Source organism: Triticum urartu, chromosome 3 (assembly GCF_003073215.2).
Source record: "Triticum urartu cultivar G1812 chromosome 3, Tu2.1, whole genome shotgun sequence".
Taxonomy (NCBI): domain Eukaryota; kingdom Viridiplantae; phylum Streptophyta; class Magnoliopsida; order Poales; family Poaceae; genus Triticum; species Triticum urartu.
Genome location: NC_053024.1, coordinates 673,041,481 through 673,113,569, shown reverse-complemented (window position 1 = coordinate 673,113,569; position 72,089 = coordinate 673,041,481). Strand labels below are relative to the sequence as shown.

Below are 72,089 nucleotides of genomic sequence, written 5' to 3'. Positions count from 1 at the left end.
CATCGTATTTGTGGCAAAGCCACCGTTCATAATTTTTCATACATGTCGCTCTTGATTCATCGCAATCCCGGTACACCGCCGGAGGCATTCATATAGTCATACTTTGTTCTAGTATCGAGTTGTAATCATTGAGTTGTAAATAAATAGAAGTGTGATGATCATCATTATTAGAGCATTGTCCCAAGTGAGGAATAAAAAAAGAGAGAGAAAGGCCATAAGAAAAGAGAAGGCCCAACAAAGATAAATGCCATAAAAAAGAGAAGGCCCAAAAAATGAGAGAAAAAGAGAGAAGGGACAATGTTACTATCCTTTTACCACACTTGTGCTTCAAAGTAGCACCATGATCTTCATAGTAGAGAGTCTCTCATGTTATCACTTTCATATACTAGTGGGAATTTTTCATTATAGAACTTGGCTTTTATATTCCAACAATGGGCCTCCTCAAGTGCCCTAGGTCTTCGTGAGCAAGCAAGTTGGATGCACACCCACATAGTCTCTTTTGTTGAGCTTTCATACATTTGTAGCTCTAGTGCATCCGTTGCATGGCAATCCCTACTCCTTGCATTAAGATCAATCGGTGGGCATCTCCATAGCCCATTGATTAGCCTCGTTGATGTGAGACTTTCTCCTTTTTGTCTTCTCCACATAACCCCCCTCATTATATTCTATTCCACCCATAGTGCTATATCCATGGCTCGCGCTCATGTATTGCGTGAAAGTTTATGATTTTGGAATTACTAAAGTATGAAACAATTGCTTGGCTTGTCATCGGGGTTGTGCATGATGAGAGCATTCTTGTCTGACGAAAATGAAACATGACTAAACTATATGATTTTGTAGGGATGAACTTTCTTTGGCCATGTTATTTTGAGAAGACATAATTGCTTAGTTAGTATGCTTGAAGTATTATCATTTTTATGTCAATATGAACTTTTGTCTTGAATCAAATGGATCTGAATATTCATACCACAATTAAGAAGAATTACATTGAAATTATGCCAAGTAGAACTCCGCATCAAAAATTCTGTTTTTATCATTTACCTACTCGAGGACGAGCAGGAATTAAGCTTAGGGATGCTTGATACGTCTCCAACGTATCTATAATTTTTGATTGCTCCATGCTATGTTATCTACTGTTTTGGGCAATATTGGGCTTTATTATCCACTTTTATATCATTTTTGGGACTAACCTATTAATCGGAGGCCCAGCCCAGATTTGCTGTTTCTTTTGCATATTTCAGTGTTTCGAAGAAAAGGAATATCAAACGGAGTCGAAACGGAATGAAATCAACTCGAGAAGTTATTTTTGGAAGGAATGCTACCGGATGGACTTGGACCCCACGTCAGGAGCCAAGGGAGGTGCTCACGAGGGTGGGGGTGCCCCCCTAGGGAGCGCCCCCTGCCTCGTGGGGGCCCCGAAGCTCCACCGACGTACTTCCTGCACCCATATATACTCACGTACCCTAAAACTTCTAGAACAGACAATAGATCGGGAGTTCTGCCGCCAGAAGCCACTTTAGCCACCGAAAACCAATCTAGACCCGTTCCGGCACCCTGCCGGAGGGGGGAATCCCTCTCCGGTAGCCATCTTCATCATCCCGGTGCTCTCCCTGACGAGGAGGGAGTAGTTCTCCCTCGGGGATGAGGGTATGTACCAGTAGCTATGTGTTTGATCTCTCTCTCTCTCTCGTGTTCTTGATTTGGCACGATCTTGATGTATCGCGAGCTTTGCTACTATAGTTGGATCTTATCTTTCTCCTCCCCCTCTACTCTCTTGTAATGAATTGAGTTTCCCCTTTGAAGTTATCTTATCGGATTGAGTCTTTAAAGATTTGAGAACACTTGATGTATGTCTTGCCGTGCGTATCTGTGGTGGCAATGGGATACCACGTGATTCACCTGATGTATGTTTTGGTTATCAACTTGCGGGTTTCGCCCATGAACCTATGCATAGGGGTTGGCACATGTTTTCGTCGTGATTCTCAGGTAGAAACTTTGGGGCACTCTTTGAGGTCCTTTGTGTTGGTTGAATAGATGAATCTGAGATTGTGTGATGCATATCATATAATCATACCCACGGATACTTGAGGTGACATTGGAGTATCTAGGTGACATTAGGGTTTTGGTTGATTTGTGTCTTAAGGTGTTATTCTAGTACGAACTCTAGAGCTGTTTGTGACACTTATAGGAATAGCCCAACGGATTGATTGGAAAGAATAACTTTGAGGTGGTTTCGTACCCTACCATAATCTCTTCGTTCATTCTCCGCTATTAGTGACTTTGGAGTGACTCTTTGTTGCATGTTGAGGGATAGTTATGTGATCCAATTATGTTATTATTGTTGAGAGGACTTTCACTAGTGAAAGTATGAACCCTAGGCCTTGTCTCCACGCATTGTAATACCGTTTACGCTCACTTTTATCATTAGTTACCTTGCTGTTTTTATAATTTCAGATTACAAATACCTTTATCTACTATCCATATACCACTTGTATCACCATCTCTTCGCCGAACTAGTGCACCTATACAATTTACCATTGTATTGGGTGTGTTGGGGACACAAGAGACTCTTTGTTATTTGGTTGCAGGGTTGCTTGAGAGAGACCATCTTCATCCTACGCCTCCTACGGATTGATAAACCTTAGGTCATCCACTTGAGGGAAATTTGCTACTGTCCTACAAACCTCTGCACTTGGTGGCCCAACAATGTCTACAAGAAGAAGGTTGTGTAGTAGACATCATCACACTTAAGGACTCATCGTATTACTTGTTGCCTACTTATGCATGTATCTTTTGTTGTCATTTGTGAGTGAATGACAATGAGCTAATTTGATCTTTGGGAAGGCTTCATGCTTACTTTTTTATGCCCATGTGGGTATCCAGCGGGTTTGGGCATGGGCACAAGTTGTGCCCATGGATAATTTGGTGGATGGGCAGAGGGTAGGAAGATGGGTCATGGGTTGGATTTGGACCAGCTCCAGCCACCCCAAACCCGACTCATTGCCATTCCTATTCAAATGGGTATAATAAAAACTTTCATATAGTGTGCATTGAATACTATGAGATGTTTGATACTTGATGATTGTTTTGAGATATAAAGGTGGTGATATTAGAGTCGTGCTAGTTGAGTAATTGTGAAATTGAGAAATACTTGTGTTGAGGTTTGCAAGTCCCGTAGCATGTACGTATGGTAACCGTTGTGTGACAAATTTGAAGCATGAGGTGTTTCTTTGATAGTCCTCCTAATGAGTGGCGGTCGGGGACAAACGATGGTCTTTTCCTACCAATCTATCCCCCTAGGAGCATGCGCGTAATACTTGGCTTTTGATGGTTTGTACATTTTTGCAATAAGTATGTGATCTCTTTATGACTAATGTTGAGTCCATGGATTATACGCACTCCCACCTTTCCATCATTGCTAGCCTCTTCGGTACCGTGCATTGCCCTTTCTCACCTTGAGAGTTGGTGCAAACTTCGCCGGTGCATCCAAACCCCGTGATATGATACGCTCTATCACACATAAATCTCCTTATATCTTCCTCAAAACAGCCACCATACCTACCTATTATGACATTTCCATAGCCATTCCGAGATATATTGCCATGCAACTTTCCACCGTTCCGTTCATCATGACACACATCATCATTGTCATATTGCCTTGCATGATCATGTAGTTGACATCGTATTTGTGGCAAAGCCACCATGCATAATTTATCATACATGTCACTCTTGATTCATTGCCCATCCCGGTACATCGCCGGAGGCATTCATATAGAGTCATACTTTGTTCTAGTATCGAGTTGTAATCTTTGAGTTGTAAATAGAAGTGTGATGATCATCATTAATAGAGCATTGTCCCGAAAAAAAGGAAAAAAAGAAAGGCCAAAAAAAGAGAAAGGCCAAAAAAGAAATAAAAGGGGACAATGCTACTATCCTTTTTCCACACTTGTGCTTCAAAGTAGCACCATGATCTTTATGATAGAGAGTCTCTTGTTTTGTCACTTTCATATACTAAGTGGGAATTTTTCATTATAGAACTTGGCTTGTATATTCCAACAATGGGCTTCCTCAAATGCCCTAGGTCTTCATGAGCAAGCAAGTTGGATGCACGCCCACTTAGTTTCTTTTTGTTGAGCTTTCATACATTTATAGCTCTAGTGCATCTGTTGCATGGCAATCCCTACTCCTCGCATTGACATCAATTGATGGGAATCTCCATAGCTCGTTGATTAGCCGCGTCAATGTGAGACTTTCTGTAGAGACCCGACCCGAATGGATCAAGTGCTCTGTGCTCAGGTGTCATCCCTGGATCAGTAATGCTGACACCACACAGTACATCGAAGGATTTATAGCAGAGTGGCAATCACACACTTATTACATCGTTGTCTCAAAGAGAAATTATTACAATAAATATGGCTTAAGGCCATCTAGTGTCGATAACAGCGAAAGACTTGGAAGATAAATGGGTCCATCAACTCCAACGGCATCACTGAGTATAGAACCACGACCTAAAAGCACTTTACTCGTCGTCTGAAAATTCTGCAACATGAGAAGTTGCAGCCCGAAAACGGGTCAGCACATGGAATATGCTGGCAATGTAACACATAGAGAGTAATGGAATGAAACAGCTATACTATATGCATATATGGCTGGTGGAAAGCTCTATGGTTACAATTTTGCGTAAAGCCAGTTTTTCCCTACTGTAAAGGAATAAAATTTATTTGACTAACATGGTAGTTGTGTAACATCGAGAATGGTTGACAGCATTCTGATCCCAATTAAGTGAACAATTAAAACCCAACAACATTAATTATAAGTATCGTGATGAGATTCACATGATATTCAAGTACTAGATACTCAAGTTGTCCATAACTGGGGACACGGCTAACCATGATTAGTTTGTACACTCTGCAGAGGTTTGCGCACTTTTCCCCACATGACTCGATCGCCTCCGTTTGGTTTCTCGCACTACAGGGTGTTTGAGAAGACGGATGACCGAGACATAGTCTTTCAGAAGCGCTAGCACCTTACATGTGGGGTAGACCGTACCACCTACAACCCCTACATCTGCTAGTCCACCCCGTAAGAGTTCGCACAACTTAGTCAACTATGCCAGAGCCCATAGTAGCATGTGGCTGCACACGGAAGTTTCTAGCATGAATTATCTTATGATCCCTTTGAGCCTGGGTGGCGGTCCAAAATAAAACAGGCAAGTCCTGATAGACATCAGGTGCCTCAATCCACCCAGATGTGTGTTTAAGTTGCCACCTTAGATAAACCATTCAAATTAATAAACTCACATCTGTCATGGATATCACTCACCCAATCCACGTCTACTAGCATAGCATGGCATAATAAGCAAACGTAGAAGTAACTCCCAAAGGTTTCATAATAATACAGGTAATAGGTACTACCTCATCTACTTCCCATCCCACAGTTTAATTAGATCCTAATCATGCAATGTGAGAGGATTGATCTAATGCAATAAAACATGGGTTGTAGAAAAGGTATGATCAAAGTGTTACTTGCCTTGCTGATGATCCGTGAGTCCTAGGGTTTCGAAGTAACAAGCGGCGCAATCCGGGTGATCTATCACAGACAAACAACAAGCTTAGGAGTATATGGGTATTATTGGGCTTTAGGGGAAAGAGAGAGGAGAGGCTGCCCCCCCCCAATGCTTAGTCCGAATTGGACTTGGGGGAGGGGCGGCGCCCCCTCCTTCGTTCTCTTCTTTTTTCCCTTTCCTTCTCTCCTACTCCTATTACTTGGAAGGGCTCCTAGTTCTACTAGGAAAGGGGGAATCCTACTCGCGATGGGAGTAGGACTCCCCTAGGGCGCGCCATAGAGAGGGCCGGCCCTCCCCTCCTCCACTCCTTTATATACGGGGAGGGGGCACCCCTTGGAGACACAACAATTGATCATTGATCTTTTAGCCGTGTGCGGTGCCCCCCTCCACCATAACCCACCTCGGTCATATCATAGCAGTGCTTAGGCGAAGCCCTGCGTCGGTAGCATCATCATCACCGTCATCACGCCGTCGTGCTGACGGAACTCTCCCTCGAAGCTCTGCTGGATCAGAGTTCGTGGGACGTCATCGAGCTGAACGTGTGCTGAACTCGGAGGTGCCGTGCGTTCGGTACTTGGATCGATCGGATCATGAAGACGTATGACTACATCAACCGCGATGTGCTAACGCTTCCGCTTTCGGTCTACGAGGGTACGTGGACACACTCTCCCCTCTCATTGCTATGCATCACCATGATCTTGTGTGTGCATAGGATTTTTTTTGAAATTACTACGTTCCCCAACAGTGGCATTCGAGCCAGGTTTTATGCGTAGATGTTATATGCACGAGTAGAACACAAGTGAGTTGTGGGCTATACAAGTCATACTGCTTACCAGCATGTCATACTTTGGTTCGGCGGTATTGTTGGCTGAAGCGGCCCGAACCGACATTACGCGTACGCTTACGCGAGACTGGTTCTACCAACGTGCTTTGCACACAGGTGGCTGGCGTGTGTCAGTTTCTCCAATTTTAGTTGAACCGAGTGTGGCTACACCCGGTCCTTGATAAGGTTAAAACATCACTAACTTGACCAACTATCGGTGTGGCTTTGATGCGTAGGTAACAACGGTTCTTGCTCAGCCCGTTGCCGCCACGTAAAACTTGCAACAACAAAGTAGAGGACGTCTAACTTGTTTTTGCAGGGCATGTCGTGATGAAATATAAATTGTTGTATGAGATGATCATGTTTGGCAGGAGCCTTATGGTTGTCTCTTTATTTGCATAAGATGCAAGTGCTATGTAATTGCTTTACTTTATCGCTATGCGATAGCAATAGTTGCAAAAGCAATAGCTGGTGAGACGACCATGTGACGACACGCTGATAAAAGATCAAGATGATGAAGATCATAGTGTCATGCCGGTAACAATGGAGATCATGACAGTACTTTGGAGATGGAGATCAAAAGCACAAGATGATGATGGCCATATCATGTCACATATTATGATTGCATGTGATGTTTATCTTTTATACATCTTATTTTCCTTAGTTCGGCAATAGCTTTATAAGATGACCCCTTACTAAATTTCAAGGTAAAAGTGTTCTCCCTGAGTATGCACCGTTGCCAAAGTTCGTCGTGCCGAGACACCACGTGATGATCGGGTGTGATAAGCTCAACGTTCATCTACAATGGGTGTAACACAGTTTTACGCATGCAGAATACTCAGGTTAAACTTGACGAGCCTAGCATATGTAGATATGGCCTTGGAACACTGAGACCGAGAGGTCGAGCGTGAATCATATAGTAGATATGATCAACATAGTGATGTTCACCATTGAAAACTACTCCATCTCACATGATGATCGGACATGGTTTAGTTGATTTGGATCACGTGATCACTTAGATGATTAGAGGGATGTCTATCTAAGTGGGAGTTCTTAAGTAATATGATTAATTGAACTTTAATTTATCACAAACTTAGTCCTGGTAGTATTAGCATATCTATGTTGTAGACCAATAGCTCGCGTTTAGCTCCCCTGTTTTATTTTTGATATGTTCCTAGAGAAAAATAAGTTGAAAGATGTTAGTAGCAAAGATGCGGACTAGCTCCGTGATCTGAGGATTATCCTCATTGATGCACAGAAGTATTATGTCCTTGATGCACCGCTAGGTGACAGAACTATTGCAGGAGCAAATGCAGACGTTTTGAACGTTTTGACAAAAGCTCGTTATGATAACTACTTGATACTTTAGTGCACCATGCTTTACGGCTTAGAACCGGGACTTCAAAAATGTTTTGAACACCACGGAGCATATAAGATGTTCCAAGAGTTGAAATTGGTATTTCATACTCATGCCCGTGTCGAGAGGTATGAGACCTCTGACATTACTTTGCCTACAAGATGGAGGAGAATAGCTCAACCAGTAAGCATGTGCTCAGATTGTCTGAGTACTACAATCACTTGAATCAAGTGGGAGTTAATCTTCCAGATAAGATAGTGATTGACAGAGTTCTCTAGTCATTATCACCAAGTTGCTAGAACTTCGTGATGAACTATAATATGCAAGGGATAACGGAAACGATTCCTAAGCTCTTCGTGATGCTGAAATCGACGAAGGTAGAAATCAAGAAAAGCATCAAGTGTTGATGGTTAACAAGACCACTAGTTTCAAGAAAAGCGCAAAGGGAAGAAGGGAAACTTCAAGAAGAACGGAAAACATGTTGCTTCTCAAGTGAAGAATCCCAAGTCTGGACCTAAGCCTGAGACTAAGTGCTTTTACTGCAAAGGGACTAGTCACTGGAAGCGGTACTGCCCCAAGTATTTGGCGGATAAGAAGAATGGCAAAGTGAACAAAGGTATATTGGATATACATGTTATTGATGTGTACTTTACTAGTGTTTATAGCAACCCCTCGGTATTTGATACTAGTTCAGTTGCTAAGAGTAGTAACTTGAAACGGGAGTTGTAGAATGAATAGAGACTAGTTAAGGGTGAAGTAATGATGTGTGTTGGAAGTAGTTCCAAGAATGATATGATCATCATCGCACACTCCCTATACTTTGGGGACTAGTGTTGAACCTAAATAAGTGTTATTTGGTGTTTGTGTTGAGCATGAATATGATTTGATCATGTTTATTGCAATACGGTTATTCATTTAAGTTAGAGAATAATTGTTATTCTGTTTACATGAATAAAACCTTCTATGGTTATACACCCAATGAAAATGGTTTCTTGAATCTCGATCGTAGTGATACACATATTCATAATATTGAAGCCAAAAGATGCAAAATTAATAATGATAGTGCAACTTATTTGTGGCCCTGTCGTTTAAGTCATATTGGTGTAAAGCGCATGAAGAAAGTCCATATTAATGGGCTTTTGGAATCACTTGATTATGATTCAGTTGATGTTTGCGAACCATGCCTCATGGGAAAAGATGACTAAGACTTCGTTCTTCAGAACAATGGGGCGAGCAACTGACTTATTGGATATAATACATACTGATGTATGAGGTCCGATGAGTGCTGAGGCTCGCGGCGGGTATCGTTATTTTCTAACCTTCATAGATGATTTGAGCAGATATGGGTATATCTACTTGAAGAAACATAAGTCTGAAACATTTGAAAAGTTCAAAGAATTTCAGAGTGAAGTGGAAAATCATCGTAACAAGAAAATAAAGTTTCTACGATCTGATCGCAGAGGCGAATATTTGAGTTACGAGTTTGGTCTTCAATTAAAACAATGTGGAATAGTTTCACAAACTCATGCCACCTGGAACACCATAGTGTAATGGTGTGTCCGAACGTCATAACCGTACTTTATTTGATATATTGCAATCTATGATGTCTCCTACCGATTTACCACTATCGTTTTGGGGTTATGCATTAGAGACAGCTGGATTCACATTAAAAGGGCACCATCTAAATCCGTTGAGACGACACCGTATGAACTGTGGTTTAGGAAGAAACCTAAGCTGTCATTTCTTAAAGTTTGGGGTTGCGATGCTTATGTGAAAAAGTTTCATCTTGATAAGCTCAAACCCAAGTCGGAGAAGTGTGTCTTCATAGGATACCCAAAAGTAACTATTGGGTACACATTCTATCACAGATCCGAAGGCAAGATATTTGTTGCTAAGAATGGATCCTTTCTAGAGAAGGAATTTCTCTCGAAAGAAGTGAGTGGGAGGAAAGTAGAACTTGATGAGGTAGCTGTACCTGCTCCCTTATTGGAAAGTAGTTCATCACAGAAATCTGTTTCTGTGACTCCTACACCAATTAGTGAGGAAGCTAATGATGATGATCATGTAACTTCAAATCAAGTTACTACCGAACCTCGTAGGTCAACCAGAGTGAGAGACGCACCAGACTGGTGCGGTAATCCTGTTCTGGAGGTCATGTTAATTGACCATGATGAACCTACGAACTATGAGGAAGCGATGATGAGCCCAGATTCCGCAAAATGGCTTGAGGCCATGAAATCTGAGATGGGATCCATGTATGAGAACAAAGTGTGGACTTTGGTTGACTTGTCCGATGATCGGAAAGCCATAGAAAATAAATGGATCTTCAAGAGGAAGACAGATGCTGATAGTAGTGTTACTATCTACAAAGCTAGACTTGTCGAAAAAAGGTTTTGACAAAGTTCAAGGTGTTGACTACGATGAGATTTTCTCACTCGTAGCGATGCTTAAGTCTGTCTGAATCATGTTAGCAAATTGCCACATTTTATTAAATCTGGCAAATGGATGTCAAAACTACATTCCTTAATGGATTTCTTAAAGAAGAGTTGTATATGATGCAACTAGAAGGTTTTGTCGATCCTAAAGGTGCTAACAAAATGTGCAAGCTCCAGCGATCCATCTATGGACTGGTGCAAGCATCTTAGAGTTGGAATATACGCTTTGATGAGTAGATCAAAGCATATTGTTTTATACAGACTTGTGGTGAAGCTTGTATTTACAAGAAAGTGAGTGGGAGCACTACAACATTTCTGATAAATATATGTCAATGACATATCGTTGATCGGAAATAATGTAGAATTTTCTGGAAAGCGTAAAGGAGTATTTGAAAGGAGTTTTTCAAAATAAAGACCTCGGTGAAGCTACTTACATATTGAGCATCAAGATCTATAGAGATAGATCAAGACGCTTGATAAGTTTTTTTCAATGAGTACATACCTTGACAAGATTTTGAAGTAGTTCAAAATGGAATAGACAAAGAAAGAGTTCTTACCTGTGTTACAAGGTGTGAAATTGAGTAAGACTCAAAGCCCGACCACGACAGAAGATAGAAAGAGAATGAAAGTCATTCCCTATGCCTCAGCCATAGTTTCTATAAAGTATGCCATGCTGTGTACCAGATCTATTGTATACCCTACACTAAGTTTAGCAAGGGAGTACAATAGTGATCTAGGAGTAGATCACTGGACAGTGGTAAAAAAACTTATCCTTAGTGGAATAAGGATATGTTTCTCGATTATGGAGGTGACAAAAGGTTAGTCGTAAAGGGTTACGTCGATGAAAATTTTGACACTGATCCAGATGACTCTAAGTCTCAATCTGGATACATTTTGAAAGTGGGAGGAATTATCTAGAGTAGCTCCGTGCAGAGCATTGTTGACATAGAAGTTTGCAAAAATACATACGGATCTGAATGTGGCAGACCCGTAGACCAAACTTCTCTCACAAGCAAAACATGATCACACCTTGGTACTCATTGGGTGTTGATCACATAGCGATGTGAACTAGATTATTGACTCTAGTAAACCCTTTGGGTGTTGGTCACATGACGATGTGAACTATGGGTGTTAATCACATGGTGATGTGAACTATTGGTGTTAAATGACATGGCGATGTGAACTAGATTATTGACTCTAGTGCAAGTGGGAGACTGAAGGAAATATGCCCTAGAGGCAATAATAAAGTTATTATTTATTTCCTTATTTCATGATAAATGTTTATTATTCATGCTAGAATTGTATTAACCGGAAACATAATACATGTGTGAATACATAGACAAACATAGTGTCACTAGTATGCCTCTACTTGACTAGCACGTTAATCAAAGATGGTTAAGTTTCCTAACCATAGACATGAGTTTTCATTTGATTAACGGGATCACATCATTAGGAGAATGATGTGATTGACTTGACCCATTCCGTTAGCTTAGCACAATGATCATTTAGTTTGTTGCTACTTCTTTATTCATGACTTATACATGTTCCTATGACTATGAGATTATGCAACTCCCGTTTATCGAAGGAACACTTTGTGTGCTACCAAATGTCACAACGTAACTGGATGATTATAAAGGTTCTCTACAGGTGTCTCCGAAGGTACTTGTTGGGTTGGCGTATTTTGATATTAGGATTTGTCACTCCGATTGTCGGAGAGGTATCTCTGGGCCCACTCAGTAATACACATCACTTAAGCCTTGCAAGCATTGCAACTAATGAGTTAGTTGCGGGATGATGTATTACGGAACGAGTAAAGAGACTTGCCGGTAACGAGATTGAACTAGGTATTGAGATACCGATGATCGAATCTCGGGCAAGTAACATACCGATGACAAAGGGAACAACGTGTGTTGTTATGCGGTTTGACCGATAAAGATCTTCGTAGAATATGTAGGAGCCAATATGAGCATCCAAGTTCCACTATTGGTTATTGACCGGAGACGTGTCTCGGTCATGTCTACATAGTTCTCGAACCCATAGGGTCCGCACGCTTAACGTTCGGTGACGATTTGTATTATGAGTTTATGTGTTTTGATGTACCGAAGGTAGTTCGGAGTCCCGGATGAGATAGGGGACATGACGAGGAGTCTCGAAATGGTCAAGATGTAAAGATCGATATATTGGACGACTATATTCGGACATCGGAAAGGTTCCGAGTTATTCGGGTATTTTTTGGAGTACCGGAGAGTTACGGGAATTCGCCGGGGAGTATATGGGCCTTATTGGGCTTTAGGGGAAAGAGAGAGGAGAGGCTACCCCCCCCCAATGCTTAGTCCGAATTGGACTCGGGGGAGGGGCAGCGCCCCCTCCTTCCTTCTCTTCTTTTTTTCCCTTTCCTTCTCTCCTACTCCTATTACTTGGAAGGGCTCCTAGTTCTACTAGGAAAGGGGGAATCCTACTCCCGGTGGGAGTAGGACTCCCCTTGGGCACGCCATAGAGAGGGCCGGCCCTCCCCCTCCTCCACTCCTTTATATACGGGGAGGGGGCACCCCTTGGAGACACAACAATTGATCATTGATCTTTTAGCCGTGTGCGGTGCCCCCCTCCACCATAATCCACCTCGGTCATATCGTAGCAGTGCTTAGGCGAAGCCCTGTGTCGGTAGCATCATCATCACCATCATCACGCCGTCTTGCTGGCGGAACTCTCCCTCGAAGCTCTACTGGATCGGAGTTCGTGGGACGTCATCGAGCTGAACGTGTGCTGAACTCAGAGGTGTCGTGTGTTCGGTACTTGGATCGGTCGTATCGTGAAGACATACGACTACATCAACCGCGTTGTGCTAACGCTTTCGCTTTTGGTCTATGAGGGTACGTGGACACACTCTCCCCTCTCTTTGCTATGCATCACCATGATCCTGTGTGTGCGTAGGATTTTTTTTTGAAATTACTATGTTCCCCAACACCTGCCCCAGGGTGGGCGCCAACTGTCGTGGTTCTATGTCTGACAGTAGAATGGGGGTAGGTATGAGGAGGCAAGATCCTAGCTACGGTGAAGTTGTGCATGCCAGATTTACGAGTTCAGGCCCGTCACAGAGGAAGTAAAAACCCTACGTCTCGGTGCCCGGAGGCTTGTCGATTGGATTATGCGTGAAGTTACAAGGGGTGTGAACCCTTGTCCCAGAGGAGGGGGTGGCTTATATAGAGTGCGCCAGGACCCCAGCCATCCCCCGTTACATAGGGTTCAATGTAAATTGATAGGAGACATTACTGGTAATGTCAGCATTAGAGTGATATAAATGACCCTTAAGACTACAGAGTGAATGCCTGACCGTTGCCATCCAGAGTGACCTTAGATCTTCTGTACTCCGAGTGGTTTCTGATGTGGTCGGATGATTATATCCTGGTCGAATGGAATTGGGTTATCCGGGTGGAACTCATGGTCGAGTGGGTTGCATCTTGAGGTGATTCTAGTCGGTAGAATTTGTTGTTTGAATGTCTTCGACTGTAGGGCAGTGTCCTTGGGAAGCATGCTTAGATCAAGTCTATTGCCCTACCCTAGGTACATGTCATCGTCAGTTCCCTCTCATTGTAGCCAGCCACCCATGCCGCCTAGCCACCACCTAGCCCACCGCCCCACCCTCACGGCCTCACCCAGGTTGTGCGTTGTCGCTGCCCTCTAGGGCAGGACCCAACTCCTCTTCCATCTGACGACAAGGGGAGTGGCGGCACCTGCCTTGATAGGGGGGAGAGTGAGGAGGAGGTGAAGCTGGAGCCGCAGCAGGAGTTCCCAGAGGAGGAGCAGCAACAGCTGCAGCCGCAGCCGTTGTGGCATGATCATCTCGTGGCGTACAACTAGTTCGTCTCTTGGCGCAACGATGAGACGTACCACCGTGCGAGTGCTACCTCTTGAGCACTGCGCTGGTTTTCCCTTGAAGAGGAAAGGGTGGTACAGTATAGCAGCATAAGTATTTCCCTCAGTTTTTGAGAACCAAGGTATCAATCCAGTAGGAGACCACGTGCAAGTCACCTCGTACCTACACACACAAATAAGAACCTCGCAACCAACGCGATAAAGGGGTTGTATATCCCTTCATGGCCACTTGCAAGAGTGAGATCTGATAGAGATGATAATAATAAGATAAATATTTTTGGTATTTTTATGATATAGATTGAAAGTAAAGATTTCAAAATAAAGTAGATTGGAAACTTGTATGATGGAGAATAGACCCGGGGGCCATAGGTTTCACTAGTGGCTTCTCTCAAGACAGCATGAGTATTACGGTGGGTGAACAAATTACTGTCGAGCAATTGACAGAAAAGCGAATAATTATGAGAATATCTAGGCATGATCATGTATATAGGCATCACGTCCGTGACAAGTAGACCGAAACGATTCTGCATCTACTACTATTACTCCACACATCGACCGCTATCCAGCATGCATCTAGAGTATTAAGTTCATAAGAACAGAGTAACGCCTTAAGCAAGATGACATGATGTAGAGGGATAAACTCATGCAATATGATGTAAACCCCATCTTTTTATCCTCGATGGCAACAACACAATACATGTCGTTTCCCTTTATGTCACTTGGATCGAGCACCGCAAGATTGAACCCAAAGCTAAGCACTTCTCCCATTGCAAGAAAGATCAATCTAGTAGGCCAAACCAAACTGATAATTCGAAGAGACTTGCAAAGATAAACCAATCATACATAAAAGAATTCAGAGAAGATTCAAATATTGTTCATAGATAATCTGGATCATAAACCCACAACTCATCGGATCTTGACAAACACACCGCAAATAGAAGAGTTACATCGAATATTTCTCCAAGAGAATTGAGGAGAACTTTGTATTGAGATCCAAAGAGAGAGAAGAAGCCACCTAGCTACTAGCTATGGACCCGAAGGTCTGAAGTAAACTACTCACACATCATCGGAGAGGCCATGGAGTTGATGTAGAGGCCCTCCGTGATCGATGCCCCCTCCAGCGGAGCTTCGGAAAAGGCCCCAAGATGGGATCTCTTGGGTACAGAAGGTTGCGGTGGTGGAATTAGGTTTTCGTGGTGCTCCTGGATGTTTGTGAGGTATATGGATATATATAGGAGGAAGAAGTAGGTCGGTGGAGCAAGGAGGGGCCCACGAGGGTGGATGGCGCGCCCACCTGCCTCGTGGCCTCCGCGATTGTTTCTTGATGTCCACTCCAAGTCTCCTGGATCACGTTTGTTCCAAAAATAACGCTCCCGAAGGTTTCATTCTGTTTGGACTCCATTTGATATTCCTTTTCGGCGAAACTCTAAAATAGGCAAAAAACAGCAATTTGGGTTGGGCCTCCGGTTAATAGGTTAGTCCCAAAAATAATATAAAAGTGGAAAAATAAGCCCATTAACATCCAAAATAGATAATATAATAGAATGGAACAATAAAAAATTATAGATACATTGAAGACGTATCAAGCATCCCCAAGCTTAATTCCTGCTCGTCCTCGAGCAGGTAAATGATAAAAATAGAATTTTTGATGTGGAATGCTTCCTAACATATTTCTCAATGTAATTTTTATTTATTGTGGCATGAATGTTCAGATCCAAAAGATTCAAGATAAAAGTTTAATATTGACATAGAAATAATAATACTTCAAGTATACTAACTAAGCAATCATGTCTTCTCAAAATAACATGGCCAAAGAAAGTTATCCCTACAAAATCATATAGTCTAGCTATGCTCTATCTTCATCACACAAAATATTAAATCATGCACAACCCCGATGACAAGCCAAGCAATTGTTTCATACTTTTGATGTTCTCAAACTTTTTCAATCTTCACGCAATATATGAGCGTGAGCCATGGATATTTACACTATCATGGAATAGAATGGTGGTTGTGAAGAAGATAATCTCACATCAACTAGGCGTATCAACGAGCTATGGAGATGCCCATTAATAGATATCAATGTGAGTGAGTAGGGATTTCCATGCAACAGATGCACTAGAACTAAAAGTGGATGAAAGCTCAGCAAAAGAAACTAAGTGGGTGTGCATCCAACCTGCTTGCTCATGAAGACCTAGGGCAATTTGAGGAAGCCCATCATTGGAATATACAAGCCAAGTTCTATGTAAAATTCCCACTAGTTTATGAAAGTGACAACATAAGAGACTCTCTATCATGAAGATCATGGTGCTACTTTGAAGCACAAGTGTGTAAAAAGGATAGTAACATTGCCCCTTCTCTCTTTTTCTCTCATTTTTTCTTTTTTTTCTTTTTTTATTTGGGCCTTTTTTTCTTTTTCGCCTCTTTTTTTTGTCCGAAGTCTCATCCCGACTTGTGGGGGAATCATAGTCTCCATCATCATTTCCTCACTGGGACAATGCTCTAATAATGATGATCATCACACTTCTTTTTACTTACAACTCAATACTTAGAACAAAATATGACTCTATGTGAATGCCTCCGGCGGTGTACTGGAATATGCAATGAATCAAGAGTGACATGTATGAAAAAAAATATGAACGGTGCCTTTGCCACAAATACGATGTCAACCACATGATCATGCAAAGCAATATGACAATGATGAAGCGTGTCATAGCAAACAGAATGGTGGAAAGTTGCATGGCAATATATCTCGGAATGGCTATGGAAATGCCATAATAGGTAGGTATGGTGGCTGTTTTGAGGAAGGTATATGGTGGGTTTATGGTACCGGTGAAAGTTGCGCGGTACTAGAGAGGCTAGCAATTGTGGAAGGGTGAGGGTGCGTATAATCCATGGACTCAACATTAGTCATAAAGAACTCACATACTTATTGCAAAAATCTATTAGTTATCGAAGCAAAGTACTACGTGCATGCTCCTAGGGGGATAGATTGGTAGGAAAAGACAATCGCTCGTCCCCAACCGCCACTCATAAGGAAGGCAATCAATAAATAAATCATGCTCCGACTTCACCACATAACGGTTCACCATACGTGCATGCTACGGGAATCACAAACTTCAACACAAGTATTTTTCAAATTCACAACTACTCAACTATCAAGACTCTAATATCACCATCTCCATATCTCAAAACAATCATCAAGTATCAAACTTCTCTTAGTATTCAATGCACTTATATGAAAGTTTTTATTACGCCTAAAAGCAAATTGCCATGTTGTTCTAAAGGACTCTCAAAATAATATAAGTGAATCATGAGAGTTCAATTATTTCTATAAAATAGAACCACTGCCGCGCTCTAAAAGATATAAGTGAAGCACTAGAGCAAAAAACTATATAGCTCAAAAGATATAAGTGAAACACATAGAGTATTCTAATAAATTCTAATTCATGTGTGTCTCTCTCAAAAGGTGCGTACAGCAAGGATGATTGTGGTAAACTAAAAATCAAAGACTCAAATCATACAAGACGCTCCAAGCAAAACACATATCATGTGGCGAATAAAAATATAGCTCCAAGTAAAGTTACCGATGAACGAAGACAAAAGAGGGGATGCCTTCCAAGGCATCCCCAAGATTAGGATTTTTGGTGTCCTTGTATTTTACCTTGGGGTGCCATGGTCATCCCCAAGCTTAGGCTCTTGCCACTCCTTGTTCCATAATCCATCAATTCTTTAAACAAACTTGAAAACTTTACAACACAAAACTTAGCAAGAGAATCTCGTGAGCTCCATTAGCGAAAGAAAACAAAACACCACTTCAAGGTACTGTAATGAACTCATTATTTATTTATATTGGTGTTAAACCTACTGTATTCCAACTTCTCTATGGTTTATAAACTCTTTTACTACCCATAGATTCATTAAAATAAGCAAACAACACACGGAAAACAGAATCTGTCTAAAACAGAACAGTCTGTAGTAATCCGTAACTAAAGCAAACTTATGGAACCCCAAAAATTCTAAAATAAATTGCTGGACGTGAGTAATGTATATATTAATCATCTGCAAAAAGAATTAACTAAATAGCACTCTCCAATAAAAAATGGCAGCAATTCTCGTGAGCGCTAAAGTTTCTGTTTTTTACAGCAAGATCAAAAAGACTTTCCCCAAGTCTTCCCAACGGTTCTACTTGGCACAAACACTAATTAAACACAAAAAACACAACAAAAACAGAGGCTAGATAAATTATTTATTACTAAACAGGATCAAAAATCAAGGAATAAAAATAGAATTGGGTTTCCTCCCAACAAGCGCTATCGTTTAACGCACCTAGCTAGGCATAAAAGCAAAGATAGATCTAGGTATTGCCATCTTTGGTAGGCAATCCATAAGTGGATCTCATAATAGATTCATATGGTAATTTAAATTTCTTTCTAGGGAAGTGTTCCATGCCTTTCCTTAATGGAAATTGGAATTTAATATTCCCTTCCTTCATATCAATAATTGCACCAATCGTTCTAAGGAAAGGTCTACCAAGAATAATAGGACATGAAGGATTGCAATCTATATCAAGAACAATGAAATATACAGGCACATAATTCCTATTTGCAACAATAAGAACATCATTAATCTTTCCCATAGGTTTCTTAATAGTGGAATCCACAAGGTCCAAGTTAGGGAACAATCATCAAATTCACGGAAACCTAGCAAATCACACAAAGTTTTTGAAATCGTGGAAACACTAGCACCAAAATCACACAAAGCATAGCACTCATGATCTTTAAATTTAATTTTAATTGTAGATTCCCACTCATCATAAAGTTTTCTAGGGATAGAAACTTCCAACTCAAGTTTTCCTCATAAGATTGCATCAAAGCATGAATGATATGTTTAGTAAAAGCTTTATTTTGACTATAAGCATGAGGAGAATTTAGCACGGATTGCAACAAGGAAATACAATCTAATAAAGAGAAATTATCATAATTAAATTCCTTGAAATCCAAGATAGTGGGTTCGTTGCTATTTAAAGTTTTAACCTCTTCAATCCCACTTTTGAAATTTTTTGCATCAAGATCTAAAAACTCCAAATTTTTGGGACGCCTTCTAACTAAAGTTGACTCATCTCCAGTACCATCATTATCAAGATTCATATTGCAAAACAAAGATTTAATAGGGGACACATCAATAACTTTTAGATCTTCATCTTTATTATCATGAAAACTAGAAGAACACGCTTTTACAAAATAATCTTTCTTAGCATGCATCCTAGCGGTTCTTTCTTTGCACTCATCAATGGAAATTCTCATGGCTTTGAGAGACTCATTGATATCATGCTTAGGTGGAATAGATCTAAGTTTCAAAGAATCAACATCAAGAGAAATTCTATCCATGTTCCTAGCCAACTCATCAATCTTAAGCAATTTTTCTTCAATCAAAGCATTGAAACTCTTTTGCGGAGTAATAAATTCTTTAATACTAGATTCAAAATCAGAGGGCATCTTATTATAATTTCCATAGGAATTGTTGTAGGAATTACCATAATTATTAGAGGAATTACTAGGAAACGGCCTAGAATTAAAATTACCTCTATACGCGTTATTACCAAAATTGTTCCTACCAACAAAATTCACATACATATATTCATTATTATTCTCAGTCAAAGTAGACAAAGGCATATCATTAGGATCAGTAGGAGCACTCTTATTAGCAAACAATTTCATAAGTTCATCCATCTTTCCACTCAAAACATTAATCTCTTCAATTGCATGCACCTTTTTACTAGTAGATCTTTCAATGTGCCATTGAGAATAATTAACCATAATATTATCTAGGAGTTTGGTAGCTTCTCCTAAAGTGATTTCCATAAAAGTGCCTTCCGCGGCTGAATCTAAAATATTTCTAGAAGCAAAATCCAATCCGGCATAATTTTTTTGTATAATCATCCATAAATTCAATCCATGTGTAGGGAAATTACGTATCATTAATTTCATCCTCTCCCAAGCTTGTGCAACATGTTCATGATCAAGTTGCTTAAAATTCATAATATCGTTTCTAAGAGAGATGATCTTAGCGGGAGGAAAATACTTAGAGATAAAAGCATCTTTGCATTTATTCCATGAATCAATACTATTTTTAGGCAAAGACGAAAACCAAGCTTTAGCATGATCTCTAAGCGAAAACAGAAATAGCTTAAGTTTAACAATATTGTTGTTCACATCTTTCTTCTTTTGCATATCACACAAATCAACAAAGTTGTTTAGATGGGTAGCGGCATCTTCACTAGGAAGGCTAGAAAACGGATCTTTCATGACAAGATTCAGCAAAGCAGTATTAATTTTACAAGATTCAGCATCGGTAAGAGGAGCAATCAGAGTGCTAATAAAATCATTATTGTTGGTATTGGCAAAGTCACACATTTAGTATTATCTTGAGCCATCGTGACAAGCAAGCAATCCAACACACAAGCAAACAAGAAGCAAGCGAAAAAGAGGCGAACGGAAAAAGAGGGCGAAAGAAAAAGAGGGCGAATAAAACGGCAAGGGTGAAGTGGGGGAGAGGAAAACGAGAGGCAAATGGCAAATAATGTAATGCGAAGGGTAAGAGTTGCGATGGGTACTTGGTATGTCTTGACTTAGCGTAGATCTCCCCGGCAACGGCACCAGAAATGGCTTGTTGACGGGAGAAAAAATCTTGACTTGACTTTGCGTAAGCCTCCCCGGCAACGGCGCCAGAAATCCTTCTTGATACCTCTTGAGCATTGCGTTGGTTTTCCCTTGAAGAGAAAAGGGTGGTGCAGTAAAGCAGCGTAAGTATTTCCCTCAGTTTTTGAGAACCAAGGTATCAATCCAGTAGGAGACCACGCGCGAGTCACCTCGTACCTACACACACAAATAAGAACGTCGCAACCAACGCGATAAAGGGGTTGTCAATCCCTTCACGGCCACTTGCAAGAGTGAGATCTGATAGAGATGATGATAATAAGGTAAATATTTTTGGTATTTTTATGATATAGATTGAAATTAAAGATTGCAAAATAAAGTAGATTGGAAACTTGTATGATGGAGAATAGACCCGAGGGCCATAGGTTTCACTAGTGGCTTCTTTCAAGATAGCATAAGTATTACAGTGGGTGAACAAATTACTGTCGAGCAACTGATAGAAAAGCGAATAATTATGAGAATATCTAGGCATGATCATGTATATAGGCATCACGTCCGTGACAAGTAGACCAAAACGATTATGCATCTACTACTATTACTCCACACATCGACCGCTATCCAGCATGTATCTAGAGTATTAAGTTCATAAGAACAGAGTAACACCTTAAGCAAGATGACATGATGTAGAGGGATAAACTCATGCAATATGATGTAAACCCCATCTTTTTATCCTCGATGGCAACAATACAATACGTGTCGTTTCCCTTTATGTCACTGGGATCGAGCACCGCAAGATTGAACCCAAAGCTAAGAACTTCTCCCATTGCAAGAAAGATCAATCTAGTAGGCCAAACCAAACTAATAATTCGAAGAGTGTTGCAAAGATAGACCAATCATACATAAAAGAATTCAGAGAAGATTCAAATATTCTTCATAGATAATCTGGATCATAAACCCACAATTCATCGGATCTCGACAAACACACCGCAAAAACAAGAGTTACATTGAATAGATCTCCAAGAGAATCGAGGAGAACTTTGTATTGAGATCCAAAGAGAGAGAAGAAGCCATCTGGCTACTAGCTATGGACCCGAAGGTCTGAAGTAAACTACTCACACATCATCGGAGAGGCCATGGAGTTGATGTAGAGGCCCTCCGTGATCGATGCCCCCTCCGACGGAGCTCCGGAAAAGGCTCAAAGATAGGATCTCTTGGGTACAGAAGGTTGCGGTGGTGGAATTAGGTTTTCGTGGTGCTCCTGGATGTTTGCGGGGTATATGGATATATATAGGAGGAAGAAGTAGGTCGGTGGAGCAACGAGGGGACCACGAGGGTGGAGGGCGCACCCAGGGGGGTGGGCGCGCCCCCCTGCCTCGTGACCTCCTCGATTGTTTCTTGACGTCCACTCCAAGTCTCCTGGATCACGTTTGTTCCAAAAGTAACGCTCCCGAAGGTTTCATTCCGTTTGGACTCCGTTTGATATTCCTTTTTCGGCGAAACTCTAAAATAGGCAAAAAAACAACAATTTGGGTTGGGCCTTCGGTTAATAGGTTAGTCCCAAAAATAATATAGAAGTGTAAAAATAAGCCCATTAACATCCAAAATAGATAATATAATAGCATGGAACAATCAAAGATTATAGATACGTTGGAGGCGTATTAGCGAGGCCGACTTTCAAGGAGGCGAACGCGGACATGGAGGTTGCCGTCAGTGTGTGTTCCCTCGAGAGCGCAGAGAGGGATGAGCATGCCCGCTCCCTCATGGCCGCAGAGCGAGCGGTCTACAAGCAACTCAACGCCTAGACGGCGTCGGCCGAGCCGCAATAGATGATTTCCAGAGGGAGGATGATGTCACCTCCATCATGACCCAGATGATCGCCCATCGGGAGGAGGATAATGCCGCCTCCTTCATGGCTCTCTAGTGTGCGGCCCACGAGTAGCTGAACGCGGCAAGGTCTGCAGCCTCTGCTGGTCCTCGCGAGGATGCTGGAGCGACATGGCAAACGCTCACCGCATCCAGGTAGAGCAAGCCTTTAGCCGGGCTCGCGAAGCAGCGGAGCTGGAGGTGGAGACGCAATGACAGACGTATGCGCATGCGCTCACGCCTGGTGGTGGTGGAGCAAGAATGGGCAGTGAGGAGCTCGCTTGCCTAGGTGGAAGGGCCTAATGAGCCTCTCCCCCGTCGTACTTCGTCGAGACGGTGACAAACGGCGACGAGGCTGGCCCCTCTAACGTTGACATGGCGACGAACGACGACGAGATTGGCCCTAGTGGCGTCTAGATTAGTTTATTTAAGGTTAAGTTCTAGCCTTCCGTCATTTAGATTAAATTTTAGTGTAAATTTCGTAGTATTTTTTATCAAATTTCAATGAAAATCAAGTCTTATTTCAAAATTTGGTCAAACTTAACATTTGATTTGAGGCCATTGCAAACATTGTATAGGCGGGCCGGCCTATAAATGTGTTTCAAGGCGCAACAAATCTATCACCCCAGCCTATACTTTAACCGCGCGGAACCCTGGATACAGGTCACAACCCGTAACCTTCGTTGCTGCCCACCGCGAAATCCCCCACATATTGCTCGGCGCTGGCGACCAAATCTGTCGCCTCCCACCATAGATCATCCACCGCGGTACCACTATGAGGCACAGCAGAGGGCCAATAGGATGTGGCGGCGGCAGTAGCTCTGATGAGGAGCGCAAGCGCCGCGTCACCGCTGACGCTGCGAGGAAGCGAGCCGCGCACCGGTGGACGAACAGGGGCCTATCGCCGCCCCTGTCACTCCTCCGCCGTGAGGTCGACGAGTTTGACCGCCGCCACGCGCACCGCTACGAGGCGGGGATCTCCTCCAGCGTGTGCACGCTGCTGCTGCCACCAAAGAGGGAGGGCGAGCTCGAGGGGACGACCCGACGTGATTCGCCAATGCCATCGATACCGCCACCGCCATGCTCCTGGCGTGCTGCGAGCGGGAGGAAGAATAGGAGCGGAAGCACCACCGGCTCGCCGAGGAGCTCGAAGACCTCCTATTAGAACAGGGGGAGGGGGTCGCCGACGAGCGCACGTGGCGGGAGAAGGAGGAGGAATAGGTGCGCATGGCCGACGAGGAGACACGCGTCTTCGTCGACCTTTGCTCCGACGAGGAGACCCGCGTCTTCGTCAACCTTTGCTCCGGTGAGGAGTGAGCTGTGACGATGTCGCCGCCGCACCCTAGGGCTCCGGTGAGCCGATTTGGACTTAGTTAGGGCTAGGGCGGCGCCATGTTAGATTTTGCTAGTTAAATTATCGAAAAATGCCATTTATGGTTTGCTGATCCGAGATGAATTCGCAAAACTAGTGTGTAAGTTCATCTCTAGTGAATTCCCGCAAATGGAAAACTTAAATTTGCAGTTCTATTTTTTGAGGGTTAAAGGCAGGCGCTCTGCCATTCAATTAGATAGAAAGAAAGGCCTCCTTTGGTTTGGAGGATTTTTATAGGAATTCCATAGGATAGGATTTTTGCAATAAAAAATCCTTTAGAGCCCTTTGGTTTGTAGGAATGGAATCCTATTCCTGCGGAGGAATTCTTCCTATCTTCCACATTTCATAGGAAAATAAACATTAGCCTAGACTCAATGAAAAAATCCTATGAAGTGAATCAAAGGACATCTTCTTTTCTATTCCTACTCATAGGATTTGAGATGCATGTCATCTCATTTCCTATGATTTTTCTATTCCTATGATTTCCCTGTTGGAAATATGCCCTAGAGGCAATAATAAATTGGTTATTATTATATTTCCTTGTTCATGATAATCGTTTATTATCCATGCTATAATTGTATTGATAGGAAACTCAGATACATGTGTGGATACATAGACAACACCATGTCCCTAGTAAGCCTCTAGTTGACTAGCTCGTTGATCAATAGATGGTTACGGTTTCCTGACCATGGACATTGAATGTCATTGATAACGGGATCACATCATTAGGAGAATGATGTGATGGACAAGACCCAATCCTAAGCATAGCACTAGATCGTGTAGTTCATATGCTATAGCTTTTCTAATGTCAAGTATCATTTCCTTAGACCATGAGATTGTGCAACTCCCGGATGCCGTAGGAATGCTTTGGGTGTATCAAACATCACAACGTAACTGGGTGACTATAAAGGTGCATTACAGGTATCTCCGAAAGTGTCTGTTGGGTTGGCACGAATCGAGACTGGGATTTGTCACTCCGTGTAAATGGAGAGGTATCTCTGGGCCCACTCGGTAGGACATCATCATATGCGCAATGTGACCAAAGAGTTGATCACGGGATGATGTGTTACGGAACGAGTAAAGATACTTGCAAGTAACGAGATTGAACTAGGTATTGGATTCCGACGATCGAATCTCGGGCAAGTAACATACCGATAGACAAAGGGAATTGTATACGGGATTGATTGAGTCCTTGACATCGTGGTTCATCCGATGAGATCATCGTGGAACATGTGGGAGCCATCATGGGTATCCAGATCCCGCTGTTAGTTATTGACCGGAGAACGTCTCGGTCATGTCTGCATGTCTCCCGAACCCGTAGGGTCTACACACTTAAGGTTCGGTGACGCTAGGGTTGTAGAGATATTAGTATGCGGTAACCCGAATGTTGTTCGGAGTCCCGGATGAGATCCCGGACGTCACGAGGAGTTCCGGAATGGTCCAGAGGTAAAGAATTATATATAGGAAGTGCTATTTCGGCCATCGGGACAAGTTTCGGGGTCACCGGTATTGTACCGGGACCACCGGAAGGGTCCCGAGGGTCCATCGGGTGGGGCCACCTGCCCCGGGGGGGGGGCACATGGGCTGTAGGGGTTGTGCCTTGGCCTATATGGGCCAAGGGCACCAGCCCCAAGAGGCCCATGCGCCAAGAGAAGAGAAAAAGGGGAGAGTCCTAAAGGGGGAAGGCACCTCCGAGGTGCCTTGGGGAGGATGGACTCCTCCCCACCCTTGGCCGCACCCTTCCTTGGAGGAAGGGGCAAGGGCTGCGCCTCCCCCTCTCCCTTGGCCCTATATATAGTGGGGAAAAGGAGGAGCAAACCAATCTAAGGCCTGGCGCCTCCCTCTCCCTCCCGTGACACATCTCCCTCCTCCTGCAGCGCTTAGCGAAGCCCTGTTGGAATCCCGCTACTTCCACCACGCCGTCGTGCTGCTGGATCTCCATCAACCTCTCCCTCCTCCTTGCTGGATCAAGGCATGGGAGACGTCTCCGTTTCGTACGTGTGTTGAACGCGGAGGTGCCGTCCGTTCGGCGCTAGGATCATCGGTGATTTGAATCACGACGAGTACGACTCCATCAACCCCGTTCTCTTGAACGCTTCCGCGCGCGATCTACAAGGGTATGTAGATCCAATCCTCCCTCGTTTCTAGATGACTCCATAGATTGATCTTGGTGACACGTAGGAAAATTTTGAATTTATGCTACGTTCCCCAACAGTGGCATCATGAGCTAGGTCTATGCGTAGATTCTATGCACGAGTAGAACACAAAGTAGTTGTGGGCGTTGATTTTGTCCAATATGCTTGCCGTTACTAGTCTTATCTTGATTCGGCGGCATCGTGGGATGAAGCGGCCCGGACCAACCTTACACGTACTCTTACGTGAGACCAGTTCCACCGACAAACATGCACTAGTTGCATAAGGTGGCTGGCGGGTGTCTGTCTCTCCCACTTTAGTCGGATCGGATTCGATGAAAAGGGTCCTTATGAAGGGTAAATAGCAATTGGCATATCACGTTGTGGTCTTTGCGTAGGTAAGAAACGTTCTTGCTAGAAACCCATAGCAGCCACGTAAAACATGCAAACAACAATTAGAGGATGTCTAAGTTGTTTTTGCAGGGTATGCTATGTGATGTGATATGGCCAAAAGGATGTGATGAATGATATATGTAATGTATGAGATTGATCATGTTCTTGTAATAGATGATCATGGAGCCCGAAGATGGAGATCAAAGGAGCTACATGACATTGGCCATATCATGTCACTATTTGATTGCATGTGATGTTTATCATGTTTATACATCTTATTTGCTTAGAACGACGGTAGTAAATAAGATGATCCCTCATTAAAATTTCAAGAAGTGTTCTCCCCTAACTGTGCACCGTTGCTACAGTTCGTCGTTTCGAAGCACGCCATGATGATCGGGTGTGATAGATCCTTACGTTCACATACAACGGGTGTAAGACAGTTTTACACAGCAAAAACACTTAGGGTTAACTTGACGAGCCTAGCATGTACAGACATGGCCTCGGAACACAGAAGACCGAAAGGTCGAGCATGAGTCGTATAGAAGATACGATCAACATGAAGATGTTCACTGACGTTGACTAGTCCGTCTCACGTGATGATCAGACACGGCCTAGTTCACTCAGATCATGTAATCACTTAGATGACTAGAGGGATGTTTATCTAAGTGGGAGTTCATAAGATGAACTTAATTATCCTGAACATAGTCAAAAGATCTTTGCAAATTATGTCGTAGCTCGCGCTTCAGTTCTACTGTTTAGATATGTTCCTAGAGAAAATTTAGTTGAAAGTTGATAGTAGCAATTATGCGGACAAGGTCCGTAAACTGAGGATTGTCCTCAATGCTTCTTAGAAAGCTTATGTCCTTAATGCACTGCTCAGTGTGCTGAACCTCGAACGTTGTCTGTGGATGTTGCGAACATCTGACATACACGTTTTGATAACTACATGATAGTTCAGTTAAACGGTTTAGAGTTGAGGCACCAAAGACGTTTTTTGAAACGTCGCGAAACATGTGAGATGTTTCGAGGGCTGAAATTAGGATTTCAAGCTCGTGCCCACGTCAAAAGGTATAAGACCTCCGACAATTTTCTTAGCCTGCAAACTAAGGGAGAAAATCTCAATTGTTGAACTTATGCTCAGATTGTCTGAGTACAACAATCGCTTGAATCGAGTGGGAGTTGATCTTCCAGATGAAATAGTGATGGTTCTCCGAAGTCATTACCACCAAGCTGCTAGAGCTTCGTAATGAACTATAATATATCAGGGACATATATGATGATCCTTGAGATATTCGCAATGTTTGACACCGCGAAAGTAGAAATCAAGAAGGAGCATCAATTGTTGATGGTTGGTGAAACCACTAGTTTCAAGAAGGGCAAGGGCATGAAGGGATACTTCATAAAACGGCAATTCAGCTGCTGCTCTAGTGAAGAAACCCAAAGTTGAACCCAAACCCGAGACTGAGTGCTTCTGTAATAAGGGGAACAGCCACTGGAGCAGAATTACCCTAGATACTTGGTAGATTAGAAGGCTGGCAAGGTCGATAGAAGTATATTGGATATACATTATGTTAATGTGTACTTTACTAGTACTCCTAGTAGCACCAGGGTATTAGATACCGGTTCGGTTGCTAAGTGTTAGTAACTCGAAATAAAAGCTACGGAATAAACGGAGACTAGCTAAAGGTGAGCTGACGATATGTGTTGGAAGTGTTTCCAATGTTGATATGATCAAGCATCGCACGCTCCCTCTACCATCGAGATTGGTGTTTGCGTTGAGCATAGACATGATTGGATTATGTCTAGCGCAATACGGTTATTCATTTAAAGAGAATAATGGTTACTCTGTTTATTTGAATAATACCTTCAATGGTCTTACACCTAAAATGAATGGTTTATTGAATCTCGATCGTAGTGATACGCATGTTCATGCCAAAAGATATAAGATAGTAATGATAGTACCACCTACTTGTGGCACTGCCACATAAGTCATATCGGTATAAAACGCATGAAGAAGCTCCATGTTGATGGATCTTTGGACTCACTCATTTTGAAAGTTTGAGACATGCGAACCATGTTTGTTGGTAGATATGCATGAAGAAACTCTATACAGATGGACCGTTTGAACTCACTTGATTTTGAATCACTTGAGACATGCAAATCATACCACATGGGCAAGATGACTGAAAGCCTCGTTTTCAGTAAAATGGAACTAGAAAGCAACTTGCTGGAAGTAATACATTTTGATGTGTGCGGTCCAGTGAGTGTTGAGGCATGTAGTGGATATCGTTATGTTCTTCACAGATGATTTGAGTAGATGTTGAGTATATTTACTTGATGAATCACGAGTCTGAATTATTGAAAGGTTCAAGTAATTTCAGTGTGAAGTTGGAAGATCGTCGTGATAAGAGGATAAAAATATCTATGATATGATCATAGAGATGAATATCTGAATTACGAGTTTGGCACAGAATTAAGACATTGTGGAAATTGTTTCACAACTGATACAGCCTGGAACACCATAGTGTGATGGTGTGTCCGAACATCATAACTGCACCCTATTAGATATGATGCATACCATGATGTCTCTTATCAAATTACCACGATAGTTTATGGGTTAGGCATTAGAGACAACCACATTCACTTTAAATAGGGCACCACGTAATTCCGATGAGATGACACCATATGAACTATGGTTTAGAGAAACCTAAGCTGTCATTTCTTGAAAAGTTTGGGGCTGCGACGCTTGTGTGAAAAAGTTTCAGGCTGATAAGCTCGAACCCAAAGCGGATAAATGCATCTTCATAGGACACCCAAAACAGTTGGGTATACCTCCTGTCTCAGATCCTAAAGCAATAAGGGATTGTTTCTAGAATCGGGTCCTTTCTTGAGGAAAAGTTTCTCTCGAAAGAATTGAGTGGGAGGATGGTGGAGACTTGATGAGGTTATTGAACCGTCACTTCAACTAGTGTATAGCAGGGCACAAAGAGTTGTTCCTGTGGCACCTACACCAATTGAAGTGGAAGCTTATGATATTGATCATGAGACCTCAGATCAAGTCACTACCAAACATCGTAGGATGACAAGGATGCGTACTACTTCAGAGTGGTACGTAACCCTGTCTTGGAAGTCATGTTGCTAGACAACAATGAACCTACGAGCTATGGAGAAGCGATGGTGGGCCCAGATTCCGATAAATGGCTCGAGGCCATAAAATCCGAGAGAGGATCCATGTATGAAAACAAAGTGTAGACTTTGGCAGAACGGCTCGATGGTCGTAAGGCTATTGAGTACAGATGGATTTTAAAAGGAAGACGGACAATGATGGTAAATGTCACCATTAAGAAAGCTCGACTTGTCGTTAAGATGTTTTCCGACAAGTTCAAGGAGTTGACTACGGTGAGATTTTCTCACTCGTAGTGATGCTAAGAGTCTGTTGGAATTATATTAGCGATTACTGCATTATTTATGAAATCTTGCAGATAGGATGTCAAAACATTGTTTCCTCGACGATTTTCTTGAGGAAAGGTTGTATGTGATACAACCGGAAAGTTTTGTCAATCCTAAAAGATGCTAATAAGTATGCAAAGCTCCAGCTGTCCTTCTGAGGACTGGAGTAAGCATCTCGGAGTTGGAATGTATGCTTTGATGAGATGATCAAAGATTTTGGGTGTATACAAAGTTTATGAGAAACTTGTATTTCCAAAGAAGTGAGTGGGAGCACTATAGAATTTCTGATAAGTATATGTTGACATATTGTTGATCAGAAATGATGTAGAATTTCTAGAAAGCATGTAGGGTTATTTGGAAAGTGTTTTTCAATGGAAAGCCTGGATTAAGCTGCTTGAACATTGAGCATCAAGATCTATAAGGATAGATCAAAACGCTTGATAGTACTTTCAAATGAGCACATGCCTTGACGTGATCTTGAAGGTGTTCAAGATGGATCAGTCAAAGAAGGAGTTCTTGCCTAAGTTGTAAGGTATGAAGTTAAGACTTAAAGCTCGACCGCGGCAGAATAGAGAGAAAGGACGAAGGTCGTCCCCTATGCTTAAGACATAGGCTCTACAGTATGCTATGCTGTGTACCGCTCCTGAAGTGTGCCTTGCCATGAGTCAGTCAAGGGGTACCAGAGTGATCCAAGAATGGATCACAGGACAGCGGTCAAAGTCATCCTTAGTAACTAGTGGACTAAGGAATTTTCTCGATTATGGAGGTGGTAAAAGAGTTCGTCGTAAAGGGTTACGTCGATGCAAGCTTAACACCTATCCGGATAGCTCTGAGTAGAGATACCGGATGCATATAATAGAGCAACAATTTAGAATAGCTCCAAGTAGAATAGTTATTTGGAATAAGCTCCAAATAGAGCGTGGTAGCTACATCTAGGAGATGACATAGAGATTTGTAAAGCACACACGGATCTGAAAGGTTCGGACCCGTTGACTAAAACCTCTCTCACAAGCAACATGATCAAACCTAAAACTCGTTGAGTGTTAATCACATAGTGATGTGAACTAGACTACTGACTCTAGTAAACTCTTGGGTGTTAGTCACATGGCGATGTGACCTGTGAGTGTTAATCACATGGCGATGTGAACTAGATTATTGACTCTAGTGCAAGTGGGAGACTGTTGGAAATATGCCCTAGAGGCAATAATAAATTGGTTATTATTATATTTCCTTGTTCATGATAATCGTTTATTATCCATGCTATAATTGTATTGATAGGAAACTCAGATACATGTGTGGATACATAGACAACACCATGTCCCTAGTAAGCCTCTAGTTGACTAGCTCGTTATCAATAGATGGTTACGGTTTCCTGACCATGGACATTGAATGTCATTGATAACGGGATCACATCATTAGGAGAATGATGTGATTGGACAAGACCCAATCCTAAGCAAGCACTAGATCGTGTAGTTCGTATGCTAAAGCTTTTCTAATGTCAAGTATCATTTCCTTAGACCATGAGATTGTGCAACTCCCGGATACCGTAGAATGCTTTGGGTGTATCAAACGTCACAACGTAACTGGGTGACTATAAAGGTGCATTACAGGTATCTCCGAAAGTGTCTGTTGGGTTGGCACGAATCGAGACTGGGATTTGTCACTCCGTGTAAACGGAGAGGTATCTCTGGGCCCACTCGGTAGGACATCATCATATGCGCAATGTGACCAAAGAGTTGATCACGGGATGATGTGTTACGGAACGAGTAAAGAGACTTGCCGGTAACGAGATTGAACTAGGTATTGGATTCCGACGATCGAATCTCGGGCAAGTAACATACCGATAGACAAAGGGAATTGTATACGGGATTGATTGAGTCCTTGACATCGTGGTTCATCCGATGAGATCATCGTGGAACATGTGGGAGCCATCATGGGTATCCAGATCCCGCTGTTGGTTATTGACCGGAGAACGTCTCGGTCATGTCTGCATGTCTCCCGAACCCGTAGGGTCTACACACTTAAGGTTCGGTGACGCTAGGGTTGTAGAGATATTAGTATGCGGTAACCCGAATGTTGTTCGGAGTCCCGGATGAGATCCCGGACGTCACGAGGAGTTCCGGAATGGTCCGGAGGTAAAGAATTATATATAGGAAGTGCTATTTCGGCCATCGGGACAAGTTTCGGGGTCACCGGTATTGTACCGGGACCACCGGAAGGGTCCCGGGGGTCCACCGGGTGGGGCCACCTGCCCCGGGGGGGCACATGGGCTGTAGGGGGTGTGCCTTGGCCTATATGGGCCAAGGGCACCAGCCCCAAGAGGCCCATGCGCCAAGAGAAGAGAAAAGGGGAGAGTCCTAAAGGGGGAAGGCACCTCCGAGGTGCCTTGGGGAGGATGGACTCCTCCCCACCCTTGGCCGCACCCTTCCTTGGAGGAAGGGGCAAGGGCTGCGCCTCCCCCTCTCCCTTGGCCCTATATATAGTGGGGAAAAGGAGGAGCAAACCAATCTAAGGCCTGGCGCCTCCCTCTCCCTCCCGTGACACATCTCCCTCCTCCCGCAGCGCTTAGCGAAGCCCTGTTGGAATCCCGCTACTTCCACCACTCCGTCGTGCTGCTGGATCTCCATCAACCTCTCCCTCCTCCTTGCTGGATCAAGGCATGGGAGACGTCTCCGTTCCGTACGTGTGTTGAACGCGGAGGTGCCGTCCGTTCGGCGCTAGGATCATCGGTGATTTGAATCACGACGAGTACGACTCCATCAACCCCGTTCTCTTGAACGCTTCCGCGCGCGATCTACAAGGGTATGTAGATCCAATCCTCCCTCGTTGCTAGATGACTCCATAGATTGATCTTGGTGACACGTAGGAAAATTTTGAATTTATGCTACGTTCCCCAACATTCCCTACCCTGTGAACCAAAGGAGGCCAAAATCTTTTTGCAGGGGGCCCTCGGGAGAGGGAGTGAAAATGGCCAAAAAGGCCGAAAAAACAGGTGAAAGTAAAGAACTATGCGCCATGGTCTTTGGGGTCATCCGTGAAGGCATATGCCCGCGCCTCAATCTCGCCTCGCACAAGGCGCACCACATCGGCCACAGGCAATGCCGTGCTCGTGAAGACCCTGCTGTCACGCTCCTTGCACAACCCCCAAATGATGGAATTTTTTTTGAAACTATGACGATTTTTATAGCAAATTCGGAAACTATACACCCTAATGCAGAAAAATCAAAAGTATCACCCTGTCGGCCTCCTGTTGGCCGAAGAGGGACTTTTCGGTCTACCATTGGCCGAAGAGGGACATTTTGGCCAACTGCTGGCCAAAAAGGACTTTTCGGCCAACAGTTGGCCAAAGAGTCCCTCTTCGGCCAACACCGGCTCTACTGTTTTAGAAAATTCATATCAATTCAGATTTTTAGTATTTTAATTTGATTCTTTTTGCATTATATTAGAAATTTTATGAAGTTTCTGTAGATATCAAGTTTGTCTAGATTTGAAAGTTTGAATTTGAATTTTTATGAATTTGCTCAAATCACTAGATTGCCTATAATTTGAGCTAGGAGTATTCTTTTTAGATGGTTCTTTTTGCTACTGGTTCTTTGTGACGTTGTTTATCAGTAGTAATTAATTGGTGAATTTTAGGATTATTTAAAATTAGGTTTTCATGAAAACAGTTCTGTTTTAGTGTTTTATAGGTTTTGTGCTATTTCTTTTAATTTTAATTGCTTTAAATTGTTTTCTTTACTACCGCTGGAGGAGCGGTACTACCTCTTAGCATGGTTAAAACACCCCAACGAGAGAGAAAACATGAGCTGAAAACTGCCAGAGAGGTAGAGCAGTATGAGCGGCACTACCGCTGTAGCCAGCGGTACTACCGTTGGCCACAGCGGTACTGCCGCGTGGCCCAGTGGTACTACCGCACAAGAGTGGTACTACCGCTCCTACTGCCGCTCCTACTGCCGCTCCTACTACCGTTGAATCCGACACGAGAAGAGCAGGACCCAAAATCAAGGCGGTAGAAGAGCGGCACTGCAGCGGTACTATGGCTGAGAGCTCCAAGTGGTACTACCGCTTGGGCTCGCGGTACTACCGCTGGGACCAGACAAAAGCCACTCTCAAGAAAACAAGAACTACCATAACTTCTGCATATGAGCTCCGAATTGAGCAAACTCAAGCTTGTTGGAAACAAGACGACGAGTAGCATCAAAACAGCGACTGGTTATAGTAAGAAGAGGCAGGGGAGGAATGCCTAACAAAAAGAGGAGTGAAACCTCCAACCGAGAAGAACCGGCAAAACCTCCAACATCGAAAACATCATAGAAGATGCATGTGAACTTCGTTTTCGATGAACTCAAGCTTGTCATCAAGATGACCATAAGCTCTAAGACTCACAAAGAGAACCAAACAAGAACCAAGAAAGATGATGCAAGGATGCAATGGTTTGAGCTCTCTACGAATGATACGGTCAAGCTACTCATCGAGAGCCCCCCTTGATAGTATGACAACCGATCCTATAACCCGGTCTCCCAACTACCATCATGAGACCGGTAAAATAGAAAACCTATCAGGGAAAACCTTTGGCTTGCACATGGTCCACTTGAGCTAGATGATGACAATCTTGACTCCCTCAAGTTGGACCACCTTTCTTGATTGCGTTGGCTTGATGAAGACTAGTTGATTGCTCCCCCATACTCCACTATGGGTGAGCCACTCTTCCGCACATCTTCACAAGTCTATTGTCACCAGAATGGACGGCAAGCTACAAGCATTTGATCTCTTCGCGATGCTTCACTTGAATTTGCACACCGCAACCTAACCCCACAAAGAACTCTCACAAAGATCATGGGTTAGTACACAAAGCGTAATTGACAATGCTTACCATACCATGGGATCGCTTGATCCCTCTCGGTACATCTTCTATGCTTTGTGGGTTGATCAACTTGATTCACTCTTTGACTTAGTCTTGATCAACCTCTCACAAGACCAATCTTTAGGTAATTCCTTGAATAGCACCTTGGTCGACACAAACTCTCCTTGAAACCAATACATGTACTCCAAGAAAAGCCTATGGACAAAATCTTCAAATATAACTCAAGGCAACCATTAGTCCATAGAGATTGTCATCAATTACCAAAACCAAACATGGGGGCACCGCATGTTCTTACACTCGGGAATTGTCTTCCCCATCCCTTGCATATTATAGTTCATCACGAAGCCTTTGTGGCTTGGTGGCAGTGATTGGAGAACTGTGTCAATAACACTATCATGTGAAATATTAAGTCCCAACTGAGTCAAGTGATTATGATACCCATACATTTTGAGTATGTGTTCACTGACAGAACTGTTCTCCTTCATTTTTGCAGTTATAAAACCTGTTGGAGACTTCATATCTCTCAACCCAGGCATTTGCTTGAAATATTAACTTCAACTCCTGGAACATCTCATATGCTCCATGACGTTCAAAACGTCTTTGAAGACCCGATTCTAAGCCGTAAAGCATGGCACACTGAACTATCGAGTAGTCATTAGATCGAGCTTGCCAGACGTTCAAAACATCAGCATCTGCTCCTGCAGCAGGCCTTTCACCTAGCAGTCCATCAAGGACATAGTTCTTCTATGCAGCAATGAGGATAATCCTCAAGCTACGGACCCAGTCCGTGTAGTTGCTAACATCATCTTTCAACTTAGCTTTCTCTAGGAACACATTAAAATTTAGGGGAACGGTGGCACGGGCCATTGATCTACAACATAGATATGCAAATACTATCGGGACTAAGTTCATGATAAATTAAGTTCAATTAATCAAATTACTTAAGAACTCTCACTTAAATAGACATCCCTCGAGTCATCTAAGTGATACGTGATCCAAATCAACTAATCCATGTTTGATCATCATGTGAGATGGAGTAGTCATCAATGGTGAACATCTCTATGTTGATCATATATACTATATGATTCACGTTCTACCTTTCGGTCTCTAGTGTTCCGAGGCCATGTCTGTACAAACTAGGCTCGTCAAGTTTAACCCAAGTATTCCGCATGTGCAAAACTGTCTTGCACCCGTTGTATGTGAACGTAGAGTCTACCACACCCGATCATCATGTGTTGTCTCAACACGACGAACTGTAGCAACGGTGCATACTCAGGGAGAACACTTTTACCTTGAAATTTAGTGAAGGGGTCATCGTATAATGCTACTGCCGTACTAAGCAAAATAAGATGCATAAAAGATAAACATCACATGCAACCAAAATATGTGACATGATATGGCCATCATCATCTTGTGCTTTTGATCTCCATCTCCAAAGCATCGTCATGATCTCCATCGTCACCGGCTCGACACCTGGATCTCCATCATTGCGTCATGGTCGTCTCGCCAACTATTGCTTCTACAACTATCGCTAACGCATAGTGATAAAGTATAGCAATTACATGGCGTTTGCATTTCATACAATAAAGAGACAACCATAAGGCTCCTGCCGGTTGTCGATAACTTACAAAACATGATCATCTCATACAATAACGTATATCACATCATGTCTTGACCATATCACGTCACAACATGCCTTGCAAAAACAAGTTAGGTGCCCTCTACTTTGTTGTTGTAAGTTTTACGTGGCTGCTACGGGCTTCTAGCAAGAACCGTTCTTACCTACGCATAAAACCACAACGGTGTTTCGTCAAGTTTGTTGTTTTAACATTCTTCAAGGACCGGACGTAGTCAAATTCGATTCAACTAAAACAGGAGAAACAGACACCCGACAGACACCTTTATGCAAAACTAGTTGCATGTCCGTCGGTGGAACCGGTCTCATCATGTGCATGGACATCTAAGGTTGGCTGGGCCGCTCCATCCCACAATACCGTCGAATCAAAATAAGACGTTCGTGGTAAGCAATATGACTATCACTGCCCACAACTCTTTGTGTTTTACTCCTGCATATCATCTACGCATAGACCTGACTCATGATGCCATTGTTGGAAATCGTTGCATGGAAAACAAAAAAATTCTACGCACGCGCAATAATCTATCCATGGAGATGCATAGCAACGAGGAGGAGAGTGTGTCTATGTACCCTCATAGACCGTAAGCGGAAGCATTTCTCAACGCGGTCGATGTAGTCGAACTTCTTCGCGCTTCAACCGATAAAGTACCGAACGCACGGCACCTCCGCATTTTGCACAGGTTCAGCTCGGTGACGTCCCTCACCTTGTTGATCCAGCAAGATTTCAAGGTAATAGATGAGTTCTGTTAGTATGACAGCGTGGTGATGGTGATGGTGACATAAGCACTACGAAAATATGACCGGGGGTGTAAACGATGGAGGGAGCGCCGCACACGGCTAGGCAATTGTCTGTCGTGTGCTAGCCCCACCCCCCATATATATAGGTGCGAGGGGGGAGGGAGCAGCCAGGAGGGCGCCCCAAGTAGGTCGAATCCTACTTGGGGTCCTCCCCAAGTGGCGCCCCCTTTCCTTAATTGTCGGAGAAGAAAGGAAAGGGGGTAGAGAGAAGGAAGGGGAGCACAATCCTTTCCTTAATTATGGCGGTTCCGAATCCTCCCGCCTTTCCTTCCCCACTTGGCCGGCTGCCATGGGGGGCGCGCCAGCCCCTTTTGGGCTGGTGTGCTCCCCTCTTGTGGCCCAATAGGCCCAATACTCTCCTAGGGTTGACCGGTACCCCCTCCGGTACTCCGATGACTATCTGGTTTTTCTCGGAAACACTTCCGGTGTTCGAATACCATCGTACTATATATCAATCTTTACCACTCGACCATTTCGAGACACCTCGTCATGTCCGTGATCTCATCCGGGACTCCGAACAAGATTCGGTCACCAAATCACATAACTCATATAATACTATATCATCAATGAGCGTTAATCATGCGGACCCTACGGGTTCGAGAACTATGTAGACATGACCGAGACACATCTCCGGTTAATAACCAATAACGGAACCTGGATGCCCATATTGGCTCCTACATATTCTACGAAGATCTTTATCGGTCGAACCCCGATACCCGAGATTCAATCGTCAGTATCTTCATACCTAGTTCAATCTCGTTACCGGCAAGTCTCTTTACTCGTTCCGTAATACATCACCTTGCGACTAACTCCTTAGTCGTTTTGCTTGCAAGCTTATGATGTGTATTACTGAGAGGGCCCACAGATACCTCTCCGATACTCGAAGTGACAAATCCTAATCTCGATCTATGCCAACTCAACAAACACCTTCGAAGATACCTGTAGAGCATCTTTATATCACTCGGTTACGTTGTGACCTTTGATAGCACACAAGGCATTCCTCCGATATCCGGGAGTTGCATAATCTCATAGTCGAAGGAATATGTGTTTGACATGAAGAAAGCAATAGCAATAAAACTGAACGATCATAATGCTAAGCTAACGGATGGGTCTTGTCCATGACATCATTCTCCTAATGATGTAATCTTGTTATCAAATGACAACTCATGTCCACGGTTAAGAAACCTTAACAATCTTTGATCAACAAGCTAGTAAAGTAGAGGCTCACTAGGGACACGGTGTTTATTTATGTATTCACACATGTATTTAGGTTTTGATCAATAATTCTAGCATGAATAATGAACCTTTAACATGAATAAAGAAATATAAAATAATAACTTTATTATTGCCTCTAGGGCATATTTCCTTCAATTCACCGGGCGAAAAAGCCAACAAGTCCATGGTTGTGGTCTTTATTCCAAGAAGGATTCTTCCAGACCTTCCACAATCAAGTAGACTATGCCATGTGTAGTCGAAACCATCTTATAGGTGATCAAGGACATGCGAGCGGAAGTCACATTTACCAACCTAAGAAATTGCCACAAAATCCAAACCATGTTCACGCACATAATCACCGACGTGTTTATGTTTACCAAGTCTGAGAGGCCTCTTCTATTCCAAGACATGCCTCTCATGTGGAAACTCGGGTCGGTGTGGAACATTTCGCCTTCTTGGGCGGTTTTTGTTTCTTCTTAGAGGAATGCGATCTGGATTTCCATGACGACACTGTGAAATCACAGAACATGAACCCAGGTTTTCGTTCATCCAAACCAACCTCGTAACCTCACCAGCCAAGTGGGAGACAAGCGGACTATCATAGGCACTGGCGAGCCACTGGATGACGGTGGCCCCGGGCGTCAAACTGTGGTCCACCCATCATGGACCTCCTAGCATGGTCGCCCGAGTTCGAGACGAGTGCCCCCCAGAGGCCCCCGCGGCACACCACCATGAGACTTTCGACTCTGAGGCTGCCACATGCGGCTAGCGCCGCCGACCACCCCGATGTTGGTGGCCCCGTGCGCCCAACCGCGGTCCACCCGTCGTGGACCTTCGAGGTTGGTCGCCCAGGTCTGAGCCGTCCGGCGATCAGACGGCTCGGGGCACCCCTTAGAGGCTCCCATGGCACGCCACCGCGAGACGTTTGACTCGAAGGCCGCCAGATGATGCCGGTTAGGCTCTCGCGCGTGGGTGCGACCTCGCCGGATTTCATCCAATGACGATGGTGCCGGGCGTGCGAGGTGGTCCACCCGTCATGGACCTTCCAGCCAACTCACCTGGGCGCGAGCCATCCAGGCAGATTAGACGGCTCGCCTCGGTCCCGAAAGGCTTCGGCAGCAAGCCAACCCAAAACAGAAGGCCATGAAGAGCTCTCGCCCTCGATGAGCCCAGGAAAGCGGGTACTCCAACATGCTTTATATGAGTAATACGGGGCAGAGGCACTACTACCCTCTGACATTGAGTATGACTACCCGCGGGTGCGTGATTATGAAGAGGAGGCCGCAAGGACGACATAGTTGCTAAGGAAGAAGCTCGCCTTCTCGCCCTGGTACACACCACCATCTATCAGCATAAACTTTGCCAGTACCATGGAAGGCACGTCTGGTCTCATGAGTCCAATATCAGCGACCTCGCCCTCCACCTCCAGCAAAAGCAAAAGAAGAACAAACTCTCTTCACCTTGGGAGGGACCTTATTTGATCCACGAGATCCTCGACGACGGGGCATACTACCTCTACAACACAAAAACAAGACGGATCACGAACCCACCACAAAATGCAACTCAACTATGTATTTTTCGCGCATAAATTCATGCTCTTTCTTAGCATAAACTGCTTCAAATTTTTAGCATTTTTTTCTTAGCTCAATCCAGAACAAATTGGGTAATAAGGATATTCTTTCCAATTTGCGATTTGCTATATCCTCAAATGCAAAATTTTAACTTCTCTAAAAAAATGCAAAATTTTAAATGAACACCCTATGATAGACAAGGAAGTGAAACAAACAAACCTCTTTGCTTGACCGACTCAAGGGGCTGCATCGCACATAGTGGACCACCTCCCCGCTTACTCCACACAAAGGGTGCATCGTGCATTTCTTCGATTGATTTCGACCTAGGGGCCGCTTCATCCTTACCGACCTCTCAAGGCCATGAAGCAGGGGCTGCATCGACATAAGCAAAACTTAAGTTGTGGCCCTTGCAACAAAGGAATAGCCAAACGAGAAGTTAGAGGCTGAACAATTTCTGGTTGCCGCTGTGCCCCGCCATAATAAGAACCAACTTGACGCGACCTTAGACCTCCCACGTGTGTGGCGACTATTTATCGCCTTCAGCAAGGTGGAAGGAATCTCTGGTGACAAGCCTGGATTGATCCCTAATCTCCAAGGAGATCCTGCGCTCCAATAACCACTCTGCCCAAGGACCCTTCGCTGTTAGAACAATGGGACGCATCCTACTTGAGCAATTGAAGCTAGTTTTCACTAGTTTTTATTAGTTTCTTTTCTTTTTCCTTCTTCATTTTTTTCTTTTTTTCTTATCTTTGTTTTTGTTTTCACTCTACATTTTCATATATATCACAAACATTTTTAATAAGTAATCAACAATTTTTTTATACACGTTTAACATTGTCCAAACTATTATTTAATATTTTTCAAATACTTGTTCAACATTTTAATACTTACCCACACAAAAAAACATTTTAATACTTATTCAACAATTTTCAAATACATGTTTTGCATTTTTCAAATACTCGTTCAATATATTTAATATTTATTCAACATTTTCAAATACTTTTTCAACATTTTTAGTATTTATTCAAAATTTTAAATACTTTTGCAACACTTTTTTCAAATACTCAATAAACAATTTTTAATACTTATTCAACATTTCAAATACTTGCTCAACACTTTTAACACTTATTCAACATTTTCAAATATATGTTCAATATTTTTTAAATTCTTGTTCAACATTTTTAAATACTTATTCTACATTTTTCATATACTTTTTCAACATTTTTCAAATGTGTTTTTGAAGAGTGTTTATATATATATATATATATATATAAAGTACATAAAGATAAAGCAAAATACAAGAACAGAAGAAAAAAAAAACATGCCGTAGCCTCCCGCGCGGCTGGGCTGGCCCATCTGGGGCTCCTCCACACGTGAGGCTTCGCCTGTGCTCACTTAAAGCGAGAAATAGGGATGCCCTCATGCGCTTGGTCAGTCAAAACTTTGCCCAAAGGAATCAAACAAGAATTCAAACTACAAAAGTTGAAACATAAAAATTGTAACAAAGTTGACATTGCCTAACGCCACACACGGCCAACAAATGTTCCTACTCTTTCAGGCTCTCACATCAAGCTCACATCCAGTCGCCACCACCATCAAGAAATTCGTCAGGAATGGAGGTTGCAACAACACGAGTGGAGACCTCAGGATAGCGCGACCTCAAGCGTGCAAGCACGGGTCATGCTCCTTCCTTGGCGGCAGCTTCTTGGAGGTCGGCCAAGCGATCCAGCACGTTCGATCAATGGACCCAGGTGGACATCAGCATCCTGCGAGATCCACATCAAACCTGCCACACGGGTCAGCGCCTAGGACATCTGTTGAAGAACAATAGTGACAACACCAAGGCTGTCTTGATCCGGCACAATATACATTTACGAAAGAATACCTGCAACAATTAACCACAATTAGCAAACATGGCGAGACGCCAGACAAAAAGCACGTCACAAAGGGACAAAGAAAGGGCATCCACCTCGGGCGGCCTCCTGGAGCTTGGCTATTTGGCCGTATTGATCTGACAGTTCCACCGACATGCGTTGATCAACCTCTCAGCAGGGCGGTCTCCTCGGCAATCGAAGTGCCCTCACCCTTCCCTGAAGCTTCAATCTCATCCCGGACGGACTGGATTTGTTGCCCCAGGTCAATCTCTCTCTCTCTCTGATTTTGCACCATTGCCCAGAAACCGGAGGTAATGTTTTGGTTTGAATCCCCAGCGTCTCGCGTTTTCAACAATAATTCCTGGCAGGAACGGGCCTCCAAAGCACCCAACTCGGCGATGCTCCGATAATTGCTGGCCTCCTTCCAAACCAAGCTAAGACGACGACACATCTCGTAATATTGCTCCTCGGCTGCTTCACGGCAATAACAGGCTATATCAGCAAAAAAAAAGTCTAAACCAATTAAATGCAAGTAAGCAGAAGGTACTCACAGATGCAATCGGATACGGAGGCCGGCCTCCAACGCAGCAGTTCGGGCCTTCTCGCTCTCTAGCAATTGCCCCCCCCCCCCCCCCCCCCCCCCCCCCCCCCCCCCCCTCCTCTCAATCTTCTTGGTCAGCAAAGCACCGCGCTCCTGCAGGACCCTACCAGCAATGGGATCAAAAATCAATACATTTACAGGCCGGGGTCTACAACACAAGCAATTACGAAAACAAGTGCACGTATCCTGTCCACAGGCAATTACGAAATATAAGCAGCACGACGCGAAATATAACACGACACGTCGGCCTAATCCAGAATGTAAAATCATCACTTAACTAACAAGCATCACAAGAGTATAATGAAAACAAAGCTAATGCATTAAAAGAAGGGAGCAAACCTTGATGAACCGAACAAAGAAAAAGCAGACTGGATAGATGGATTCCAGGCGAAACATTACGAAACTATACCCCAAATATCGTTCTTCTATTACAGAAGATGCATAAACAATGGGGTTCCCTTGCCCGAAATCATAGTAAGCTTGGTGCAGATTATTGTATCATGAATAGGATATTTAAGACCAGAACACAAAAGAGTTGCTGTTACATGCATATGCAAAAAACTAAGCTCTAAAATTTATACAGAGATGCTATTCTGTTACTAAGCTCTTAAATTTCTTCTCCCGGAACAGAGATGCTATTCTCTTGCTAAGCTCTTAAATTTATACACAATTTTGATAGAAACATGTGAGGTGTCCCTTGCTTATTGCTGATACTGCAACTGTAGTTTATATGAGTCTACTTTTGTGCTTCCATACACCTGTTGTGAAGCATTCATCCTGACAAAAAAAACAAAGGATGACATAGGACTCTACTACCAATTCTAGAACTTGTTCCTTTCTGAACCAAGCATCAACCAAAAAGTCATGTCAAATTTGAACCAAAACACATATCAAACATCATACAGAGAGAGAGGTCAGAGGGGAGGGGAAGAAGGATTGGGAGCAGGTCACCTAAGCAAAGTAGATCACGAGCACAAAAATCCTACATGAGGCAGCATGGTGCAGAACAAATTATCGGGATGGATGCCATACAACTTAGAAATTATGCCTGAAATGGAAAGGTTGCACAAGGCACTCAAGAATCATCTAAAGCACTTATAAATCTAAAATAATGGAATATAGACAGAAGGGAGATGAGAATGTATTCTTAAATTCATAAACCAGGAACACTAACTGGGCTTTCACATGATGCCTACACTTGAAAACCCGATGATTATTTTCTGCAGAAAAATCACAATGGAATGGTATCAATGCATCATAAGGGGAAATTGCAAATCATGGTGTGGAAGTGGAGAAACCATCATATACTTTGGCATTGACAAACTCGGTTATCCCAAAAGTTTGTAAGCATGGAGCTCTTCTATCTGAACCCAAACCTGCAAAGCAATCAACAACACGAGTCAATTCATAAGCAAATCCAGAGAGAGAGAGAGAGAGAGAGAGAACTGGAACAGGGGCTCCAAGAGGAGGAAGCAAGCGAGGGGGGGAGGCGGCTGCGCCAGTTGCTCTGCTCGCTTCTCTGCACTTACGCAGCTGCCTGGCTTCTGGTCCAAGCCAGAGAGGAGCAGCCGCCATTTGAGAAGCCCTGGCTTCCCTTCATCTTCTTCAGTGGCCCGTGCTGGACAATGGGAGATATAGCCCTACCATTCCCCACCTGCTGCTCCTTGCGCCCCACGCCAGCCTCTCCTCCACCCCGCGATGTGTGCAACGCCTAGAGCTCGGGCCTCACTGCTTCATCCCCTGCCGCTAGCTTAATGACCACCCCTGCTCCTCCACCCCCACAGTGAAGACCCTGTCGCCCTGGTCTTCCACGATGACAACCTGCGCCCGATCCAGGCAAAGGGCAAGCAATGGGGAGGCAAGGATGAGGAAAACGGGAGGTACAAGAGGAGGCCGGATAGGAGATGGAGATGGACATCGATAGACGAGGGATGGAGGAGGGACATATACATGATTGGTAGGGTTCATATGGGGTTGCACGCAAAAGCGGAGACGCCAAATACGGGCGGCACAACATGCAGCGTGTGAGGATAGGGTTGCTCCCACCCACGAAGGGCTCACCCGACCATTAGGGAGGAAGAACGAACCCATCGGTCAGGGATATTGAAAATTAACCGCGTGGTGAAAACTAGCATAACAAATCTCCGAGACGAACCAGTTGGCCAAAAGCAACTCAATCGAACGGCCAACGAAGCTTCAATCTGGGGAGCCCTGGGAGGCTGAGTTGGCCAGCCTCATTATAGGTTAGAATGTTGATGGCATGATCATGAATGGCGACGACCCTGAGTATATTGCCTTTGTGAAGGCACGTCTTAGTGAGCAGTTTCTTATATCTAATCTTGGCCCCCTTCGCTACTTTCTTCAGATAAAGGTCTCTTCTACTTCTGGTGGATATATTTTTCTCATCGTTATCTATACCTGGCCATCTGTCGGGCCGGGCCTACCAAAGCCCGATGCAAAAAACCTAGGCCCAAGCCTGGCCCGGCTGTCAGGCCTAAAAATCGAGCCCGAGCCCGGCCCATGACGCTAAAAGCCCACCGGGCCTCAAGCCAGGCCTCTTCGTTAATGCGCGAATATGAAGGGCCCGGGCCTGGCCCGGCCGTCGGGCTTGAAATCTAGTCCCGAGCACGCCCGTGGACAAGGTCGGGCCGGGTCGGGCCGACCGGGCTGCCCATGGCCAGGTCTATCGTTGCCAGCCTCTTCTTTTGGATATATTTTTCTAATCGTGGTCAAACTCTTCTTCTTTTCTATATGTTGATGACATGATCATCAATTGGGACGACCCTGAGTATATTGCCTTTGAGAAGGCACTTCTTAGTGAGCAGTTTCTTTTTCGTATGTCTGATCTTGGCCATCTTCCGGGCCTGGCCCGGCCGTCGGGCTTGAAATCTAGGCCCGAGCACGCCCGTGGACAAGGTCGGGCCGGGTCGGGCCGACCGGGCTGCCCATGGCCAGGTCTATCGTTGCCAGCCTCTTCTTTTGGATATATTTTTCTAATGGTGCTCAATGTTCACCTTTGTGCTACTGATGGTGACCATGTCTGATCTGACACGTTATCGTCATCTTGATGGGAGTCTTGTCTATCAAGATGTCACTCGTCCAGGTATCTCCAATCATGTCCATATTTTCAGCCAGTTTGTCTCTGCGGCCACATTGGTTCATTATAGTCACCTCCTTCGTGATCTTCGTGGCATGATCTCTCACTATCTATTCTTTCACTGCTCCAGTTCATTACAACTTCAAGCCTATTCAAATGCTACGTGGGCTAATGATCCCTGGGATTGTTGTTCACTTTCTGTTTACTGTGTTTTTTTGGTGGTTCTCTCATTGCCTCTAAGACAAAGAAACATACTGTTATTTCACGTTCGAGTGTAGAGGCTGAGTCGCGAGCTATGGCTCTTTTGACGGCAGAGGTGACTTGGTTAAGGTGCTTACTTCAGAAGTTTGGTGTTTCTGTCACTACACTCTGCTCTTGTCTGACATTACATGTGCTCTTAGTATTGTGAGCGACTCTATGAAGAATGAGCTCACCAAGCATATTGATGCTTCCTTTGTGTATGTTGTGCAAGATTCAGGTTATTGCTCCTCAATATGTGCCTTCCGAGTTATAGTTGGCGGATTTCTTTAGATAGGCCCAGACTAGAGCACAACACGACTTCTATCTCTCCAAACTTGGTTTTGATCCATTATGAGTTTGGGGGGGGGGGGGGGTTTAAGAGTTATATATTTAGCCGTATACCCTTTGTATTTTGCCCGTTCTATCATGTTTTTTTTTGCATATTGTAACACACTTGCACATTTGTGTGTAACGGCATATGGCCACCTAGAAATACAAGTTGCATATTTCCTAACAGGTAATCCCTCTAGGTTAATGACCAAGGACTTCTTAGCATTTCGTCTTTTCATGTCCCTCGATTTACCATGCAACTCATTTCTGGTGGTCAAATTGTTGACTCTGGTTGTCGGGTAATTCTCGACTTTGACTCATGCTTTGTTCCAGAACGTCACACTAGTGCTCTCCTAGGTGTTGGCCCCCGGTGCCTTGACTCTTAGGGCCTCTAGGAGCTTGACTGGCTTCACCTTCCCTCCATTGCCACCATCACAAGTCTCTCCACCTTTGTTTCCTTGTCTACCAACTCTTTTCAGCATTGCGAATCGCCTTGGTCACTTGTGTGACTCTCGTCTCTTGTCCTTCGTTCGGCGTGGTCTTCTTGAAATGTGCGGGGCCTTAATGTACTGACGTGAACCGTTGCCCTCTGTGTTCGTCTCAGGCACCCCCTTGGTGATTGTCAACCGTATATGGTCCTTTTGCTGATGCAGATCACTTCGCTTTGCTCCAAGAGCTATGAGTTCCGCTCCTTGCACCATGGTCCTTGGGTCGTTACCGGTGACTACTTTATCTAGTAGGCAAGGGATAAGATTAACGCTAACCTAAAAAAAGATAGATGGTCAAATTTCACCGTTTCCTTGATGACCTTGAGGTTCGCGAGATCAACCTCGTTGGTCGGAACTACAATTGGAGCAACGAGCTCCTTCATGCTCACCGACAAGGGCTTGCACGCCAGATCGCAACCCTCATGCTCAAGGTTGACACTGCGAAGGCATTCGGTCCAGTCTCATGGCCCTTCCACCTATGATCGCGTGGCACGCTAACATTGGCGGCAGATTCACCAAGCGGGTCTGAATGATTCTACCATGGACATCCTCAAAAGTCATCCTGAACAAGGTGCACGAAAGGCATATTCTTCACTATCGCGGCATGTGGCAACATGACCACCTTTTGTCGTTGTTGTTTCTTCTTTTGTGCTGGTGATGCTCGACGCCTTGTTGGTCCATGTAAAGAGCGTTGTCATGTCGGAGCCATCGTGCTGGCATCACGTGAAGCACCTCATGTCATTGTACGATGCCGACATGGTCGTCCTCCTGTCTTCGACGTGCGGCAACCTATCTTGGTGGCATGTCAAACTTATGAACCAACTTTGACAAGTGCTCCTTTGCACCAAACTGCTACAACATCGTCCAGATTTAGGTGATCAAGTTAAGCTTCGTATGTGCTTTCTCATTGCTCCTGTGCACCTACCTCAGCCTCCCCTTGTCGTGCAAGAAGATTCAAACGGTCCACCTGCAGCCTCTTCCAGACAAAGTTCTCAACTTCCTCCCCACTTGGATTGAGAATCTACTCAACATGAGAGACTTCTCAAATTAGTGCTCTCCATCCTAGATTATCAAGCCATCGCCATAAAACTACCTCTATGGTTACTTGCGAAGATTGAGAAGTGCATTCGCGCTTTCCTTGAGAGCAGGACCGACATAGCCAACGATGGGCAATGCATGGTTGCTGGAGCAAGGTGTGCTCCATGTGGAACTCAGCGGCTTCGAAATCCTTGAGTGGATCTCTCATTTGCTGGGCAGATTCCTTGTTGAGCAGGGCACACTTTCTCAGTTCTCTTGTCCTGGTGCTCATGCTCAGAATGGTGTTGCCTTGAGGTGGTTTCTACTTCCTCACTTCTACCTCACTTTTGGGTTGAGGTAGTTTCTACTTCCACCTATGTCATCAACATTCATCCTTCCTCTGCTCTACAAGGTGACATTCCTCTAGAGCTTTTTTTTGTCGTTCTCCTAACAACTCAATGATTCCTTTGTTTGCTTACATTTGCTACATTCTTCTTGCCACTAGTCTCTCGCTCCCTCCCTCTCTCTCTCAGCTTCATGTCAAGAATGCCTACATGTAGCCACCACCCGGGTATTCTCTTCGTAATGGCATGGTCTGTCGTCTTCGTCACTGTATATGGCCTTAAGCAAACCCCTCGTGCCTGGTTTGAGCGCTTTGTCTCAGTAGTGACTATGCCTGGTTTTTCGGCCAGCGCTCATGATCCTTCAAGTTCTGTCCACCATTCAACTCGTGGTCGAACACTTGTTCTATATGCCAATCATCATTGGCGACAACTCTAACTACATTGCATTTGTGAAGGCTCATCATAGTGAGTTTCTTATGTCTGATATTGGTCTTCTTCACTACTTCCTTGAGACTGAGATTTGTTCTACCTCTAATGGCTTCTTTGTTTCCTAAGAGGATCTTCTTGCTCATGTTGCTCTTACTGATGAGCGCACTATTGAAACTCCTATGGTTCTCTTGGAGACATTGTTCTCTTAAAGTTTGGGGACCATCTCCCTTTGCGTCGAAAGGAGGTCATCACTACTATACTATCTTCATAGACGACTTCTCTCAACACACCTGGATATACTTTATTTCTTCTCGTAGTGATGTCTTATCCATATAAGTGTTTTGATGCCATGGTTCACACTAAGTTCTCTACGCCTAGTCTTGTATTCTGTGATGACTCTGGTGGAGAATATATCTCCAAGCTGTTGCGTGGAATCCTTGCTGAGTAGGGCTGCTCGGTTCTCTTATCCTGGTGCTCATGCTCAGAATGGCGTGGTTGAGCGCAAGCATCGTCACCTTCTTGAGAAGGCTCATCAGTTGATGGTCACTGCCTCTCTCCCGACACACTTTTGGGCCAAGTCTGTCTCCACTTCATCTATCTCATCGACCTTCGGCAATCCAATCCACTGCTCTGTAGAGTGGGGGTCTCCTTTTGAGCGTCTATTTGATCGTTTCCTGATTGTTCGACGCTTCAATTGTTTGGTTGTGTTTGTTGTGTCCTTGCCCCTCGTGAACGCACCAAACTTACAACAATGAGCATAAGGGATATCGTTGTTAGGATCATGTTGGTCATCGAATGACTATTTCTCGGGATATGGCTTTTGATGAGTCTCATCCCTTCTACCGCGTCCATCTTCCCCAGCCTTTTCAGTTGACGATGTTCGTTTCCTCACTTTTCCCGACACTCCTATCACTCTCGTTGAGCCCTAATCCATTCCTCATACTACTCCAGCTTCTATAATTATTCCAGATTCAGCAGCATCATCACCTATGATTTCCTCACATCGCTTGTCACAGGATTCTACACCTTCATCACCGGTAGCTTGCTTGTCTTCATCAGTAGAGTTTATCTCGATGATTCTTGCTCGTATTCTTCCATATTTGCCTCGCTTTTATACACGTCATTGGCGTGTTGTGGATGCGTCTACTGATTGCCATCTTCCCCGTCTCATCCTACTTATGGCATGCGTCCTCGTCCGCTTTTGCCTGTTGACCGCCTTAGTCTTTCAAGCGTTGGCGCTGTTGTTCTTGGGACTTCTTATCTTGATGTTGTTCATACCAAATGGCACCCTATCATGGTAGAGGATATTGCTCTATTGAGCGCATCGGCACGTGGGATATTGTTTCTCTTCCTCCTGGTCTGTCTCTCAGCTTGATGTCAAGAATGGCTACATGTAGCCACCACCTGGGTCTCTTCCTAAGGGCATTGTTTTGTCATCTTCGTCTCTCTCTCTATATATATGGACCTAAGCAAACCCCTCATGCCTAATTTGAGCGCTTCGCCTTAGTGGTGAATGTGGCTAGTTTTTCGATGAGAGCTCATGATCCTGCAGATTCTATCCACCATTCAACTCATGGCCAAAAACTTATGTCGATCATCACTGGTGACGACTAAGTACATTGCCTATGTGAAGGCTCGTCATAGTGAGTTTCTTATGTATGATCTTAGTCCTCTTCGCTACTTAAGATTGAGGTTTCTTCTACCTCTAATGGCTTCTTTATTTCCTATACGAGAAGTATATCCAGGATCTTGCTCGTGTTGCTCTTACTGATGGCGCACTTTTGAGACTCCAATGGAGTCAACGTCCATCATTGTGTCCACATCCGCTCCCTGTCAATCTGGATGGGCATCCTTTGCTTTGCTGTGGAGTAGCACCAATGGCGAGAAGGAGCTCGGACAGTCGGAGCAGAGGACACAACGCAACCAAAAGTTAGGGCCAATGGCGCATAGTAGTAGATGTGGGGTGCTTAATTAAGTGTGTGGCACAAAACTCGCAAACAAGAGAAGAATACCAAGCCGGATCAACGGTGAACAGAGAGTGCACAGGCACATGGGATGCTGGATCAAGTTCCACTTCCACCGCCACCAGTCTCTCCGCCTTTGTTGTATTATCTACGAGTTATTTTCAGTAGTGACATCATCACCTTGGGTCACTTGTGTGGCTCTCATCTCTCATCATTAGTTCGACTGGTCTTCTTGGATACGTCTCCAACAACGTATTTAAACCATCGAGTTGTCTCCTTGATACACAGATCTAGTTTCCTTATACTCATATTGAGACAGTGTTTCAGCGTCCTTTTGACCTTGTTCACTCTGATGTGTGGGGTCCATCTCCCTTTGCCTGAATATTATCTTTATAGATGACTTCTCTCGACAAACCTGGATATACTTTATTTATTCCCGTAGTGAGGTCTTATCTATATATGTGCGTTTTGCTGCCATAGTTCACACTCACTTCTCTACGCCTATTCGTGTGTTCTATGACGACTCTAGTCGAGAGTATATCTGCCATAGTTCACACTCACTTCTCTATGTGCGTTTTGCATGGAGTCCTTGTTGAGAGGTACTCATGCTCAGTTATCTTGTCCTGGTGCTCATGCTCAGATGGCGTGGCTAAGCGCAAAGCATCATAAGCTTCTTGAAGACGGCTCGTGCTTTGATGGTCACTACCGCTCATCCACCGCACTTTTGGGTCGAGTCTGTCTCCACTGCCATCTATCTCATCAAACTCCATCCACTACTTTGTCAGGTGGCGCTGCTTTCGAGCGTCTCTTCGATCGTTTCCTGATTATTCAACGCTTCAATTGTTTGATTGTGTTACTATGTCCTTCTTGCCCCTCGTGAACACACCAAACTGACTGCGAAGTCCCTTAAGTGTGTCTTCTCAGGATACAACGATAAGCATAAGGGATATCATTGTTGGGATCATGTTGGTCGTCAGATGCCTATTTCTCAGGATATGGCTTTTGATGAGTCTCATCCCTTCTAGTCGCGTCCACTTCGACCTTTTTTTAGTGGAGGATATATCTTTCCACAATTTTCCCAACACTCCTATCACTCCAGTTGAGCTCTTATCCACTCGCCGTACTGCTCCCGCTTCTCCGATTATTGCAGATACAACGGCATCATCCCCGATGATTTCCTCACCTCGTTTATCATAGGATTCTACACATTCATCGCCGGTGACTTCCTAGTTCCATCACCTGAGTTTATTCCAACGATTCCTACTCATATTCTTCCATCTTTTCCTCACTTCGATACACGCCATCTATGAGTTGTGCCATCTTCCCCATCTCAGCCTACTTATGGCTTGCATATTCCTACGCTTCCGCGTGTTGACTGCCTTGGTCGTGGGCGCTACTTTTCTTGAGTCAGCTTCTCATTGTCATGTTGCTCATACCAAATGGAACCTTGCGATGGTAGAGGAGATTGCTGCTCTTGAGCGCATCGACACGTTGGATATTATTTATGTTCCTCCTTGTGTTCGTCCCGTCACCTGGTGGGTCTACAAGATTAAGACTCGCTATGATGGTTCTCTTGAGGGTTACAAAGCTCGTACTGTGGCTCGTGGCTTTCAGCAAAAGCATGGTGCTGATTACGATGAGACTTTTTGCTCCTGCAAACCATATGATCTCTGTTCGCCACTAGTTTGTGTCCCGACTTGATGTTATGAATGCCTTCCTTAATGGTGAGCTCCGTAAGGAGGTTTACATGCACCCACGACCTGGTTATTCTGCTCCTGGTGACTTGCTTTGTCGTCTTCATCGCTCTCTCTCTATGGCTTTAAGCAAGCCCCTCATGCCCGATTTGAGTGTTCTGCCTCTGCGGTGGCTGCCGCTGAGTGAGTGCTCATGATCCTACGCTGTTTGTCCACCTTTTTGCTCTTGGTAGGAATCTTCTGCCGTATGTCGATGACATGATCATCACTGGCAACCCTGAGTATATTGCCTTTGTGAAGGCACGTCTTAGTAAGAAGTTTCTTATGTCTGATCTTTGCCCTCTTTCAAGAAATATAATCCACGATCTTCTTGGTTGTGCCGCTCTTACTGATGAGCGCACTGTTGAGACTCCCATGGAGCTCAATGTTCGCCTCTGTGCTACTGAGGATGAATCTTTGTCTGGCGTCATCTTGTTGGGAGTCTTGTCAATCTGGCTGCCACTTGCCAAGAAGAAGAAATAGACTTCATTGCCCTTGTTCGAGTGCAACTCCTCCCAAAGCGTCGTTGCTCCACCATCCTACACCCTCTACTATATGCTCTGCGGCATTGCCGTCGTGTCCAGGATGGTGGCAAACTTGCTAGCGGCGATGCCTCTCGCACGATGTCGCAAGAGCCTTCATCCTCTCAAGTGCCATGAACGGACGGAGGGGATAATGCCGCCATGGCTCTCTCGAATCGTGAAGTGTTTTTTTTTTGAATTGCTTACCACATGTGGCACATGGTGATCATGAAGTGTTTTGGAGTGAGACTAAGAGAAATATGGGAAATGAGATAATGGCTAGCGTATTAAGGGAATGAGGCCTAAACATAATTGTTGAGATGAGTCATAGCTACCAAAATGAGTGGTGCATTCTTCTCCAAAGTAGGCCAGGCTTTTGATGCAAACAGGATCGCGTGGGATTTAGTCATACCCTATCCAGTCCGAATGATAATCTTCTTTTATTTGGCAAACTTTAACCCTTGCTTTCAAAAAATAATTTGACCCAGACACTAAATATATCATTGACCATAATTCTTTATACATCACACCATATCCTTAGTGTTAAGCTTCATGAACCAGCCAATGCAAACCAAAAGTCCAAAATAATGGAAAAGGCTAGACAATTCACTCAACCAAAAGTCCAAACTAATGAAAAGGGCTAGGCAATCCACATATACATTTCAACACTTAGAATATAATAACATATGAGGCGAATTTGACAAAAGAGTTAGAAATGCAATAAATGTTCACAAATTCAAAATATATGTTTGCGAATACATAAAACGTTCACCAATTCCAAAAAAGATTGTGGATGCAAAGAATGTTCACTAATTCAAAAATATTCACGAATTCCAAAAAACTTGTGAATTCCAAAATTGTTCACATATTCAAAAAATTCACGCATTTAAAACAAGTTCGTGAATTCAAAAAATGCACTACAAAAAACCATTCACATATACAAGAATACGTGAACTTATAAAATGTTCGCGTCAAATTCAAAATATGTTCGCGGATTCTAGAACAATGTTCACAAATTTCAAAAATGTTGTCATTCTTCGCATGGGCCATCTCCCTTGACTACTACATCTTCTTTTGTTGGCAACGCACCACCTCTAACTCAGCCTACTTATGGCTTCCGAGCTCGCCCGCTTCTACCTATTGACCGCTATGGTTATTGCACCGCTCTTTCCGAGATGACTTATCCCGTATGGCAATATGTGATGGCATCGAGGAATGATGCTCTTGCCCGCATCGGCACGTGGAATCTCATTTCCCTTCCTCATCGTGCTCGTCTCATCACTTGTAAGTGGGTCTACAACGGTAAGACTAATGGTTCTCTTGAGCATTACAAAGCAACTCGAGAACATGGTCATGACTAGGATGAGACATTTGCTCCTATACGGCCCAGATGACCACTCTTCACACACTTTTCGATGTGGCTTCTGTTTGCCACTAGTCTCTCACCTTGATGTCAAGAATGCCCACATGTAGCCACCGCCTAGGTATTCTCTTTTTGATGGCATGGTCTATCGTCTTCGTCGCTCTCTATATGGTCTTAAGCAAACCCCTCATGTCTGGTTTGAGCGCTTCGTCTCGGTGGTGACTATGGCTGGTTTTTTGGATGCTCATGACCCTTCACATTTTGTCCACCATTCAACTCATGGTCGAACATTTGTTCTATATGTCGATCATCAATGGCAACAACTGTACATTGCCTTTGTAAAGGCTCGTCATATTGAGCTTCTTATGTCTGATCTTGGTCCTCGTCGCTACTTCCTTGAGACTGAGGTTTCGTCTACCTCTATTGGCTTCTTTATTTCCTAAGAGAAGTATATCCAGGATCTTCTTGTGCGTGCTGCTCTTATTGACGAGCGCATTGCCGAGACTCCTATGGTGTCAACATCCACCTTTGTGTCCACCTTCGCTCCCTACCAGTCTACATGGGCATCCTTCGCCTTGCTGCTGGTTGCTATGTGAACTGTCTCAATCCCAAATCTCGTGTTCCCTTGTTGGGCGACACCAAGACCGGACACTCGAGCAACACTAATGGCGAGCACGAGCACGGACAGTCGGTGCATACCTGGATTATACACGGTAAGCCGAGGACACAGCGCTACCTAAAGTCGGGGCCGAGGGCGCACAATAGGAAAACGTGGGGTGCTTAATCAAGTGTGTGCCACACAACCTGCAAACAGGAGAAGTACACCAAGCTAGACCAGCGGGAACAAAGAGTGAACAGGCAAATGGGATGCTATCAAGTCCCTCTGCTGCCTTCGCAGCCAGTCTCTTCGCCTCTGTTGCCTTGTCTACCAGTTATTTTCAGAAGTGGCCTCATTGCCTTAGGACACTTGTGTGGGTCTCATCTCTCATCATTAGTTCAATGTGGTCTTCTTGGGTCCATCTCCGACGATGTCTCTAAACCACGAGGGTTGTCGGCTTGGTGAGCAGGTAGAGTTACCTCATACTCATAGCAAAACAATGTCTCAGCGTCCTTTAGACCTTGTTCTCATTGATGTATGGGGTCCATCTACCTTTGCCTCAAAAGGAGGTGATTTCGACCTTGTTCTCTTTGATGTCTCGGGTCCATCTGCCTTTGCCTCAAAAGGTTATTGCTAGTATACTATCTTTATAGATGACTTCTCTAGACAGCTGGATATCTTTTATTTCTTCTAGTAGTGATAGTGAGGTCTTATCTATAGAAGTGTTTTGTCGCCTTGGTTCCACTCAGTTCTCTACGCCAATTCATGTGTTCTGTGTTGACTCCGATGGAGTGTATATCTCCAAGTTGTTGCATGGAGTCCTTACTGAGCAGGGTGCTCTTACTCAGTTCTCTTATCCTGGTGCTCATGCTCAGAATGGCGTGGCTGAGCGCAAGCATCATCACTTTCTTAAGGCTCATCTATTGATGGACACTACCTCTCTTCTGCCACACTTTTAGGCCGAGTCTATCTCCACTTCCATCTAACTCATCAACCTTCGACAATCCAATCCACTGCTCTGTAGGGTGGTCTCCTTTCGAGCGTCTATTTGATCTTTTCCTGATTGTTCAGCGCTTCAATTGTTTGGTTGTGTTTGTTGTGTCCTTCATGCCCCTCATGAACGCACCAAACTTATTGCTCGGTCCGTTGAGTGTGTATTAGGATACAACAATGGGCATAAGGGATATCATTGCTAGGATCATGTTGGCCGCCGGATGACTATTTCTCGGGATATCACCTTTTATGAGTCTCGGCCCTTCTACCCACGTCCATCTTCTCCGACCTTTTCAGTGGAGGACATCTATTTCGACACTTTTCCCGACACTCCTATCACTTTTGTTGAGCCCTAATCCATTCCTTGTACTGCTCTTGCTTCTCCGATTATTCAAGATTCAACACCATCATCTCCTATGATTTCCTCACCTGCTTATCACACGATTCAACATATTTATCACCGGTGGCTTCCTTGTCTTCTTCACCTAAGTTTATCTCGATGATTCTTGCTCGTATTTTTTCATATTTGCCTCTTGCCTCAGTTTTATACACATCATTCGTGTGTTGTGGATGCGTCTACTGTGCGCTATCTTCCCTGTCTCAGCCAACTTATGGCATGCGTCCTCGTCCTCTTTCGCATGCTGATCGCCTTAGTCTTTCAAACACTGGCGCTGTTGTCTTGAGCAGACTTCTTATCTTGATGTTGTTCATACCAAATGGCACCTTGCCATGATAGATAGAGGATATTGCTATCGTTGAGCACATCAACACGTGGGATATTGTTTCTCTTCCTCATGTTCTTCCCATTACTTGGTGGGTCTACAAGGTTAAGACTCGCTCTAATGGTTCTCTTGAGCATTACAAAGCTCATCTTGTGACTCGTGGCTTTCAGCGATAGCATGGCCTTGATTACGATGAGACTTTTTGCTCCTATGGGCCATATGACCATTGTTCACGCACTTCTTATTGTGGCCTCTATTCGTCACGGGTCTGTGTCTCGGCTTGATGTTAAGAATGTCTTTCTTAATGGTGAGTTGTGTGAGGAGGTTTACGTCCAGCCGCCACTTGGGTATTCCACATCTAGATTTCCCTACTCATGTTTTTACTGTCAAATGGAACTACCTACCAATTGTTAGTCGAGTCACTCTTGGCACTTCATCTTTTCATCTTCCTTCTTTTGCTCATCTTCCTTGACTTCACTACAATAATTGTCCGCGTGTTCTTCTGTTGGCAACACATCGCCTCCAGATCAACCTACAGCCTACTAATGGCTGGCTTCTGAGCTCGTTAACTTCTTCCTATTAACTGCTATGCTTATTGCGCTACTCTTCCTAAGAAGACTTCTTATCGTGACATTTTTTGTTCATCCAGAATGGCAGCATATAATGGCATTGAATGCTCTTCCCCACGTCGGCTAGTGAAATCTCATTTCCCTTTTGCTCGTCACATCACTTGTAAGTGGACCTACAAGGGTAAGACTGATGTTTCTCTTGAGCTTTACGAAGCTCTTCTAGTGGTGAGAACAAAGTCATGACTACAATTAGAAACTTGCTCCTGTATGGCTCAGATGACCACTCTTCGCACACTTTCCGTTGTGGCTTCCGTTCGCCACTAGGCTATCTCTCAACTTGATGTCAACAATGCCTACATGTAGCCACCACCTGGGTATTCTCTTCCGGATGGCATGGTTTCTCGTCTTCGTCGCTCCCTATATGGTCTTAAGCAAACCCCTCGCGTGCCTGGTTTGAGCGCTTCATCTCAGCAATGAATGCGGCTGGTTTTTATTGATTGCTCATGATCCTGCATATTCTGTCCACCAACCAACTTGTGTCTGACACTTGCTCCATATGTCGATCATCACTAGGGACAACTCTTACATTGCCTTCGTGAAGGCTCGTCATAGTGACTTTCTCATGTATGATCTTGGTCCTCTTCGCTACTTCCTTGAGAATGAGGTTTCTTCTACCTCTGATGGCTTCTTTGTTTTCTAAAAGAAGTATATCCAGGATCTTCTTGCTCGTGCTGCTCTTACTGACGAGCGCATTGTTGAGACTCAACGTCCACCTTTATGTCCACCTCTGCTCCCTGCCAGTCTGGATGGGCATCCTTTACCTTGCTGTGGGTTGCTATGTGAACTGTCTCAATCCCACATCCCATGCTCCCTTGCTGGGCGACACCATAACCGCACGCTCAAGCAACACCAATGGTGAGCAAGAGCTTGGACAGTCGACGCGTACCTGGATTATGCACGGCAGGCCGAGAACAGGCGCTACCTAAAGCCAGGGCCAAGGACGCACAGTAGGAGAACGTGGGGTGCTTAATCAAGTGCGTGCCACACAACCCGCAAATAGGAGAAGCACACCAAGCCGGATTGGCAGGTAACGAAGAGTGCACAGGCACGTGGGATGCTGCACCAAGTAACTCTGCTGCCACTGCTGCCAGTCTCTCCACCTCTGTTGCCTTGTCTAACATCTATTTTCAGCGGTTGCATCATCGCTAGGAGTCACTTGTGTGGCTCTCATCTCTCATCCTTAGTTTGACGTGGTCTTCTTCGATCCATCTCCAACGGTGTCTCTAAACCACCAGGGTTGTCAGCTTGGTAAAGAGGTACAGTTACCTTATGCTCATAGCGAGACAGTGTCTCAGCATCCTTTCGACATTGTTCTCTTTTATGTCTGGGGTCCATCTCCCTTTGCCTCGAAAGGAGGTCATCGCTAGTATACGATCTTTATAGATGACTTCTCTCAACACACCTGGATATACTTTATTTCTTCTCGTAGTGATGTCTTATATTCTGTGATGACTCTGGTGGAGAATACATCTCCAAGTTGTTGCTTTGAGTCCTTGCTGAGCAGGGTACTCTTGCTCAATTCTCTTATCCTAGTGCTCATGCTCAGAATGGAGTGGTTGAGCAGAATGGCGTGGTTGAGCGCAAGCATCGTCGCCTTCTTGAGACGGCGCGTTAGTTGATGGTCACTGCTCTGTCTTCCGCCGCACTTCTCAGTCAAGTCTGTCCCCACTTCCATCTATGTCATCAACCTTCAATAATCCATATTCCCTATAGGGTGGCGCTTCTTTGGAGCGCCACTTTGAGTGTTTTCCAATTATTTAGCGCTTCAATTGTTTGGTTGTGTATGCTATGTTCTTCTTTCCCCTCATGAACGCACCAAACTAACTGCTCGGTTTTTTAAGGGTCTTCTTAGGATATTGCAATGAGCATAAGGGATATCGTTGTTGAGATCACGCCAATCGACGAATGCCTATTTCTCAGTATACGACTTTCGACTAGTCTCGTCCCTTCTACACGCATTCATCTTCCTCGACCTTTTCAGTGAAGGATATCTCTTTCTACAATTTTCTCAACCCTCCTATCATTCCTATTGATCCCTTATCCATTCACTTCTCTGATTATAACAGATCCAACATCATTACCTCCTATGATTTCCTGACCTCGCTTATCACAGGATTCTACACCATCACCGTCTCCAGCACCTGAGTTTACCCCGATGATTCCTCCTCATGGTCATCCATCTTTTCCTCACTTTTATACTCGTTGACCGCGTGTTGTGCATGTGTCAACTGATGTGCCATCTTCCCCGTCTCACCCTACTTACGGCTTGCTTTCTCATCGGTTTCTGCCAATTGACCGCCCTGATTTTTCAAGCACTCACACTGTTGTTCTTGAGCCGATTTCTTGTCGTAATGTTGCTGCTTATACGAAATGGCAATTTGCGATGGCAAAGGAGATTGTTGCTCTTGAGCGCAGCGACACGTGGGATCTTGTTTCTCTTCCTCTTCTTGTTCGTCCTGTCACTTGTAAGGGGTCTACAAGGTTAAGTAAGACTCGCTCTGATGGCTCGATGGTTCCGTTGAGCATTACAAAACTCGTCTTGTGGCTTTTAGGAGGACCATGGTCTTGATTACAAAAAGACTTTTTGCTCATGTGAACCATATGACCACTATTCGCACATTCGCCACTTATCTGTATCTCAACTTGATGTCAAGAATGTATTTCTTAATGATGAGCTACGCGAGGAGGTTTACATGCAGCCACCACCACTAGTTTGTTCCTTACGACATGCTTTGTCGTCTTCGTCGCTCTCCATGGCCTGAACCAAGCCCACGTCGCTCTCCATGGCCTGAACCAAGCCCACGAGACTGGTTTGAGTGTTTTGCCTCTACGGTGGCTGCAACCAACGAGTGCTCATGATCCTGCGTTGTTTGTCCACCTTTCTGCTCTTGGCCGGACTCTTCTTCTATAAATTGATGACATGTTCACCACTAGCAAAGACGCAGAGTATATTGCCTTTGTGAAGGCACGTCTTAATGAGCACATTCTTATGTCTGATTTTGGCCCACTTTGCTACTTTCTTAGGAGTAAGGTCTCTTCTTGGTCAAGAAAAGTAATCCAGGATCTTGCTCATGTTGCTCTTACTGATGAGCACACCGTTGACTCTCATGTAGCTCAATGTTCACCTCCGTGCTATTGATGGTGACCCTTTGTCAGCTTCGACACTATCGTCATCTTGTTGGGAGTCTTCTAACTATCACTCGCCCGGATATCTTCTATCATGTCCATATTTTGAGTCAGTTCGTCTCTGCCCCCACCTCGGTTCACTATAGTTATCTTCTTCGTGTTTTTTGATTATTCATGGCACGATCCCTCATTGTATAGTCTTTCCCCGTTCCTGTTCATTACAGCTCCCAGGCATATTGAGATGCTATGTGGGCTAGTGATCCCTTGGACCGTTGTTCATTTTCTGCTTACTGTGCATTTCTAGTGGTTCTCTGATTGCTTGGAAGAAGAACCAGACTGCAGTGCCCGTACGAGTGCACCTCCTCCTGCAACGTCGGCACGCCACCATCCAGCTCTACCCTCCACTATATGCCCTATGGCGTTGCTGCCACGGCTCAGATGGTGGCAAACTAGCTAGCGCTAATGCCTCTCGGACAATGCCGCAAGAGCCTTCATCCTCTCAAGTGGCATGAATGGCCGGGGGTACAATGGTGCCATGGCCACTGGCATTCCCTCTCTCGAATCGTGAAGTGAATAAGTGAAATAGTCTAGCGTATTAGGGGAATGAGGCCAAAATAGTTGAGATGAGTTAGGCTCACTACCAAAATGGTTGGTGTATTCTTCTCCAAAGTGGGCCATGTTGAGATGAGTTAGGCTCACTACCAAAATGGTTGGTGTATTCTTCTCCAAAGTGGGCCACGACAACCAAGTGGGATATAGTCATATACTCTATCAAACCCAAACGATAATCTTCTTTTCTCAATAAACTTTAACCCGACTTTCAGATAATAATTTGACCCAAACACTAGACATGCATTGACCATATTTTTTTATACATCACACCATATTTTTATAATCTACTAACATGTAAGTCATATAAAAACGGAATAAATCTAGGCATGTAATTTACATGTAACCATTATATTATATTGTTTTAGAAATCCTAGGTAGGTCTCACTAGATGTCTAGACCCATGTCTATACTCTACAACCCTGTACATTTGTAAACAGAAGGGTGTGGTTTAATTTATCACCATCGTCTAGACGGTAATCTCTATTTGTGCATTACATGATGGAAAATACAATAATCTCTGAACTTTGTCAAAAACTTACGGAAGTAAATGTAACTCAATAAACAATTGTGTTTGAGATTTCAAAAGATATAATGATAAGGTGTTTAACAAATATGCATGCATGATGTATCATGCTTATCGAGTGAACAAAACAAATATTAGGATAGATACTACGAAATAGAATGCATACCAATACGAATACAACCACCACTTGCTCCATCATGGAATGTTGTGTGATAAAAGCCCGCCATGCTAAGTCAGTAGCTTCCTCAACTAACACGTTGAATTTGTAACTGAAATGTAAAACACAAACATAAGGGATGCAACTTCAAGATAATATGAACAGTGAGAAAGCAACATATAGAGGTATAAAAGAACATACCCCTCGTCCAAGATACCATAAGCATACAGAGAGTTAGAGAACTGGCTTCCCTTGAGCCTTGCACCCTCGCTTATCAACATAGTATCAAGTCTGGACCCTAGAAAAAGGGCAGAATTGTTAAGCATATACCTAAGTACAATCTTAACGACACTAAAATATGTCAAAGGGCCACTCACGGTTCCATCAAATCCAACAATCATTGTACCAATTGGAAGTACCATCCCACCATATATAAAAATAAAGGATATTAGCCAACGTCTTCAAAGAACCAGCAATAGAGATTCTTCGCTTGTTCATGAGCTCATGGAGCTCATGAACCTCTGAAGGAAGAAACTACTGTTATGCTTACTATCTTTTACTATCAAAGGGGAGTACGGTTGTGATGGTAGGTCATGGTACGTCTATTCGCATGTTCATGTGTCGCTTCCTCCTCTCTCAACCAAATTCTCGCCGACAAGTGGACCTGCCCACTCTCTTCCCAGCCTCATCGACTTGCTCGACCCAATCTGATTTATTCTTCCTCTCGTGAAGAGCGAGCGCGACCAGCTAGGGTTACTATCTCGTTCAGTCATCGCCGCCTCGCATCACTGCCCTGGTCGCTATCGGACACACCAACCAAGAACTGCATTGTCGAACACAAGCCTAGGTCGCCCTCGTTTGTACATGCAAGATGTAGCTCGCCATCTTCTATGTCATGTACGACCTTCATTTATACCTGCTTCCTAGCGCATCGAACAGTGGCACCGCAGCAGGACTCCGAGTGCAGCAGCTACTCCAGTTGTACATGGGCCATGGGGTCAAGATTCTTGGAGTTCTCATGGTCTGTGCTTGGGCGGCCGCCGAAAGGGTGGAAGAGTAGATCTGTTAAGGCTTCCATGGTGTTTGTCTTCAATACCAACGTATTCTTTCTCATCACTAAGCTTTTCTCTCGCTCACTAATTGTTTCTTGCACTATATGGCCAGATCTAACTTCTTCATTTATCCATGATTTTTCTTTAAAGTCCGTCGACTAAATGTACAAGAGCTTGGCGGCTCTTTTCTAGCTGCAGCTAAAACTTTATTAAACTAAGCTTTAGTTTTGTTGGTTTCTTGTTCATAGAAACCAGCGGCAAGAAATAAGGCTAGAGCCACGGCAACATCAACCAAGTTTATGAGCATGTACCTGTACCCTCCTGTATGGCAGTTGATCCACCTTACATGAAGATTAAAGTCATCTACATCAATATATTAAATTTGCTCCTGGTATGCATTTCTTGGAGAAATCTTAGGGCAAATATTTTCTTATTTTTGCTGTCTTCAGAAACCTTGGAGAAATTTGGTGTAGGCACCTTCAGTTCTATTACGTCCATCCCAAAAAGTATGTCTTAGATTTATGTAGATACGGATGAATCTAATCTAACACTAAAACATGTCTAGATACATTTGTATTTAAACAAATCTAAGACAAGCTTTTTGGGACGGGGGGAGTATAACATAGTTGAATCTAAAATTTACGACAATTAGCATTGTAATCACAGCGGTGGGCTAATTCTGTAAAGAAATGCAATGATGTAATGTTCTTGGTTAAACTTCAGTTCTGTATATACTCCCTCCGTCCCAAAGTAAGTGCCGCTGATTTAGTACAAAGTTAATGACAATTATTTTGGGATGGAGGGAGTACTTAGTAATGCAAATTCAAGAATGTTGCAGGCATGTCGTCATTGAAGTTTTGATAGATATTTTGCTTATGCGTATTTAACATTAACAGAGTTACTAACATTGTTTCGGTATTTCATCAGTAGAAGACTGGATTATGTCTACAACCATTGCGCATCAATGCGATCCAAAAATAGGTAATTCGAGGTGGATTTCACTTGTGGTAGCACACAGTTCAGATAGCAACACGGGACTTATAGTCACAGATAGATTGTCGTGGAAAACTCAATTGATGGGATATAGGATTCACATCGGTGCAGATTGCCGAGTACCATGCAAATGAAATGTTGGTTGCAAAATTAATGATCTGCCTCTTTGTCAAGGTAAAACTGATAAGAGTTCAACTCGAGAAATATTTTTTCCATCGATCTTTTAGTCTAGCAAGTAAAAAAAAAGTCATTCTTTTAGCTTGATGTAAACAATATAATTGTTTGTGCAGCCACAAGTATGCTACCTTCCCTTTCGTAAACAGATGTCCAACTACCAAACATGCAGTAAAAAAGATGTAAGTTTGACTATTACAATATAAAAGATGTTCACATTTGTAAAATAAATGTTATTTTAGATTTATCATGTCCTGTAAATTATTCCCTCAGTCCCATAATATAAGATCATTTTGCAAGCTAAAACACCTTGCAAAATGATCTTTTATATTATGGGCCGGAGGGAGTACAAAACTATTTCTAACCAAGAGAGAGATATGTGAAACTCATGATTTAGCTCACTTAATATCACAAAATTATTTTAGGAGAGACCATCTAGCGTACTTCTCAATTGTGGTATTGTTCGTGCTATTATTTCGTGAGTTTATTTTGATGTCTAATTATTTCTTTTAAAATTAAAATCAATATTATGGGTAGCAGCACATTCACTGATGATGCAAGAACATTCCAGCTTGCCTGAAGAACAAAAAGTTCCATTATTTTGTGAGTCTATACAACTTTTACTTGCATTATATTAAACTTCATGTGAATTTGCATCATTTGCAACCCAATCCTTACAGAATATATACCTATACTAACTGCCCACCCCAAGAAAATTCACACGCTAATTATAAAATAAAAAGTGCTACCTTCCCTTTCGTAAACAGATGTCCAACTACCAAACATGCAGTAAAAAAGATGTAAGTTTGACTATTACAATATAAAAGATGTTCACATTTGTAAGATAAATGTTATTTTAGATTTATCATGTCCTGTAAATTATTCCCTCAGTCTCATAATATAAGATCATTTTGCAAGCTAAAACACCTTGCAAAATGATCTTTTATATTATGGGACGGAGGGAGTACAAAACTATTTCTAACCAAGAGAGAGATATGTGAAACTCATGGTTTAGCTCACTTAATATCACAAAATTATTTTAGGAAAGACCATCTAGCGTACTTCTCAATTGTGGTATTGGCCGTGCTATTATTTCATGAGTTTATTTTGATGTCTAATTTTTTTTTAAAATTAAAATCAATATTATGGGTAGCAGCACATTCACTGCTGATGCAAGAACATTCCAGCTTGCCTGAAGAACAAAAAGTTCCATTATTTTGTGAGTCTATACAACTTTTACTTGCATTATATTAAACTTCATGTGAATTTGCATCATTTGCAACCCAATCCTTACAGAATATATACCTATACTAACAGCCCACCCCAAGAAAATTCACACGCTAATTATAAAATAAAAAGATCTGAATAATGTTTTTTCCCATACAAAATAGTTCAAGTGTAATCAACTGTACATAGACCGTACATTATCAATCTATGCAGATGAAGAAGACAAGACTTGCACTCAGTCCTGCTTGGTCCCTTTTGTTTGTGCCACATCCATTGGAAGTGAGTTTTTAGCTGTCTTTCTTTGTGATAAAATTTGAAAGATTCAAATCCGATGTTGATATCTTTTCTTTCCGGAATGATACTTTACTTTGCTGGTCTTTTTCACCTATTGTCTCACATGATGAATATCTAGAGCATACTTAGATTTGCTATTTGTGTATTTTGTTTTTGTAGACTTAGTAAGAGCACAGAGAAATAATACTTAAATAGTGTAGGTTGAAATATAATTGACAAAAGGTCTTATATTAGTAGTAAAAATCATTTTGTGGTAGTTGCAACTTGGTAATTACGATATTCAATAAACTTTCACTACAAGAAGTTTATGGTTACAGTTAAAATTTTGCAACAAAGTGAGTGATGGCAGAGGCGGATAATGGAGAAGGAAAATGGTGTTTTGTATAGTTACAATCCTGAGAACTTGTTTTCTATATACATAAATTTCTTGTTCCGTATCAAGTGACAACACCCATGAGCAATGGTGAGCAAAGTGGAAACACATAAAAGATGGAGCTGTGATAAAATTCATGGACATGCAAGAGTAAAAAAAGGAGGGAGAATGAAGCTTGTATTCCTATGGGACGTGGATAGACAGACGGATAACATAGTAGACGCTGAAGAAGATAAATATAATATCCCGTTGCAACACACGGCACTCAACTAGTACTATGCAAAATATGAGATGCAAGTACACAAGCAGGTGATATTTTACCTTAACTCAAGTTTCTATGCCAAAATTGGCAATCAGCAGCCCCACAAGCCATGGTTCTGCATGTAGGGATTAAAGCTGCAGAACAGAAAACACAGAATCATGTAAGGACAGAAATACATTCTGATGAATGTTTAAGTGATGATCCTTTGCATCAAGCAAGAGCCTTCTACAACGACTAACAAACATGCAAGGGCAATTTTACAGAAGGATCAGCACTTGTGGAAAAATAGACATTATACAATAACGGCAGCTTTCTATTGGATTCTCCGAACCACACAGACACAAATCAATATGCATAAATGTTGGACCTTCAGATAAGCAGACTTGAATTCAATAGTAAGTATTAGCAAAACTATCTTTTTTGTGTGTGTGATATCAGTATCACATCAATTCACAACTCTCTATCATTACCAATCCCACTACAGATTACCTCCCTTCTCAGTTCCTACAGATAATTAGCATCCAAACTCAATCAGTGTCTTTGTATTCACCACGTAATCCAAATGAACCGCCACATCCAAGCACGGTCACCACAACTGGTGTGAGATAATGGCACTGCAATTGGTGGCTCAGCTATTGTGAGGTTGTGGTATGTTTTTCTCTGTTGTACACTAGAACCTAAGCACAAGTTCTTCACACCCAAATCAAGTTGCTTTGAGATTTCATAGAAGTATGAATCACTGCCCTGAATTACTATATATGAAAATGTACATGCCCTGGTACGCAAGAGTAAAGAAACACACCCCTGACCACCAAATTGCCCTCCCAGAGATAATCAACGGACAAAGGAGCCAGATTTCGCTAGGAGATATAAACATCCCGACCCTAAATCACGCATCAACGCCAGCAAATCGAATCCCCGCGGCACCAAACCCTAGCACTGGAATGCGAGGCCAAGTGACAGGGGACTCACATCCATGCTGGCCCGGGAGTCGGCGGAGACGATGACGCCTTGTCGGAGATGAAGGAGAAGCGTGGTCGTCCCCTTCTTGTTCTTCACCATCTCCTTGGTCGCCTTCTGGAACCCATGGAACTGCCACCGGGAAACGAAAAAGGAGCGCAAACGGATCAGAGGCCGGCGGAGAGAAAAGGGGATTGAGGGAGGGGAAGGCTCACGCACGTGGTTGCAGGTGGGGAACTCGAGGGCGAGCTGGTCGGCGGAGAAGAGGCCGCCGAAGTCGTCGCTGCCGGCCGCGGCGGCGCCGAAGTGGTTCTTTAGGGCAGAGAGGTTGGGAATTCGAGGTCGAGCTGGTCGGCGGTGTCGGCGGAGAAGAGGCCGCCGAAGTCTTCGCTGACGACCGCGGCGGTGCCGAAGTGGTTCTCGACGGCGTGGATGTGTAGCGGCGGCGGAGGCGATAGATTTCTTCTCTTTTCCTCCTCGCGTCGGTCTCCCCCTTCCTTCCTTTCTTGCGGCAGGCCTTGTCTCGCACGAGAGGCCCTGCTTATGGAGAGATTGGGCCGGGCTGTGCGCCCCGACTTTGGATACCGTCTCAACCATAGGCCGCGGCCCATAAGCGGGAGGGGGTGGTTAGCTCCCAGCAGAGCATTAAAATTCTCAAAAAAAAAATTCTTCTAAAAAAAGCAGATCATTAAAAAAAGGGGAAACAATTACAATCAGCTGGCCAATCAGGCGTTAAGTTCCGCCACACGGGCAGCCGTCAGATCCGAGTTTGATCAGCAACACACAACCTCTAATCATCTGGCCAGGACGTTCACCACTTGACGCGTGCCTCTGCCACCTTGACACTTTTTCTGCTTGAAAAAGTCAACTTTTTTTAAAAGATTACTAGTAAATGTGACGTTGTCTCAAAAAATACTAATAAGCGTGATGTGCAACATATTAAAAAATTATCCTCAGGAGGCCAATCGAGTCACACATGAAATTGCCAAGCATAGCTATGAGAACAATTATTTACGAGATCAATCGAAGATTTCTGGAGCTGGCACTTCGATACGCATAGAGTTTTCTTAGTGAAATCAAGTAAGTACAAATGTTTTTATGAAGGCTCTCTAAACATTCGTTACCTACAGACGATGTGAGAGCTCATAGGCACATGTCTAATTCTTCTTCTTGTGGATTGTGTGGCTCACTGGATTCCTGGAGACACTTCTTGATCAATTGCACAACGGCGAGATGCATCTGGGCTATAGTTGACGAGGAAATGACTCGGGCCTTGGTTTCTACAGCTGAACCAAGTGCCAAACTATGCCTTTTTATTGTGCTGGAATCATTATCGCATGAGAAATTTGTACTTCTTATAGTAACTCTTTGGGCAATTTGGTCAGCTCGGTGCAGGGCCATCCATGAGGGGATTTTTCAGTCTTCCCAGGCGACATCATCCTTCATCACGGGATTCATAGGAAGAGCATGATGTCTTTAAGGTAACACCCTCACCTGGCATATAGAGAACAACACCGAATATCCAGCAACAATGACCGAAGGCTCCACCGGCGGGTTCCGCAACAATTCACGTAGGCGCAGGCGTTCGCTAGGGAAGAGGGGGATCGGCTGCAGCGGTGTGCCAAAATAGTAATGGACGGTACCTGGGCACTTCGGCTCTTGTCATTGATGGGTTAGAGGATCCATCGGCCCTTGAAGCTATAGCACGTAGAGAAGGACTTGCACTGGCTGAAGATCTAAACATCAAGAACTGTGCTATTGCATGTGACCCGAAGCAAGTGGTTTCAGAGATTGGCAGGGGAAGTAGAGGTAGTTATGCTGCTATAGTTAGTGAGATTAATCTCGAGGTAGCTCAATTTCAATGTAATTTTACTTTTGAGAGTCGTGTGGCCAATGTGGAAGCACATAGTCTAGCCAAGTTCGTTCTTTCGAGGGTCCGAGACACCACGTCTGGTTTGGCCAACCCCACGACCTAAGACGTATCTCACAATTTGTGGACTTTGATGAATAAACTTGGCTTTTACCCCTAAAAAAATCTAAGAGAATCATTTATCTTGTAGTTGAGTAGATGATCCTCTGTCTTTTATTAATGTGTCTTTTGTGAACGATGTAAGTGTTTTTATTTGATCAATAAAGTAAACCATGTGGCATTCCCTTAAAAACATATTAAAAATCGCTAATATTTGTATTCAACATATTCAAAAATCACTAATAATGGTATGGGGCGAATCGATGTCAATCGTATTTGGGGTGAGATTTAAAAATCATCTTGTTCAGCGAAGCTAATTTTTTTTTATTTGGCGAATGTTACATGGAACACTCCAGTGTTGTGTTACTTTTGCTAATAGACACATGAAAGTTTCGTCCACTTGCCCATCGTGTTCAAATGGCCCAGAAGATAAAGAGCATGTATTTTTTTGTCAGAAAACAAAGGAGGTTTGGAACAAGTTAGGTTTGCATGAGGTGATTAACAAAGCTTCTGTCGTTGATCATGCGCGCGAGGTAGTCCTCGAATTCTTACTCATTATGCGAGATACCTCGAATTCTTACTCATTATGCCAGATCAAGATTTGCCTAGTTTGGGTATCCAGAATGTTCGTGAATTGATTGCCATAACCACTTGGTATTTGTGGTGGGATAGACGTAAGTTGGTTCATGAAGGAAAGTCCTAAGATACAATCCAGACGTCTATGGGGGTTTGTGCTATAACAACAAATTTTGTCAACGCTCAGTCCCCTAATGTTATCAGTAAAAATTAGGGTGGAGCAGACCTCCTATGGGTTTTGTAAGTTAAATGTAAACACTTCTCTCGATCATGATCTGCTTAGGGTAACAACGTGTGTTGTACTTAGAGATGACAAAGGAAAACTCATCGCTGGTGGAAATTGGAAGATTAATTGGTGTGCTGACGTTCTGACAACTGAAGCGTTGGCTCTAAAATTTGGCTTATCTCTTGCATAAAAAACTGGTTGCAATCGACTTGTTATTAATCGGGTACTATGGAAGTCATTGATACAATGAAGAATGGAGGACGCCCTGTGAAAGCAGTGGCGGCAGTTTTCGACGACTGCTACTTTTTGACTTGTGTTTTTTCTCTTAATAGTTTTGAACATTGTAATAGGGAAGCGGATAAGGTCGCCCATGAAATTGCTAGGTCGGCAAAATTTTCATCGACAAGGGGACTGGTTTGAGGAGCCCCTGGATCAGATTGTGCCTCTCTTTATGGAGGATGTAACCGTTATTTGCAATTAATAAAATTTTGTTATTGTTAAAAAATAAATATAAACACCTATCTTTATCTTTACCTAATATTAAAGGGAGGAGTGTTTCTTCACTTTTTTTCGTCTAATAACTGTTTCATATGTGTCATCTTACAAATTTTGTATATCGTCTGTCTTAGAAAAAGACTGTCTGTCTTAAAAAAAGTCAAAAAAATTCATGCAAAGACAGACTTGAAACCGCGATCTGCTAGAGACAACCAAACCTGCACAACCATCAGGCCAAGCTAATGTCTTTGCTGAGGAAGCAGAAGTTTCCCTATTATTGAGGCCGGCGGTAGCTTGCCTCGCTGCAGCCAGCAGCTTCATGGGCCGGCCCATTCGAAAGGATGGTGTCTCACATATTTTTATTCTTTTGTTTGTAATTTCTATTTCTATTTTTTTATCTTATGTTTTTTCTCATCTTCCTTTTTCCTATTTAGGTTTGTAAAGTATTCATCGAACTTTAAAAAAATTAAATCGTGTATTGAAAAAAATGTTAAACATGTATAAAAAATATTTTTGATGTACAAGAAAATGTACAGTGTGTATGAAAAAATAGTGATCAAAACATGTATTTGAAGAAAATGTTAATCATGTATTTAAATATTGTTAAACATACATAAAAATGTTTCGGATGTATATGAAAATTGTACAATATGTATGGAAAAAGGGGGACATCAAAATATATATTTCATGACATTTTAACCATGTATTTTTTTAGAAAAATAACATGTATAATCAATATTTCATATGTACGCAAAAGATGTACAATATGTAGAAAAAACTAGACATTAAAGCGCATATATGAAATGATGTTAATCATATATTATGAAAATGTTAAACATGTATAAAAGTATGTACAATGTGTATTACAAAATGTAGACATGTGTTGTAAAAAGTAGACATCAAACATTTATTTCAAAAAAATATAATTATTTATTAAAAAAATATTAAACATGCATAAAGAAATATTCCTTATATATACAAACAAATGTATAATGTGTAAGTAAAAACATAGACTGTAAAACCTATATTAAAATAATGTTAACTATGTATTTAAAAAATGTTAAACATATGGAATAAAAAATATAAATTATGCGTGCAAAAAAGTAGACAAGTGTTGAAAAAATAAACATGAAAAAAATGATGAAACCAACTCTACGCCTAAGAGTTCATGGAGCACATGTCGAAACCCCATCATCCATATCCAATTTCTCCTTGCCTCCATGAATCGCAGCGTCGCGGACATCTCATATGCGTGTGATATAATCAGACACCACCCATATCGGATTGATTGCTAATTAGTATTGCGTCCGAAGACATCTTCTAATGTAGGCCTTTGGCTCAAGCTTCAGTGGAGACAATCGCAACATCTCGGCCTGCCGTCAATATTGATGCTAGCGTGTACCTCCCACTAGATGTCAAAATACACACAGATGCGCTAATTATTGTGACAATTTTCATTTTTTGATGAAAGTTCTCAATTGATAACCTAGACATATGAAATCATCTATGAGCCGTGTCCAAGATGGTAGCATTAGATAGGTAGGTGTGGACATGTACAAGGTGTGTACATGCTCACGACATAGCATCACATCTTCACCAACTACCACGTCAACTAGCCGACTCCCGCACCGATGCGCTTCTGTCTTGGGCGCCATCGGGCAGGAGACCACCTCATTTGATCCACTACCATCGCTGGATGGTATCGTCCAGAGGCTGGTGTGTCGCGCTGATGAATGTTCTGAATTCTCTCCCGTTGCAACATACGGGTGTATGTGCTAGTGATGATTTAAGATACTAGATGACCCGTTGCGCCCATGGCGCAAAGGCCGAGAGCAAGCCAACTATTGGAAGAGTTTGTGTCAAAATATATAGACATAGAAAGAAACATGTGAAAATAAGTACGGATCGATAATAGATATACATGTTTTCTAAGAAGCTTACTAACGATCATTTACAATGTTATGAGCAAGGCATGTAGATAGACGGTTGCTGATCGATAATAGATATAATGTTTTAGAGCTATACGATCATTTACAATGTTAGGAGCATGTAGATAGCGGTTGTGTGATCTGTGCACATTGAATACTCTTGTGAGAAATTAATTACATTACTTAACAAGGAGA

At 43.4% G+C, this 72,089-nt stretch overlaps 2 protein-coding genes across 2 annotated transcripts; both read right to left on the bottom strand.

The window, feature by feature from the left end:
* Positions 1–43,787: 43,787 nt before the first annotated feature.
* Positions 43,788–61,787, bottom strand: LOC125547141 (proteasome subunit beta type-8-like). Its single transcript, XM_048711136.1, has 4 exons — positions 61,772–61,787; positions 61,567–61,663; positions 61,375–61,477; positions 43,788–43,855 (listed from the first exon to the last, which is right to left on the bottom strand). The coding sequence occupies exons 1-4, from the start codon at positions 61,785–61,787 to the stop codon at positions 43,808–43,810; spliced, it is 264 nt and encodes an 87-aa protein (XP_048567093.1). The 3' UTR covers positions 43,788–43,807.
* Positions 61,788–64,683: 2,896 nt separating this feature from the next.
* Positions 64,684–67,297, bottom strand: LOC125547140. The gene is made up of 3 exons (XM_048711135.1): positions 66,920–67,297; positions 66,713–66,832; positions 64,684–65,874 (listed from the first exon to the last, which is right to left on the bottom strand). Exons 1-3 carry the CDS (start codon positions 67,295–67,297, stop codon positions 65,869–65,871), a joined length of 504 nt encoding a protein of 167 aa, XP_048567092.1. The 3' UTR covers positions 64,684–65,868.
* Between the last annotated feature and the right edge of the window lie 4,792 nt (positions 67,298–72,089).

What these genes read in the sequence shown, in the direction of transcription:
- LOC125547141 (XM_048711136.1), bottom strand. An exon ending in TATGGTATCTTGGACGAGGG is followed by an intron (nt 61,478 to 61,566) that starts GTATGTTCTTTT and finishes TTTACATTTCAG; the next exon opens with TTACAAATTCAACGTGTTAG. An exon ending in TGGTGGTTGTATTCGTATTG is followed by an intron (nt 43,856 to 61,374) that starts GTATGCATTCTA and finishes ATTGCTTTGCAG; the next exon opens with GTTTGGGTTCAGATAGAAGA.
- LOC125547140 (XM_048711135.1), bottom strand. Translation starts at nt 67,297, where the DNA reads ATGGTTGAGACGGTATCCAAAGTCGGGGCGCACAGCCCGGCCCAATCT. An exon ending in AGTTCCCCACCTGCAACCAC is followed by an intron (nt 66,833 to 66,919) that starts GTGCGTGAGCCT and finishes TCCCGGTGGCAG; the next exon opens with TTCCATGGGTTCCAGAAGGC.